We start from the raw sequence: 72,089 nt of genomic DNA on the forward strand, positions 1-72,089 counted from the left end.
GAGGAGATTAAATTTCTTAAGGAAACACTGTGAATTCAGTGGGCTCAAATTAATTTCTGTTTCATTTATATCATTTATATTTACATTTATAAGCTAACATTCTAATTTCCAGAATCATTATTTACAAATACAGGTTTACCAACAAGCTTAAGGAATTTAATAATTTTATTTTATGTATTTGTGTTATTCTTATTATTCTGGAAACAAAACCTTTGTGGTTTTTGTGTACTCCCGTTTGGAGAGTAATTTGCATTCCTTCCTCCCAGAATTTCCATTCGACTTCTGAGTTCTCCTCCCTTGTTCTGCATTGTTTTGAACTACAAACAAAAGCAACCGTAAGTGATTTGCTGCCGAACTTTGTGTTCGCTGAAACACTGGGGTTTGAAGTACCGCTACACCAGTGTGTAATTCGTTCTATCTTGAGAGGAAATAATCCATAACCTTGGGTACTAGGAGGGGATTAAATTCCTTAAGGAAACACTGTGAATTCAGTGGGCTCAAATTAATTTCCATTTTATTTATATCATTTATATTTACGTTTATAAGCTAACGTTCTAATTTCCAGAATCATTATTTACAAATACAGGTTTACCAACAAGCTTAAGGAATTTAATAATTTTAATTTCTGTATTTGTGTTATTCTTATTATTCTGGAAACTAAAACCTTTGTGGTTTTTGTGTACTCCCGTTTGGAGAGTAAAGCCTTCGTGGCGTTTTGTTGGAGATTAAAATCTACGTGATTTTTACTCCATTTTTAAAGCCTTCGTGGAGTTTTGTTGGAGATTAAAATCTACGTGATTTTTCACTCCAGTTTTAAACGTTTGTTTGTGTCATTTTTTACAGAAAAAATGGCGAATGACAACGGAAATCAAGATGTTCTGATGGTGACTGCCAACGCATCGACAAGCCGAACACCGGCTTTGGCACCGGCAGAAAAACCCGAAAAAATTTCTGGGATTGATTTCAAGCGCTGGTAGCAGAAGATGTTCTTCCACTTGACTACATTATGTCTACAGAAGTTCATCAAGGAAGATGTTCCTGATTTGCCCGATGAAACTCCAGAGAATGAACGTTTTCTCGTGATTAAGGCGTGGAAGCATTCTGACTTTTTGTGCAAGAATTATATTCTTAGCGGACTGGATGATAATCTGTATAATGTATACAGTGGCGTGGAGACGTCACAAGAATTTTGGAATGCGCTTGATAATAAATACAAAACTGAAGATGCCGGGATGAAGAAATTCGTCGCTGCAAAATTTTTGGACTACAAAATGGTAGATAGCAAGTCTGTTATTACCCAAGTCCAGGAATTGCAAGTAATTATTCATGATCTACTTGCTGAAGGTATATTTCAAAAGAATACTGATGTTGAAAGTAAAATTTTTAGTAATTTTACTAACGGAATTTTCATTGAAGGTCTTGTCATCAATGAAGCATTCCAAGTAGCAGCAATAATTGAGAAGTTATCTCCATTGTGGAAGGACTTCAAAAATTATTTGAAACACAAACGAAAGGAGATGTCCCTTGAAGATCTCATTGTTCGATTGAGAATCGAAGAGGACAATAAAGCTGCTGAAAAGAGAGGCCGTGGAAATTCAACAATAATGGGAGCAAATATTGTTGAAGATAACAAAAAGAGAAAGAAGGCTTCTGGTCCGAAATACAACCCAAGCAAGAAGCGGTTCAGTGGAAACTGCTACAACTGTGGGAAAACCGGACACAAATCTACGGAGTGTCGTGCTCGGAAGAAAGACAAGCAAAGGGGTCAAGCAAACATGGTAGAAAAGCATGATGATGTTGATGACTTGTGTGCCATACTTTCTGAATGCAACCTGGTAGGAAATCCTAGGGAGTGGTGGATTGATTCTGGAGCCACTCGCCATGTTTGTGCTGTGAGGGAAGCATTTTCTACCTATGCTTCTGCTGGACCCAAAGAGATGCTTTCTATGGGAAATGCTGCTACAACAAAAATTGAAGGATATGGGAAGATATTTCTCAAGATGACTTCTGGCAAGGTCATGACTTTGAACAACGTCCTTCATGTTCCCGAAATTAGGAAGAATTTAGTCTCTACTGGACTTCTTGTAAAGCACGGTTTCAAGTGCGTTTTTGTATCCGACAAGGTTGTAATAAGTATGAATGAAATGTTTGTAGGAAAAGGTTACCTCACCGAGGGCCTTTTCAAGCTCAATGTAATAGTTGTTGACAATAATAATAAGACTTCAGCTTCCTCTTGCTTACTTAAGTCAAATGATTTATGGCATGTACGTTTGGGTCATGTCAATTATAAAACCTTGCGGAAAATACTTAACTTGGAAATATTGCCTAAGTTTGAATGCGAAAAATCAAAATGTCAAATATGTGTGGAATCTAAGTATGTTAAATATCTTTATAAGTCGGTTGAAAGGAATTCAAATCCTTTAGACTTAATTCACACATATATTTGTGACATGAAGTCAATACTATCTCGCGGTGGAAAGAAGTACTTCATAATTTTTATTGACAACACTACTCGATATTGCTATGTTTACTTACTTAATAGTAAAGATGAAGCAATAGACGCATTCAGGTAATATAAAATGAAGTTGAAACACAACTTAACAAGAAAGTCAAAATGATAAGAAGTGATAGGGGTGGTGAATATGAATATCCTTTTGAAGAAATATGTCAAGAATATGGAATTATTCATCAAACAACAGCCCCTTACACGCCCCAATCCAATGGGATTGCGGAAAGAAAGAATCGTTCATTAAAAGAGATGATGAACGCATTGTTGATAAGTTCTGGTTTGCCACAAAACTTGTGGGGGGAAGCCGTTCTTACGGTTAGCCGAATATTAAATCGAGTACCCCATAGCAAAACACAATCCATTCCATATGAAAATGGAAATGAAGGAAGCCCAACTTGAATTATTTTAAAGTGTGGGGGTGTTTGGCAAAAGTGCAAGTTCCTAAACCCAAAAGAGTAAAAATAGGACCGAAAACAGTTGATTGTGTTTTCATATGATATGCGACCAATAGTAAAGCATATCGATTTCTGGTTCATAAATCAGAAAATCCCGACATTCATAATAATACGGTTATAGAATCAGATAATGTTGAGTTCTTTGAAAATATATATCCATATAAAAAGGAATGTGAGTTGTTTGGTGAAGGATCTAAACGACCTCGGAAAGAAACAAAAGAAAGTACATTTAATCAGGAGGATCCAAGACGTAGTAAACGTCAAACAACGTCTACTTCATTTGGACCAGATTTTCTGACTTTCTTATTGGAGAATGAGCCTCAAACATTTAAAGAAGCTATGTCTTCTTCGGAATCATTGTCTTGGAAGGAGGCAGTCAATAGTGAAATAGAATCCATTTTGAACAACCATACATGGGAATTGGTTGATCTTCCTCCTGGAAATAAATCTTTGGGTTGTAAATGGATTTTTAAAAGAAAAATGAAAGATGATGACACTATTGATAAATTTAAGGCAAGACTTGTTGTCAAAGGATATAGACAATGAGAAGGTCTTGACTACTTTGATACATATTCTCCAGTGACGAGAATTACGTCCATACGAATGCTAGTAGCTTTAGCTGCAATTTATGGTCTTGAAATTCATCAAATGGACGTAAAGACAGCCTTTTTAAATGGATATTTGGAGGAAGAAATTTACATGGAACAACCTAAAAGGTTTGTGGTTCCAAGTAAAAAAAAAGGTATGTAGACTTGTTAAGTCCCTTTACGGACTAAAACAAGCACCCAAACAATGGCATGCAAAATTTGACCAAATAATGTTGTCAAATGGTTTTAAGATAAATGAATGTGATAAATGTGTGTACATTAAAAATGTTCCAAATCACATAGTCATTGTTTGCCTATATGTGGATGATATGCTGATAATGAGTAATGACAATGCCAACATAAATGCTACTGAGTGTATGCTCACTAGCAAGTTTGATATGAAAAACTTGGGAGTTGCTAATTTAATTCTGGGAATTAAGATCCATAAGACTCCTCAAGGTCTGACATTGTCACAATCTCATTATATTAAGACAGTACTTGAAAATTTCAAGCACTTGGGCTTTAAAGTTGCAAAGACTCCAATTGACGTGAATCTTGCACTAGCAAAGAATAAAGGCCAAAGCATATCACAATTAGATTATGCTCGTGTGTTAGGATGCTTAATGTATATCATGAATTATACACAACCAGATATAGCTTGTGATATAAGTAAACTAAGCCTATATACGAGTAATCCAGGCCAATCTCGTTGGATGGCAATGAAACGAGTTTTGGGATATTTAGAACATACCCAGAACTTTGATTTGCACTACAGTAAATTCCCTGCGGTGATTGAGGGATACTGTGATGCAAATTGGATCACCGGTTTAGCTGATTCTAAGTCCATGAGTGGATATGTATTCACTATTGGTGGAGGGGCGGTATCTTGGAAGTCATCCAAACAAACATGTATTGTCCGCTCTACAATGGAGGATGAGTTCATAGCCTTAGATAAAACCGGTGAAGAAGTTGAATGGCTCCGGAATTTCTTGGAAGACATTCCATTTTGGCCCAAACCGTTGGCACCAATATGCATACATTGTGATAGCCAAAAGGCAATTGGAAGGGCTGGGAGCGTTATGTATAACGGTAAATCTCGTCATATACGACGAAGACATAAAACCGTTAGGCAACTACTCTCTAGAGGAATTATCACGATTGACTATGTAAGGTCAAGTGATAATGTGTCGGATCCACTTACAAAAGGCCTACCTAGAGAGGTAGTTGAGAAATCATCAAGGGGAATGGGACTATGGCCGAGAATAAGTCATTGTGGCGGTAACTCTACCTAGAAGACTGGAGATCCCAAGATCTAGGTTCAAGGAGATCAAACAAAGTCATTAATGACAGTTCAACATTGTCAACAAAAATTTTGGTCCATTCTCGTGATGAGACAATGTTCAGTACCAAGGATAAAGCATTAAGGCTTTTTAATGATTTCTAAATTTGATACGGGGTATATTAAATAGTGTATCTACGGGATGACACGTTTAGGAATCACCTATGTAAGTGTGAAGTGTTAGCCGCTTCAAGGAGAATTTTGCAAGGCCAATTCTCTACGCACTTATGAAACCAGACAGTGTTCATGGCTTAAACGAACACAACAATGAGAACCAAAGACGATTAAGGGTTGATTGTGTGACTTATAGTTGTCTAGGTATACACTAAAGTTCGACGGTTCAAAGATATCAAATCTACCGATTGACCGAGTATATCCGACATAAGTTCACTACGGAAAGTTCAAAAGGAAACCTACTTATCCCGATGCAATTAATCCTTGCTTGCAAATCACACAAGTTTTTCATGCATACTTCCGTGATATAGTCATTCCCCATTCATGTGGGGGATTGTTGAGTTTCTTTTTAATATAGAAAGGTATTAAAAAGAGATGAATGGGAAATGGAGGGAAATAAAAATTTTGAGTAAAATTTTAAGTTTTTCTCTCCTTTTAATGAGGCATTGTCCCTCATTGGTAGAGGAAAAGGAGTTTGGTGGGTTTATATACAAATGCACTTCATGTAGCTCTTAAAGAGTTAGGAAGAAGGCAAGCCTCGCGCTGTCGCCGTCGCTCGCTCGCTCGGCTCGGCTTCGGCTACGGCTACGGCTTCGGATTTGGATTTGGATTTGGTCAAATGATCGATTGATTGATTAATTTTTTGGACTAAATTTATTTGTTAATAGTAAATATTAACGTAATATTATCCGTGTTTGTAACATATATATTCCAATCCGTGTATTGTACCACCAGTTGCAATAGCAGCCACCTAGTGCTCCTCCCACCATGGCTAAGTGTTTGCTCCATAACAAGCTAGTGCATGCTCCACCATGGATAGGGGGGCGGGTCTCACAACTAACTGCTATAAATATGAGCAGCAGCAGTTGGAGAATGACACACAAAAAAATAGAATTGAGAGCTATTGATCTTCTCTTCACCGAAAACTCAACGTTGGCTATAATTTGTATTCTTTCCTCTCAGAATTTTCATTCGACTTCTAAGTTCTCCTCCCTTGTTCTGCATTGTTTTAAACTACAAACAAAGCAACCGTAAGTGATTTGGTGTCGAACTTTGTGTTCGCTGAAACACTGAGGTTTGAAGTACCGCTACACCAGTGTGTAATTCGTTCTATCTTGGGAGGAAATAATCTATAACCTTGGGTACTAGGAGGGGATTAAATTCCTTAAGGAAACACTATGAATTCAGTGGGCTCGAATTAATTTCTATTTCATTTATATCATTTATATTTACGTTTATAAGCTAACGTTCTAATTTCCAGAATCAGTACTTACAAATACAGGTTTACCAACAAATTTAAAATTCTTCTCTTTGTTTGATGAATAAGATAACCTATAATTCAAGAGACTTTTTCTAGAAACAAAAGCTTAAAGTTGAGGAAAATGAGATTTTACCTTCATTTGGCACGTCAAGTTGGACCAATAAGTTAAATATGTCAAGAATAATAAAAAAAAGATATAAGTAGATTATCAATGATGAATGATAAATAATCCCTTGAATCTTTGAGTTATTTTCGTTGGTAAAAAAACATAGATAAAAATCTTAGTGAAGAGGCGATATTTGTTTACTAGTAAAGAGATCCGTTTTTCTTTCTTTAGTCAAAGTATGTTTGTTTTACAATGAATATCATGTGTTCCCTATCTAAGAACATTTTTCTATTTATAAGGAATATACTCCTAACAAACCGTAATAGTACAAACATAGAGAATATCCACTAGAATATTCTCTATCTAATCACGCCTTGAAACTAGTCGTTATTGCTCCGTCTAAGGCACTCGACCTTGGCCCCGACCCTTGTTGACTCTTCGGCTTCGTCCTTTTGTTGACCCTTCGACTTCGTCTTTTGTTGACTCTTCTAGAATTCACCATTTCTTGCGCCATTTCAACAAATTATAACTTGGGAACTCTTCCCCTAGTATTGTCTTGGCTTAAATATTCTAAGGACAGATTTCAATCCATACAAGCCCTATGCTTGAAAAGCATGTTCGACGCTTTCTATTCCCATGGACCGTATCATGGACTAGCACGCATTGTATGAGTAGAATACTACTTAGTCAAGTAAAAAAGACCACTTGAGAGCGAACCAAGCTCGAAACAATAGTTGAGACTTACGATTGAAAAATCAAGTCAGAAATTACTACACATCTCGCAAAGCAAATTCATCCAACTATTCTTAATGGTAGAATTTCTTCAATTGAACTAAATTTTCTTCATTGCAAAAAGGACTATATATAACCCGTGAGTAAGGTTGGTATGTGGGTCGGTTAGGCCCGTGCCCGGCTCAGGCCCGCGAGCCCATATGAGTAGTGGGCCTAAATGGGCCTAGCCGTTTAAGTCCGGGATCAGGGGGAGGTGCAGGCCCAAGTGGGCTGGTTCATTGAAGAAGCCCGTAGGACCGGGACCGTTTGGGCCCGGGAGCAGGTCCTAAGTGGGCCAGTTCAATCGGTCCCAAACAGGCCCAAACGGTCTCAAATGGGCCCAATGACTACATTTAAAAAAAATCTGACCGTTGGGTCATTTAAAATATGGTCGTTTGGCCTGCAAAAATAGTCGTTTGGGCTTTGTAAAATAGCCATTTAACCCCCCTCCCCCCCCAACTTTATTTTAATCCCAAACTTTTTATAATTACACTTTTCCCCTATTTTCAACTATAAATACCCCCTCATTCTTTTATTTTTCTCACAAATCATCAATCTCTCTCTAATTTTCTTCTAAAATTGGCTACTTTATTGTTGCAATTTGTGTGAAAATTTGTGAAGTTGGTGAATTGAAATATTCAAGTTTTCAACGATAATTAATTTTTAACAATTTATTCGTCAATTCGGTAAACTCGTTCCAACTCTTTAGTTTTAATATTATAGTTTTGTTTGTGTTTATTTACTTTGTATAATTATAATTAAGATGGATTTTTCGTTAAAAATAATATTTAATAAAATAAGGAAAAATCCAAGAGTGGTGAATCTAGTGTTCAATCTATTCCTCCTCTAATTCCCCGGGCTCCCCTACCCAAACCCCATACCCGCCCTCCACCTGCTGCTATTCTTGATAGTGATAATACTTTATTACAATTTACTGAGAGTCAATATGTGCATAATGTTGGTGGTGGTGAATGCTTAAATGATGAATATATGAATTCTCTTTATAGTAATCCGACTATTGATAAAGAAGATGAGCAGGAAATAGATTTAGATTAAATGCAACCGGATGTCGATACACCCACTAGTCATGTTGCTGAAGTTAACCCAACTAATCCAAATGATGCCCTGGTTGACCCCCTGTTACTATACCTATTTTTTCTAGACAACCTTCTAAACGAGCCGAAACATCTCTTGTTTGGCCATTTTTTATTCAAATAAGAGAAAAAAATAAAGCTAAATGTAAAACTTGTGGCAAAGAGGTAGCTTTTAACTATGTTACTGGGGGGGGAGGGGGAGGGGACGGGAAGTTTGAGAAGACACATAATGATATACCCTCAAGATAAAGTTAAATATAATCAAATGAAAGCTGCGACCGGGGGGACAAGTCTACCTAGTCAACTTGACCCTAGTAACGGGTCAAATAAATTTCAACTGGGAATTAACACTGTTACATGTGGTATTTTATATTATGACCCAAGAAAAGATAGGGAAGAATTAGCAAAAACGGTTATTGTTATATGCTTACCCTATAATTTTTCTTCTAACCCTCATTTTGTGCATTATATTAGAAGATAATCCTACTTATAAAGGATGGCCTCACACAACCATAAAGAGCGATATATATAAATATAAACATGAATATGAATAATATTTGCGTTATTTATTTACTCATATTAATTGTCGTATTGCTATTACTACTGGTATTGGTAGAAGTGGTGATGACTGTGATTATTTTACTGTTACAAGTCATTGAATTGATGAGGACTGGATAATGCAAAAGCGCATTATTGCTTATAGAATAATTAATTCACGTCACATAGGGCAGTTTATTTCTAGCACGGTTATGGATATTTGTAGATATTTTTGCCTTAGTGATAAAATAATGTCAATTTCAATGGATAATGCTACTAGTAATACTAATGTTGTAGCCTTGCTTACCACTACACTAAATCTTGCATTTAGTAACATTTTTCATGCTAGATGTATGTGTCATATTTACCATTTAATTGCGGGTGATGGTATGAGAATATGAATGTTGAAATTGAAAAGGTTAAAATGGCTCTTCATTGGCTTTTTTATTCAAATCGTAGAAGTAAACTTAGAGAATATTTTATAAAATATGATAAATTTGGCCTAAGAGAAAGAAAGGTTCCTAAACCTTGTCCAACTAGACGGAATTACATGTATGAAAGTTTAGTTGTTGCATATGAATATAGAAACCCCAAAAACTCAACGTTTAATGCTCATGTAAGTGATGATGATGAGCACCTTATAAATGCGGATTGAGCTTATATTGCTACAAATAAATTTTCTGGATAATATTATCCTATTATTTCAAATTGTTTAGTTTATCTTACTGAACTTGTAAATTTGTTTGCTTATTTTTCAGAGGGTGGAGAAATTTATGAAGAAGCTATTGATTCTATGAGAAAGAAATTTAAGAAATATTTTTTCCATATTCCCCTTATTTATGGTGTTGCTGCCTTGTTAAATCCTACTATGAAATTAGGAGGTCCTCAATATTGGTATCAATTTATTTATAATGGTTTAGCACTTGAAGATGATGAGTTATCTACACTTTCGGACGCAAAAGTCTCAATTAAAATAAATGCTCAAACTATATATAGTGCTTATCAAATTGCAATAGATAATGCTAGACCAAATGTTCCAACTCCTTTATCTTCTAGTTCTCAATCATCTAAAAGAAGTGTAGGAGTAAGAGCACTTACTGCTTGGACCGAGTTCGGGGGTTCTCAAGGTTGTTCCACTAGTGATTGTTCACAACTAAATGAGCTTGAAGTTTATTTGTCACATGGACTTGAGGAAGTGAATCCCGACGGAATGGTGGAAAGACAAAGAAAAACACTTTCCGATCCTTTCAAGGGTGACCCGAGACATTTTAACCATTCAAGCTTCAATAGTGGCATCGGAGAGCACTTTCAGTCAAGCAAGACTTCAACTCGGTGATTATAGAGCGTCTATGAGGGAGAACTTGGAAAAATCATTACTTTTCAGAGACTGGATCCGTTCGGAACGAAGAAATTTTGGACTTACTGAATCACAACCAGAGGTACACGAAGCTTACGAAGAAATGCTAGTTGAACTTGTGAGGATTCAGCTTCACCCGGAAGCGGTGATGAACAAGCTTCTTTTCCGCCACCACCAACGAAAATTCCTCCGAACCTTGATGGATTTATGAAATATGTAAGAGATACCATGTAAAATTAATATGTAACTTGTATTTTGGAACATCTTGATTAGTTTCTTTTTCTTCTCAATGGTGGTATTATCACATTGGTTGTGCTCATTCCATTTTTTTTTGGGGGGGGGGGGGGAGGACTAAGAAAGATTGGGCCATGTTTTGTTAATGTCATAATAATAAAAATTATAACGCATTCCTTTGAATATCTTTTTACAATATTTTGTCTTTTAAATTTGAATTAAAATATTTTAAGTCACAACTATATAATATAATTTACAAGAAATTGCCTTAGATAAAAAAAAATAATTAAAAAAAAGTCAGGCCCACTTAAGCCCATATATATATATATATAAGCTATATAATTTACACGAAATTGCCTTAGATAATTTTTTTTAAAAACAAATAGGCCAAGTCCAGTAAAAATTGCACGGGGCGCCCTATTTGGTCGCCCCCATTTAACCTATACCCATTTTTTTTTAAACTTTTAACTTGTACCCACTTTTTAAACAAACTTCAGCCCCCTTTCTCCTCCTCCTTCTCCCAGTGATCTCCATATCTCTCCGGAACTTAACATTGATGTAACAATATCTCTCCTTTTGTGGCTTCACTCAATTCCTCAGAAGCCATCTTACTATACATAATTAAAATCTTTATTTTCAATCTGCTTCTTCAATGTTTGTCAAAAGAAAAGTCAATTGTGTTACCAGAATCCCAATTTAAAGTGTTGCAGCTCAAAAGAATCTAGTCTTCTTGACATTTATGGAGCTATAATATCCCCAACAGTTAAAATAGTACTACTTAATGCTATTTAAAGTCATCAGATCTCAAACTCTCGCATGCAGAAAAATCATGTGGCCGAAGTTCGCCAGTTACAAACAAAAACTTCAGCTCTAGAGATGAAGTTCGACAGTTACAAAACAAAAATTTTAGCTCTAGAGCTGAAGCTTACAAACAAAAACTTCAGCTCTAGAGCTGAAATTCGACAGTTACAAAATTAAAACTTAAGCTCTAGAGCTGAACTTCAGGCCCGACTACTAGAATGCTGAAGTTTTGCGTGATTGCCTTTGCTACTTCAGCTCCGTATGCTGAAGTTATGCGAAAAAGCGGGTACGTTTGCAATTTTTTTTGCAAAGCGGACACAAGTTAAAACGTGACACTAAAAGCGGGTATAGATACAAATGCCCCCCAAATCTACTTAGGCCCGGGCCCGACCCACTTATCCGGGGACTGTTAGTTTGTGGTCCCGGTCCCAATCCGGTTACCTCCAAAAGCCCATGAAACCCGGGACCGTTTAAGCCCAGGCCCACAAAGCCCGGGCCCACATAAAACCGGCCCACGAGGTCCGTTTGCCACCCTTACCGTGAGTCGTGACTTGAGTGACTTGTTGTTTACAGCTTTGTAATTGTACGTTGTATACACTGTGAAATGACAAAACCTCTTTTCAGTCTTTGCACTGTTTGGTTGTTTCGTTCTTAAATCATATGCTCCACTGAAGTATTCATATTCCCAGTTTTTTTACAATTCATTCCTTTTTCTTTTTGTTTCCATTGCTAAGTCCAATTCATGGCTGTCTTAAAGTTCTTAACACTTACCTAATGAGCATGTTTTGATCTTTTTAGTTAAATAAAAAAAATCTCAAAAAATGCGTCGTTACATTGAACTCTCAAAAAAATTCTGCAATAAAAATATTTTCCTTCGAAAAAATATCACATGTCAATTAAGAATAAAAGCTATTTCCCTTCACAAACATTTTAGCTAGATTTTATTTGATATTACGATCTTCAAATCAATGCTTCGGACATTTTTTTCGAAATTTTTATCAACATATACTCAAATTTTGCCAAAACACTATAGTTTAGTTGGTCTATAATTCGTCACATGCTTTTAAACCCAACATTTAGATCCGAAGTGCTAAACATTTTTTACAAAGTAATAACCACATTTGTTTCATACAAAACATACCTAAGATTCAAATGCAACAGCTTGGGTCCATTTGGTTAACTAGTCTTAGGGTACGCGCTTTGCGCGTGTACCTATATCAATGAGTATATAATTTTAAAAAATTACATAAATATTATTAAATAATATATTTAAGTTATTGAATAAAAATTTAAAAAATAATTTATTTATTTTTGCATTCGGGATTCGTGCCTTTACAATGATATAGAAAATAGAGATACTTTTTAAAACTCCTTCTTACTCGAATAACATCTTTTTCTCTTCATCGATGTTTTCGCATAATATTTAAAAATTATATTTAATTATTAGAAAAATAGTTAATTAAGTACATACATCTTAATTTAATAGTAAGAATATATAGTGTCCTCCCCTTAGAATTATAAGTTGAAACATATTTCATATAAAAATTGTCGTAAACAAATATAAGCAAAAGACAATGTAATACTGTTATTTCTCCCCAAACAATATTTATGTTAAGACAATGTAATATTATTATTTCTCCCAAACAATATAAGTAAATGATAATAGATCTTTGTGGTCCGGGCCTTATCTGGACCCCGCACATATAGTGCACCGAGCTTTCTTTAATATTTATATTAAAGTCCTAAATATTAGGACTTCCTACATAATTTAACACAAGAAATACTTTATAACCAAATTAGTTGATTTCAAAGTACTGTATATTACGATAATAACTAAATTACGATTTTATCTAATGTGAAGTTTAATTTTAAATGGTAAAAAAAAGGCGAACGATATTTCATTAAGGGCCTTCGTTCATTTAATATAGATAGATAGAACGATATGTAAGTTATTATGTATTCTAGAAATTAATCAATTTAGTAGTGTACTTGATTAATCTTCTCTTTTTTTAACGTTTTAATTTAAAATCCTACAAATGATATGGAGATTAGACGTGGTAAAAAGCTAGTATTGTTTTTCCTTTTGAAACAAAAGTCTTTATTGTATTAAAATCACGACTTCCTATTGCAAATAAAATTGTAATACAATCTAATAAGGAAAGATTAACAAATTAATTCTAGGTGATTTAAAAGTTCTAACTTTAGAAAAATTAGCATAAATGGTAATTGAATGTTTATTCCTAAATATTAGGAAGACAACTTAAATTGCAATTTTATCTAGTGTAAAGTCGATTTTTTAAGGGTAAAAAAGTCGAACGACATTTCGCTAAGGGCGTTCGTGCTTTTAATATAGTATATAGATATAGATTAAATCAACCCTTGATAATGTAGAAATAGCATCCTCTTGTTACATTTCGGCTTTGTCTTAAAAAGTAAGTGCTATTATGGAATATCAAATTTTACACGTGAAATTTCAAGTCAATGGCAGAAAAGTGGCTATTTTTGAATAACTTACCAATTAATACAATCTCACTTTCCAAAAATTAACACCGATATTCTTGTGGGCTTTTACATCAACGGGAATGTGTCGGTTCTGAGAGTTGTAGGTCCGGCCCAAGTTAGGCAAAGTAGTTGAAATACTAGGGTTTATATTAAAAGGGACACGCCGTCACACTCTCGGGGTATCAACTCGCATTTCTTGGTTATGGAGTTAGACAGGTCTGACCCTAGGTAAAAAATTTGGGATTGATGCGTAGTGGTTTTTGCTCAAGAGTAATATACTATTTTTAGATTGATGTGGTAATTATCTCGTGTTACTTTGGTTGTCTTCTATATTTGATTACTTTCTTATTTTCATATCGATTATATTATCTTTATTTATGCAGTTTCACAAAACATCTGGAGGTTCAGTTTGTCTAGGCTTTTATTACATGCTCTAGCTTTGTATCTTCTAGTTTGTGATGGAAATTACTCTTTTAGCTGAGTCAAACCATTCAATCTTCACATTTAAAGTGACATTATGCTAGATTTCTGTGTCCAGAAACTGTATATATCTATTTTGTGTTTCCTCTGCTACTAGATGCATAACATAAAAAATACATATCACTTCTAGTTGTTCGGCTTTGATGTTATTTGCAAATAATGAATTATATTAATGTTTATATTATTATGTGGTTACAAAGAGAACTTAATATATTCCAAAAGGTTTCATGCCTGATCATTGCCATATTACTAGCTCTTATCTAATACATCTCTTATACATATCTGTTGGATTATTGCACTATATGGTTATAGAAGTTTCATTTCTCTGTCTGAAGGATATAGGTTTTGTATTACTTTTATCTGCTATAGACTCATATCTTCTTATTCTTAGGCAAAATATCTTTGAGCCCAAATTAGTTTATGCCCAAATGTTTTATTTTATTTTTAATAGAATTTCTTGTACTCATCAGCTATGACGACAATTCACTTAATAGAGTTGGTATTTCCAGTTCCCGAGTAACAATGTCGAGAAAGAGATGATTCATAATATTTAGAAGTTAAAGAGGTTGGAAACGTGATGCCTTAATGATGTGTGGTGAGTCAATTGGCGTAGAGCTCTGTCCTAGTAAAGTCTGTTGGCCATATTAAATAATACGCATTGTAAAGAAAATGATTCTAAGTAACATCAGAAATTTGAAGTGGTAGAGAAAAAAGTTGTAGGTAAGTGCAAAGGATTCCTTTAGTTCTCAAGACAGTTACTAGTTTATTAAGTTCCGAATAAGAGATTGAAGAGCCAACACATTTAAAGAAGTGAAATGTGAGGCTTACAATTTGTTGAGAAGTGAATGTGGAAGCTCACATATTTGACTTTTCAAATCTCCACTCTCCAATCTTTGATTTGGAGCTTAATAGGCCCACAAATGTCTTTAGAGCTAAGGGTAAACCTTTGCACTTTTCTTCAATTCTTTTTCCAACCTCTTCAAGTTCCGAAAGTTTCTTAGAATGCGTGTTTTCAAATGCGCATCTCTTGTATAAAGGCCAACAACTTCACTGGACAGAGTTACCACACTAACTGGCCACTACACATCATCAAAACAACACTTTTCTTATGCGAATTGGCTCTCTTTGACGCGTTAACTACAATGGCAACCTCATGGAAGAGTGCGGAGATTCCAAATTTTTAAGCAGACTTCATCGAGAAAGAGGCAGCTTGAAAGTTGAAACTGCGTGTTATGTGCTCCTGACTAACTTTCTTGACTTTTGGGGTTCCTGCACCCATGTTTTTTATTGTCATTCTCCATTACTCTCTTCTTCCTTTTCCCAATCTCACCCCAGCAAATCTGTAAAGTCAATTTCCTTCTCTTCCTTGCAAGATTTCATAGTTTGTGCAGAAAATTCTCATCTCCTGTAATGTCTGAGTTTAGGTTTACTAAGAAGTTTGGGTAAGCAGTAGCTGTGGTTAAAATTTGCTCACCTTCTACTTTGTAAAGTTACAGAAGTTATAGTTGATTATTTTGATGTATGCTTCTCTAGAATTTATAGGGTGATTAGGAAAATTTTGATACTGTGAATGTTGGATGACATGCTTTTCAAAGATGGGAAGCGTTTTAGATTTATGGCAGGGATTTGCATTATTACTACATATCACGGTTCTGGAGGTAATGTAGTCCGTGGCTCTCCTATATTTCTTTGATACTTCAAATTCAAGTGTATAATGTTGTTCCTTTGTATTTTCATATGTGGAAACTAGTTCTTGTGAAATCACAATGAAAGGTCATAACAAGTGAGGATTGATTTTCTATATATCATAGACTAGTTTTTGAAGGCGTTGCAATAAATTCTCTCCCACTTGTGGGATTACACTGGGTTTGTTGTTGTTGCAGATAGAGTACAATTGTCATCGTTTAGTGTTTCATAGAAGATGAGTGGATGCTGAACTTTACTTTTATTTTTTACCCCGTAATATTCTATTGTAAAAAATTGTTATGTATATACTGAATTTAGTAGTGGAAGGATAGACTGCTGAGACAAAGGCATTTTGCTTGAATACTGCACAAAAGAAGGCCAACTGGTTTTGGAAGGTATTGCAGACCTTTTCTAATTTGATCTACTGTATTTTTTGTTCACTTCATAAGCCACAGCCTCTCTTATGTGCTTTTGCATATATCTAGTTGTCGATACTTATCATAATGTTCTGTTCTTTCTTTAATCAATTGAATTGGACTTTAGTCTCTTGATCTATATGATACAGACTATATTTTAGATCTGGGTATCACCAATTGAAGATCAGGGAGCAGGATATTTCGAAAATAGCTTTCGGGACCCGGTAGGAGCACTTTGAGTTTCTGGTGTATAGTCCTCCAGTTGTGGCCCCTGTGAAGAGTTGGAGAATGATTTAAGATCAACGGAGCTTCTAAGAATTAAAGAATGAATGAGATAAAGCTTCATAGCAAAAGCTTGAAAATAATGTATGTGGAGCTTGGTTTGTTGAAGAGACACAGGCATTAACCATCTTCTAGTACAACCTCGAACATTTTGAAGCTTGAAGATATATTATGTAATAGCTTGAAAATAATGTATTTTCAACCCTGGATTAGTCCACCAAAACTTAGTCCTCTCAAATGGTAGATTAATGATTGTCTTGTTCATCAGATGTTACAGTGAGCTTCTAACGATTGAATGCCTGAATGTGCATGCATTTTGTATGTACCCAGAACTTGTTGACACTTTTGCAGACCATTTCAATGCAATTCTCTTGCTACTTGGCTAGTTTGACTGCAATGTGCAGAAAATCGAGAAACCAAACCGAACCAAAGTGATTGGACATGTATTAATTTACTTTTAAATGTTGTGATTTTAAGTATTACTGGTGCCTTATATTAGAAAGTGTTTTTGAGAGATTTGTCATTATTACTTCTCATTCTCTACAATATTTGTTCATTTTCGCCATTTAAATATAACTATTCAATAATGTTATATGGCAGGTTGCATTGGATTGTGATTTTTCAAAACCGAAGAACACAATACCAAACCGAATAACCAAATGCACACCCCTTAAATCCGAATAATGCACGCCCCTAAATGTGCCTATTGATAATAACAGAGGATCATTGGAGATTGCCGGGGTGGTGGTGTCATTTGAACACAGGCCTGGACTTCGCTACTGGAATAGCTCTTTACCACAAATCTGAAATTGTTTGGAATGAAGTGCGTAAAATAAAATTGAGAGCTAATAGCAAAATCAAAATCAAAGATGCTGCTGCTAGTTGCTATCTTCTCAAAGTCATGCCTAGAATATTCTGAAGAAGGTCCAAAAAAATATTCAAAGACAAAACTCCGAGAACGTACAAAGTATTGGTCAGCTGAAGATTTGCTTCAGCGAAGCTACTGTTGCCTCAAAGAGAAGCTGAACATGTCGAATTTCGCCACAGATGGCACTCTCTTTGGACCTGAATACCAACATCTCCTGATCCATTACCGCCTTCGCCTGGTCCATTGTCTCCATCGTGCTCTTGGCTGCCATTAGTTCTCTCTCCAGATCTTTTATCTTCATATCCTTCTCTTCAATCTCTTTTTCAGCTCTTGTCTTCTCAAGATTGCAGTTTTTTATTCTGCCATCTACTTCTTCCAACTTGTCTACGAAGTGATTTTGCCTCTCGTTGTTCAACAGTATATCATTCAAGCCACGTTTATACAGAATAACATCAAATCCATTTTCCTCCCAGTCCTTGACAAATGCCAGCATGTCATTAATGAGAGATGAATTACTAAGTTCTGTGGATGTTAACTTTGGTATCTTCTCAACAACGTAAGCATAATTTATCATCTTTTGTAAAGCCATGTCTTCTCGTTTATTCTCCTCATATTGAGCTAATGGTGAAAAATGTGGATTTTGTGGACTCCTTGCAAATACTTCCGCAGATTCAACTATTCCCCAAAGAGTGGAGTTCTTCCTAAATGGAAGAACTAGACTCTGCTCAGGCGTACTGATGGAATTAAGTTCAGTATCTGGCGTTCCATCAGGTTGTTGAGTACTGGTCTCAACACATGGTTGGTCTGCTGCAGCAGAGACACCTGCAAAATGATGACTAGATTAACCATGCTACTAACAGGGCTAAAAGAAGGTGATCAGGACAAAAATAATAGAAAACTGAGCAATATCAAAAATGACAGGCACCTAAGTGGAGCACTATTTAGTTGGAAATAGCACTGCAAGTTGACCTATCAGTTCAATCTCAAATCTTTTATTTTTCAAAAAGACCTGATTGATCACATCATTTGAAAATGAACATGGGAATTGTCAACTGGGCAACTCAGGAAGCTGGCTCAAGTACTACTTTGATTGGTAGTGGTTATCTTCCATCTAATATTTAACACCAAGTAACCCAACTAGAGTATATCTTTTTAAGGGAAATACTAATGTGGCTAGCTAACCTGGATAAGGAAGAAAGTTTTGAAATACTTTTTCCTTCTTAAAATCTTGAAAAATCATCAAACTTGAGCTTGTATCAAATTTTAAGGTCTACTTGAGCTCAAACTCACAAAACCTATCCATAACTAACTCCGATCTTGCACTAGCGCTTCGATGTACAGGTGTTTTCTGTTCAACTGCAGTTCCTGTTACAACTTGAAAGTGAAGACATTCAGGATGCCTAATTTTAGAAACCTCTCTTTCATATTATAATAGTATCAAATAGTGCAGACAGCTCATCAAGCTACCGAAATAAAAGTTAAAACCAGTAGGAATAATTTAAGTATTTAACATTAGAACGCAATCACTTTGACAACCACAAACTTTGTGTGACGATCCGGCCAGTCGTCTCATGAGTTACCGCTCCGTTTTTACCATTTCTGCTTCTTTATGCTTTGTTTATCCGTGTTATGTGGTATCGGGTTGGTCAGATCGAATCCGGATTGATTTTGGTAAGGTTTGAGACACTTGGTCTCTTTTGAGGAAGTTTAAGTTGGAAAAGTCAACCGGATGTTGACTTATGTGTTAGAGGGCTCGGATGTGAGTTCCGCTGATTCGGATAGCTTCGGGAGGTGATTTGGTACTTAGGAGCGTGATCGGAATGAGTTTTGGAGGTTCGGAGTAGATTTAGGATTGAATTGACGAAGTTGATATTTTGGCGATTTTCGGTTGGTAGGCGAGATTTTGATATAGGGGTCGGTATGGAATTCCGAGAGTTGCAGTAGCTCCGTTGTGTCATTTGGGATGTGTGTGCAAAATTTCAGGTCATTCGGAGGTGGTTGGGTTGGGTTTTTTATCAAAAGCATAATTTAGAAGATTTTGGAATTCTTAGGCTTGAATCCGATGCGAATTTGGTATTTCGATATTGTTTTGAGCGTTCCGAAGGTTGGAACAAGTTTGAATGAGGTTATGAGATATGTTGGCATCTTTGGTTGAGCTCCCGAGGGCCTCGGGTGAGTTTCGGAGGGCTGAACGGATCATTTTAAGTTGAAGAAAATTGCATGTTTTGGTTTCAGCTGTTGCAGGTATTTTACTCTTCGCGTTCGCGAAGGGTCAGTTGAGGAAGGTGGAATTTAAGCCTTCGCGTTCGCGAAGGGCTGGATGTTTGTGCATCGCGTTCACGAGAAGGGGAGCGCGTTCGCGAAGGGCTGGATGTTTGTGCATCGCGTTCACGAGAAGGGGAGCGCGTTCGCGTAGAGGAAATTGGTCAGTTGGGTTTGAGGTCGAGTTGTTCATCGCGTTCGCGATGGGCATGTCGCGTTCGCGTAAGAGGATTTTTGGTCAAAGTCATTTTGTGTTTTGCAAACGCGAGGCTTTGACCGCATTCGCGAAGAAGGAATTAAGGCCTGGGCAGAATGTTTAAATACTCGTCTTGTCCGCGATTTTGGGGTTTATTTCTTCCATTGTTAGTCGTTTTTGGAGCTATTTGAAGGGGATTGAAGAATGATTCAAAGGGAATCACTTGGAGGTAAGATTCTTGGACTTAAAACTCGATTCTAATATGAATTCCACCTAAATAATCATGGACATTAAGCCAAAAATTGAAGAACTAGGGCTTGGAAACTTAGACCTTTGCTTGAGGATTTAAAGGACTATTTGAGGTCGGATTTCAGAACTTTTGATATGTGGGAACTCGTGGGGAGACAAGGAATTTATTGATGTAAAAATTATCGAATTTCGAGACGCGGGCCCGGGGGTCGGGTTTTGGTAATTTCAGGATTTATGTTGTAAATTGATTATTTTCGCTTGGGCTTCGTTCCCTTAGCATATTTTGACGTCCTCGTTCTTATTTTGGATAGATTGGACGCGAGTGGAGGCCGATTCGAGGGGCAAAGGCGTCGCGAGCTAGAGATTTGACCGGTTCGAGGTAAGTAATGATTATAAATGATGTTATGAGGGTTCGAAACCCCGGATTGCACATCGTAGTGCTATATTGAGGTGACGCACACGCTTGATGGCGAGCGTGGGGTCGTGCACTGTTGGGGATTGTGACTTGGTCCGTCCCGAATGACTATTTTACCGCGTATTTGACTGAAAACTATTTGCTATCATCATGATTTGGGCTGAATGCCATATTTGGGTCTTGTGCCAACTATTTGAACCCTTCGGGGATTTTTATTGATATTTCCTCACTGTTTTGACTTTATACTTGAACTCAACCATGATATATTTCACTGTTTTCGTACTCAGCCATGTTTACTATGTTTTAAATACTTAAATGATCTTTTAAATAATAATTGGGCTGAGAATCACTGTTTTACTGTTGCCCGAGGGGCTTGTGAGGATTTTGACTGAGTAAGGCCGAGGGCCTATGTTGTGAGGAAACATTTTGCCCGAGGGGCTTGTGAGGATTTTGACTGAGTAAGGCCGAGGGCCTATGTTGTGAGGAAACATTTGATACTGATTATGAGGCCGAGGGCCTGAGCTATGTACACCACGAGGTGGCTTGATTGATATGAGGCCGAGAGCCTAGTGATGATGCCACGAGTTGGCTTGATATTGCGCTTGGGTCGTAAGGGGCCCCTCCAGGAGTCTGCATGCCCCAGTGAGCACGAGTACCCATTGTGATGTGAGATTGAGTCCGAGGGGCTGGTATTGTTCTGAGATGTTGCCCGAGGGGCAGATTTGTTGATACTGTGCCCGAGAGGCGAACCTTTATGTGTTTATCTTTTCTTAATTGCCTGTCAATTACCTGCTTAATTGTTGAAAAAGGCTTTTCATGAAGTTAAATCTGAGTTAAAGGATTTTTACCTATCTTTCACCGGCTTACTGTTTTTAATGGTTTTACTGCTTCATTATAGCATGCTTTGTGCCTTACGTAATTTCCTGCTTTCAGTCTTTATTTATGATTATTACTCACAGAGTTGGAGTTCTCACTTTAATCTCTGCACCCTGTGTGTAGATTCAGGCGTATCTGGTCCCGCTCCCGAGTGCTGATCATTTCCGGCTCAGGCGGATCCGAGGAATCTCTAGATAGTTGTTGGCGTTCGCAGCCCAGAGCTCTTCCCTATCTTATTTCTTCATATTCTTAGTTTCTGTATTAAACTCTACTGTTTGATTTGGAGTATTCCGAATTGTTTAGATGCTCATGACTAGTGACACACCGGTATCGGACTATGTTGGGTTATTTTCCGCAAATTATGTTTTAAACTGCTTAAACCTTGGTTTAATTGCTTATGCTTATTACGGTTTCTTAATGTTTAACTGCTTAAAGATTGAACTTGGAGACTGGCTGGCCTTGTCTTCACGAGAGGCGCCATCACGATCGGGTTTGGGGTTTAGGGTCGTGACACTTTGCTAGATAGGAATTACTACACGCCATTAAGATGAGCAATCACAAATAGGATATGTGAGTACCGTCTGAAATATTGGGCTAAATTGCATTGCTTTACCTGCTGAAGTATTTATACAACTAGTTGAAGATAACTCAACTTGCTTTGTTGCATTCTGTTCATTAACCACTTCATGGAGAGTGCTTTCAACTACTTGTTTCTCCACACCTGGTATCAAGCAGAACATTTATGCAATGAGGAAACAAAACTGTACACCAAAATCAGTTACCTTGTGGCACAGCAAGTGATCGGTGGTCAGACAGGTCCCCAGTGTTTCTTTTGCTGCTACCCTGGATAACAAAGAAAAGAAAGCAAACACCAGAATTGATAAGGAACAGAAAAGTGAACTAATTGAGGAGAAATTTCAGGGAACCAAAGCGTATAGAATATTCATACTTTAATCAGTGAAATCTTTTACATCATGCAAATATTTTGTCAGGCCCCATACAGCAAGTATAATCAAAGCATCTGGGTGATGGTATTCTGTTAACCCAAGTATCATATGCATATGTCTGTTACCAGATTCTATATAATAGAATAGACACAGATGAATGAGCCCTATAATAACATGTTACCTCAACAATCAGAAATCCAGAATCACTTTGCTTCCCATCCTTATCTCTGGTGCGCTTGGGAAATTCTTGATTCTCCAACGCAAAAGAAACATGTTTTCTACTTTTTAACTTCTTCAGCGGCTGTAACCCGCCAGTCTCAGTATCCAACATCTCCGGTCTCTTCTTCAAAGAGGCTGTAGCCTTGATGCCAATTTAGTTGTTAAGTTCTTGACGAGTAGTTATCAAAACCCAAGTAGAGAGAAAAATATAGTAACTTACCCCCATCATTAGAATGTTCAGTTTCGGCTGGTGAACAATCAATTCTTTCCTCCACGCCATGACTTGATTGATTATCAACAGAACCAACTACTCTTGGTTTTCCGATCTGCAAAAGTCAGCACCAAAAACAGTCAAGCTCTAGGAAACTCTTTCTTCCCTTCTATTTTCCTAGTGTGACATATTTGGGATGTAAATCAACAGCCTTTGTCTAAACATTGCTGAAGCAATCAGCTTATAGCAACTGAATATGTTTACTTGACAATCAGATTGTGAATATTCCAAGTACGTTGGCAATCATACGAGATGTATTCAGTACCCAGTGAAGTTCAATTCATTATAGATCAGATCTTAGAGCTTATTTATCAAAATACATATTGATAATCAATTCTTTCCTCCACGCCATGACTTGATTGATTATCAACTGAACCAACTACTCTTGGTTTTCCGATCGGCAAAAGTCAGCACCAAAAACAGTCAAGCTCTAGGAAACTCTTTCTTCCCTTCTATTTTCCTAGTGTGACATATTTGGTATGTAAATCAACAGCCTTTGTCTAAACATTGCTGAAGCAATGAGCTTATAGCAACTGAATATGTTTATTTGACAATCAGATTGTGAATATTCCAAGTACGTTGGCAATCATACGGGATGTATTCAGTACCCAGTGAAGTTCAATCAGATCTTAGAGCTTATTTATCAAAATACATATTGGAGAAGCAAAATATGTTCTTCAAGAAACATGATTTTGGAATCTAAGTCTCTTCTGGGCTGGTAAAGAAAATAATAAGACATCCAGAATTTACCAAGAAAAAAAGAAAAGGGCGATTTGCAGCCGTACCCTATATTTGTAAATTATTGATTTGATAGTCATCTGACAAAAAATCCGTAATAATATGACAATTATACCCCTGACAAATGATGCATCACGCATTAATCGCTTTAGTTCTCAGTTGCATGGGGCGCCCCTTTTTAACCTGTACCAGCTTTGTTTTTCTATTTTCATCCGTACCCCTTTTTTTGTTAAAAGCGTTTTAAAAAGACGATTTTGCCCTTTAATAAAAGAGTACTTTCTCTCCAAGTATACGACATATTGTCTATTTTCTCTCTCCCCCCTTCTTCGCGTTTTTGATTTGTTCTTCTCTGAAATCAAACGGTTTTCGTCATTGCATTCTTCTTGATTTTGCAACTGACATTATGTATAATCACAGGTACGAATTTAATGGTTGCTTTTGTACATTGCATTAACTTTGTATGGGATTTTATTTTAGTATTATTTTTATGATTTAATTTCTGGGTTTTTTGTTGATAGTCATCTTAGTTGAACCATTTCCTTTTTTTATTTGTGGTAAAATAGTTTCCTACGGTTTACTTTGATTAGTGCATTAGTTTTGTAGGTTTTACTTTTACGATTGTGTTTTTAGGTATTTTGAAACTGTGTTTGTGATGAAAATTCTATATATTCTTCAGCGATTTTGGAGACGTTGAAATTTTTAAAATTTTTGAGAGTTAAATAGATGATGCTATTGAAGTGTGAAGTTTATAATATTTCAAGGAAAACTTAATTCTAGGAGCTAAAGTTTTGTTTTGTGATTTATATAAGTAAAGTATGTTTTGTCAGCAGTTTTTGTTATCTTTTTGATGAACTTCAGCATTATTGGAGTTGAATTTGTGTTCTGTATTTGTAAAAACTATAACATGTTTTCGCTAAAGATTTTGTTATGTAATTGCCGAACTTCAGTATTCTTTAGAGATGAGTTTTGTTCTGTATTTGCTGAGCTTCAACATTCGTAGAGCTGAAGTTAGATTGCTTTAAAATATAATTTAAGCTAAATTGTGCTGAAGTTTTAACTGATCTTTTAAATAATGTTCTGAAATTATTTTTCCTACCTTTAATTTTTTTTCGAACAGATGGCATCTACGAAATCCAAATCACCTAAAATACGTAAAGCTCCTTCAGTCCCTGTTGATGTACCTACAAAACGATATTATGAGTTTGGAGATTGGTTTAACTGTCGTGCTTACTGGAAAGGGAACTATGATTTGAAGTGTTTAATTGCAACTTTTTTGACTCCTGCACAACAGGATAAGCTGAATAATGGTACATTATGGCTATGGAGAATTTCCATTGTAGCATGAAATTGGTTCATTGTTTGATTCTTTCTCGCATATTCACCAATGATCGAGATTCCATTAGTTTCAAGATTTTTGGCCGTGATATGTTCTTCGGCCTTGAAGACTTTCACATTATGTGTGGTTTGAGGATCACAACACATAATGTTGAAAAACCAATTAAACGATGCAGTAAGATTCTGAAGCGCTATTTTGGGAAGTCTAAGGGTGTGACTTTTAAGGACATTCGAGACTATATGACCTGGAATAAAATTAAAAAGAATGATGTGAATTTCAAACACGCATGCGAGAGTGATGAAGATGCTGTGAAGCTTATGAAAATTCTTGTTGTGGAGTCTATTTTGTTGGAAGAAAGAATGAATCAACTATGTTGGAGGAGTATGCAGCTATTGTTGAAGATGATCAGGCTTGTGCTGATTATCTTTGGGGTAATAGTCTTATGAGAAACTCATTACCTCAATGAAACATTCTTTAGACAACCAGGACAAAAATAATCCAACGGAGTATACTGTGGGTGGATTTCCATATCCATTGTGTGTTTGGTTCTATGAGTGCTTCCCAGATATTCGGGACAAGTATTTAAAAGAGGACGACTTCCTTGATGCCCCTCAAGTTCCCAGGATTTTTATGTATCTTTGGGAGAGCCTACATTTAAAGAACTTCATGAAGATTACTTCAATAATCATTGTGTGTAAATTAATGTTCATTATTTTTCTGTAGTTTTGTTAATATGTTGACATATCTGTGTTATTTTTCATAATATAATTTTTTGTATTAAATAGAAATATGGGACATTTAGGATATTGGATATAATTCCTACCGAAGAGGAATTGAATTCAGTGCCTTTAATTGGACAATTACCATGCAGTCGCATTCGTTCAAAGGTACTGAATCTGATTCCTTCAACAAGTGAATCACCACATAGTCGAAGTCGATCAAAAGAAACCAATCGAACTCCTGTAATTGGAGAATCACCTCGTACCCAGAGTTGTTCTAACCGTTCTACAACGGCGTTTGACAATGAATTAGTCAACACAATATGTCATGTAAGTTTTGAGCTAAAGTTTTTGTTCTGTGTTTTGTAAAACTACAACATGTTTTGTCAGCAGTTTTTGTTCTGTTTGTGATGAACTTCAGCATTCTAGTAGCTGAAGTTTTGTTTTGTGTTTTGTAAAGTAAAATATGTTTTGTCTTTTACAAAAGACAGAACAAAAACTTCAGCTCAAAACTTACATGACATATTGTGTTGACTAATTCATTATCAAACGCCATTGTAGAACGGTTAGAAAGATTCTTGGTACGAGGTGATTCTCCAATTACAGGAGTTCGATTGGTTTCTTTTGATAGACTCCGACTACGTGGTGATTCACCAGTTGAAGGAACCGGATTAAGTACCTTTGAACGAATGCGGCTGCATGGTAATTGTCCAATTAAAGGCATTGAATTCAATTCCTATTCAGTAGGAATTATATCTGATATCCTAAATGTCTGATACTTCTGTTTAATATAAAAAAAGTATATTATGAAAAATAAAATAAAACTGATACGTCAACATATTAACAAAACTACAGGAAAAAAAAAGGAAAACATAAAGAACATTAACTTACACCATGATTACTGAAGTAATCTTCATGAAGTTCTTTAAATTTAGGCTCTCCCAAAGATACATAATGTAACATCTTGGGACCTGAGGGGGCATCAAGTAAGTCGTCCTCTTTTAAATACTTGTGTCGAATATTTGGGAAGCGCTCATAGAACCAAACACATAATGGATGTGGAAATCCACCTACAATATACTCAGTTGGATTATTTTTGCCCTGGTAGTCTAAAGCATATTTCATTGAGGTAATGAGCGTCTCATAAGACGCATTACCCCAAGGATAATCAACACAAGCCTGATCTTCTTCAACAATAGCTGCATACTCCTCCAACACAGTTGATTCATTCTTTCTTCCAAACAAAATAGACTCCACAACAAGAATTTCCATAAGCTTCACAGCATCTTTATCACTCTCGCATACGTGTTTGAAATTCACATCATCCTTTTTAATTTTATTCCGGATCATATAGTCTCGAATGTCCTTCAAAATCCTTAGACTTCCCAAAATAGCGCTTCAGAATCTTACTGCATCATTTAATTGGTTTTTCAACATCATGTGATGTGATCCTCAAGCCGCACATAATGTGAAAGTCTTCAAGGCTGAAGAACACATTATGGCCAAAAATCTTGAAACTAATGGAATCTCGATCATTGGTGAATATGCGAGAAAGAATCAATCAATGAACCAACTTCATGCTGCAATGGAAATTCTCCATAGCCATAATGAGTACAAAGTGATGAAGTCCATTGAGTAGAAGTATATACAAATACCTTCTCATATGCTTTTTTGCTACTATCAGAATTCTTCCGCTTGTTCTGATCAGCAGCACTTGAACTTCCAAACTGAAGATCAGGCATCTGTTATCATGGCGTGCATAAAAAAAATCCATTTTGTTACTTAAGATACCATATGAAATTGGAAATTTGTAAACATCCAACTTCCTTGTATAAAAACGAAAAAGAGAAAATTTTGTCGACCTTAAGTAATTTACTACCTGTTCATGAGTCGGAACAGGGGGCACCCACTTTCCGCCAACCCAATCAACATGTAATCTCAAGTCATTTTGAGAAAACTCAAGCTCCTCATCCGGATCTTTAAAAGCGACCCGGAACCGGCTACCTTTACCACCATCATCACCAACAACCGAAGCAACCACTCCTTTCCACCAGCCAGCAAGATGAAATGCATCAACAACATCCTTCACCTTAAAGGACCTCCGCTCATCCACCGTCGCAAGCGGCGGCGGGGCGGGTCGTAAGAGGGACCGTTTTGTAATGAACTCGATTTTAGGTATTGATTCACTCACATCTTTTATGTCAGATAAGAGATGCTTGTACTGAACTAAGAAACCCCTTTTTTTCTTTTGGATAGGGTTTGGTTCCACAATGATGGCTTCGTACCAGGCTCCTCTATAACCCACTTCTTCTCTGGTGACTTCCACTTTATTGCCTATGCTGAAGGGCGCCAAATTATTAGTTGGTGATAAATTCCCCATTTCTAACTCCGTCTCCTCCATTGTCGCCATTGTTGCTCCGTGAAATTCTCTCTCATTTCTAGTTGAAGAGAATGAGAGCTGAGAAATGGGATTGTTAAAGAGAAGCGGGGCCCATATAAGTCCAGGTGTCAAAAATAAAATGTCCTCACACGTGTCTTCACATTATTTTCTTGGAGTACTGTTTCCACAAATGAATTTTAAAACTATAATACAATTATTTTTTGTTAATACGACAAAGTCAAATTGAAGTTGTTTATTTAGTACGTAAATTATAATTTTGTTGTCTCATTAAGTAAATTTCGTATTGCCCAGTATATGGGTTAATCCATTTTACTGCTTTCATTTTTCTTTGCTGTAGCTTAAGAAGTAGTAAATGATTGAAAGACTATGGTAGAGTTCTTTACACTATCGTTCCAATTTTATTGGATGTCCCGAAGGGACATAGTTCTTTATAGTAAGTTGATGATGCTTTGAAGTTTTTATTGTATTAGAGTCTCATTTTATTAAAGCTCTAGAAAATTGAAGACTTCGAATTTTCGGGACTTAATAGTATTTTTAAGACTTTAAGTTTGGAATTGATTTTCCTGTTAAGAAAAGGGAAACAACATTGATTTATTTTTTTTGGAATCTCAGGAAAATTCGCAGCCGCTAAAGTCTCTGTCATAGACTCTGCCGTTCGGGTGAGCACTCTGTGTGCATTGGGTAAACCCCCCGCTGTGTAATAACCTACAAACCACACAAAGAATGTAAACGGTACTAGGCAAATCCTATATAACGGACTCGACGCAGAAGGCATTGAGGGAGGACCGATCCCCGGTCTGAAACAACATAAATTGTGTAAAAACATTAACGTGCATCTGCAAACTGATAAGTAAGGTTTGCCTCAGTATTTTTACTCTTCGAATACAGGAAGAAGGCTCCTTATGCATGTCATTTCTATTGTTTTAACAATGAATTAGGAGAGAGTTTAGACAACGGATCTAATGTAATGATTACGGGTTCATGTGAATATAATATTTTTTAGATTTTATATTTGTTGTAAAAAAATTATTATATATAGGCAAATGGTCTTTCGCCACTTAAACTTGTACCCGATTATCATGCCAGTAATAAACTTTCAAAATTCTCATATGAACATTCTTGAGCATAAGTGAACTAATAAACACCTCTGACCTATGACTCAATCTACGTGGCATTAGTTATTCCTAGTCAGCTGTTGTGCATGTAAGTCACGTCTGGCAGGAGCGTGAATATGATTTTTTTTTAATGGCCAACGGTAATAAACCCAAGGGCCCATCTATTTAGAGGGCTTCTGTCAGCCAAATTGTATTAGTATTTTAAAAGAATTTATATAATTAGCATTTGACAAATGTCTTTGCATGAAAAGATAAAAGACAAGTGATCTTACTATCAAATGTGGCAGCCAACCTTTAAACCTTTTGATAAATGGCATATTCCTTTGGAGAAGTGGCAAATGAAGATAGCCACGTTGCAATCATTCACAAGGATATAAATATTCACTTATGGATATAAATAGCCTTCATTAGCCATTCATTCTCATCATCAGAAATCCTTCTCATACGTCACTCTCTTCTTCCTTCTAATTCCTTTTCTATAATATTTAATTAACATTACACATTAGTTGTTCTTCCTTTTTTCCTACTAGCTGGATTTGTATAATATTTAATTTTGTTGATTCCTATATTCTCTAAATAAAATAGAGGTAAGCTTGTTTAATCCTGAAGAAACATTTCACACAGCTGAAATAGTTTCTTAGGACAATGAACTCAAGCCAGTTGGTGTATTTCCGCTCATAAGTAATATTATTGTAGTATTATTATAATCGTTAATTTTCGGTGTCATTTCTCTACAACATTTCTCTACAATCTAAGAAACTATGACAAATAACACTGATGCTGAAAATACTACTAATACCTCCAATATTGGCGTTACATCTGCTGCTCCAGCCCTAGTTGCACTGCCATATGCCAGGCCATTTCCAGGTGTGTCAAAAATTGAAATTTTCGCCAATGAAAATTTCAAACGTTGGCAAGAACGTATTTTCTCATTGCTTGATGTCCATGGTGTTGCACATGCACTGCTGCATCCACAACCTAGTGCAGACGCTGATAATAAAATAGTGGAATTATGGCAATATGCCAATAAGGTATGCCGTCATACAATATTGCAAACTATTTCTAACGAACTGTTTGACGTGTAGTGCGGTTATAAAGAAGCAAAAGCTATATGGGAAGCTTTAATTAAAAAATTCACTGCTGAAGATGCTACAAAACAAAAATTTGAAGTAGGAAAATTTTATCAGAGGCAGATGAGAGATGATAAAGAGATGAACATACAAATCAACGAATTTCAAAAATTGTTAGAATATTTGAAGGCCGAGGGGATGTCTTTACCAGAGAAGTTTGCTGCGGGAGTATTAATTGAGAAGTTGCCTGACTCATTGAGTGACTACAAAAACAACTTAAAGCACAAACAGAAAAATTTCACCATTGAGGAAATTGTGACTCACATCTTAATTGAAGATTCCAACATAAAAGAATCTGCCAAAGCTAGGATGACAGCTCTTAAAGCAAACTTAGTGCAAAGCAGCAATAACAACTGCAAAAGGTACGAAAATAAGTCTCAAGGTTGCAAGCCTAAAATCCTAACCTTAAAAGGAAAAAGGGTTCTTGTTTTGTTTGTGGAAAACTTGGCCATCATGCCTCACAGTGCAAGTACAAAGCAAGAAATGACAAAGAAAAAACTAATACTCTTAAGGCTAACTTAGCTGAAGGAAGTGATATTCTTGCAGCTGTCATTTCTCAAGTAAACATTGTAGCACATGCAAAAGAATGGGTGATAGACTCTGGGACTACTCCGCACATTTGTGCAAATCGAGAAGCATTTTCCTCTTATACTCCTGTAGAGAATGATAGAGAAGAAGACTACCTTGGAGACTCAAGTACTACCAAAGTCTTGGGTAAGGGTAATATTCTCCTGAAACTCACTTCGGGAAAAACTTTAGCCCTTGTTAATGTACTGCATGTTCCTACTATGAGGGCAAACTTGATCTTTATATCTTTGTTGGGAAGATCCAGAATCAAAGTGTCATTTGAATCCGATAAGTTCATAATGACCAAAAATAATATGTTTGTGGGAAAAAGCTATTGTAACTATCTTTGTACTTAATGTTTTTAATGTTATCAATGGAAATGTATCTGCTTCTGCTTATATGGTTGAGTCTATCTCTTTATGGCATGCTAGATTAGGACACATTAATATTGCATATATAAAGAAAATGCAGTCACTCGGATTAATATCTGGTTTAGACTCAAATAATATTGACAAGTGTGAAATATGTGCTTAAGACAAAAGTACTAGAAAAACCTGTTTTTTCGTAAATAAAGAAACTGAATTGTTATCTTTAACTCACACTGATTTAGGCGACTTGATGCAGACTATGACTAGAGGTGGTAAAATATATTATGTGACTTTTATTGATGATTTTTCTAGATATACTAAGTTGTATTTGCTTAGAAATAAAGATGATGCATTTAGTGCTTTTATTTCTTATAAAACTAAGGTTGAAAATCAACTTAGTAGAAAAATCAAGAGAATTAGATCAGATAGAGGTGGAGAATATTTATCTTTAAATGATTTTTGTAAAAAGAATGGAATAATTCATGAAATAACTCCGCCTTATTCACCTGAGTCAAATGGAGTAGTTGAAAGGAAAAATAGAACATTGAAAGAGATGATGAACTCTATGTTACTTAGTTCTAATGCTCCTGATAACTTGTGGGGTGAAGCTATTTTATCTGCATGTCACTTACAAAATAGAATATCACATAGAAGAACTGGCAAAACTCCGTATGAATCGTGGAGAGGCTATAAACCTAACTTGAAATATTTTAAAAGTGTGGGGGTGCCTTGCTAAAGTTCTTTTGCCTGAACCTAAAAAGAGAAAAATAGGTTCTAAAACTGTTGATTGCATGCTTATTGGATATGCTGAATATAGTGTTGCATATAGATTTCTTATTTTAAAAAGTGATGTGTTTGATTGCAATACTATAATTGAGACAAAGAATGCAGAATTCTTTGAACATATTTTTCCACTATCTGATAAAATTTCTCATACACTTGTTGAAACAAATAGTGAAATTACCTCTAATGAGGAATTGAGAAGGAGTAAAAGGCGTAGGAAAGAATATTTTTCAAATGGTAATGATTTTCAAACTTTTCTTGTCGATAATGAACCATCAAATTATTTTGAAGCTATATCTTCTTTAGATGCTAAATATTGGAAAGAGGCAATAAAAGTTTAAATTGATTCTATTAAGAAAAATAATACATGGATTTTAACTGATTTACCTCCTGGTGCCAAGTTTATTGGTTGTAAATGGACTTTCAAAAAGAAATTTAATCTTGATGAATCTTTAGATAAATATAAAGCTCGGTTAGTAGCAAAAGGTTTTTCTCAAAAACAAAATACAGATTATTTTGATACATTTGCACTAGTGACTAGGATTTTTTCTATTCGAATTTTAATTGCCTTAGCTTCAATCCGTAATCTTTTTATCTACCAAATGGATGTGAAAACTGCTCTTCTAAATGGTGATTTAGAAGAAGAGATTTATATGGTTCAACCTGAAGGCTGTGTCATTCCTGGACAAGAAAATAAAGTTTGTAAATTAATTAAATCTCTTTATAGCCTTAAACAAGCTCCTAAGTAGTGGTATGAGAAATTTGAATAAGTCTTACTAAGAGACGATTTTTTTTTAGTTAAGCTGGATAAATGTATTTATTCTAAAGTGGTAGATAATGATTATATGATAATATGTCTGTATGTTGATGACATGCTTATATTTGGTACAAATTTAAATATTGTGCAAAGTACAAAATTATTTCTGTCTGTTAATTTTGATATGAAAGATCTGGGTGAAGTAAATATAATATTTGGAGTTAAAGTTATGAGGAGTAAAGATGGAATAATGTTGTCACAAGAACATTATATTGAGGGAATTCTGAAGAAGTTTGAATATTTTAATGTCACATCTGTGAGCACTCCTTTTGATACTAACTCTAAGTTGAAAAAGAATAAATCTTATAATTGTAAAAATAGACATATGAAGTTGAGACATGATGTCATAAAACAGCCGTTGAGAGATGGAATAATTTCCATTGACTATGTGAAGTCAGAGATAAATTTGGTCGATTCTTTGACTAAACCTGTGGGAAGAAAATAATTGTTCAAACCTCAAAAGAGATTGGATTAAGGCCGACATGTTGTCAATAGAGATGGTAACCCAACCTATGTGATTGGAGATCCCATGAAGTAGGTTCATATTGGTAATAACAAGTCAATATTGGCACTGATGCACTAAAGGAGAGTGTTATTGCTACTAATTGAGAGGTTGAGTTATAACTCTTAATGAAATTCATAGTCCTTATGGATGGTGTATTTAAAAGCAGTATACACTTGATGAATTCATTTATATGAGAGTGGAGTGGGACTGCTCCTATGAGATTTTGGCCTAGTCTCTTGAGCTCTCATAAATAACCAGGCACGCGTATCGCCTAGTGGCGCAAAATTGCGTTGAACAGCAAAATTGTGAGGGTCAAAATGTGATTGATAAAATCTCTGGCTTACAATAAGAATTATTTGGTTCATAGAAATATTATATTTCATCAGTAATTCTGTGAGTTAAGTTTTATTGATCTAAGTTTGGTTTATAGTCCAAAAGAGACCAAACTTATTACATTTAGATCATACAATCCAACAAATTTTACTTTTATTCCCAAAAATTCTTTTAAAATACTGTGGGGTATTGTTAGCCAAATTGTATTAGTATTTTAAAAGAATTTATATAATTAGCATTTGACAAATGTCTTTGCATGAAAAGATAAAAGACAAGTGGTCTTACTATCAAAATGTGGCGATCAACCTTTAAACCTTTTGATAAATGGCACATTCTTTTGGAGAAGTGGCAAATGAAGATAGCCACGTTGCAATCATTCACAAGGATAGAAACATGCACTTATGGCTATAAATAGCCTTCATTAGCCATTCATTCTCATCATCAGAAATCCTTCTCGTACGTCTCTCTCTTCTTCCTTCTAATTCCTTTTCTATAATATTTAATTAACATTACACATTATTTGTTCTTCTTTTTTTTCCTACTAGCTGGATTTGTATAATATTTAATTTTGCTGATTCATGTATCCTCTAAATAAAATAGAGGTAAGCTTGTTTAATCCTGGAGAAATATTTCATACTACTGAAATAGTTTCTTAGGACAGTGCACAGCATGACTCAAGCCAGTTGGTGTATTTTCACTCATAAATAATATTATTGCATTATTATTATTATCGTTACTTTTCGTTGTCATTTCTCTACAGTTTCTTCTTCGTTCTTCGGGATACAACCTCCATTTTTGACTTATACAAGCTCTGAATTTCTTCTTCTCTTCAAATTTAACAGATTCATCTCTTCAAATTTAACAGATTCAAGCCAAATTATTTCTTCTCTAGGTCGATATTTTTATCATATTCTTCGATATGATAAAAAGCCCTAGTTTTTTTTTACCCTATATACCAAATCAACGATGGAACCGACAAAATTCAGGAAAAAAAAATAAGAATTTAGTATGTTATTCCAAAAAGCCTTAATTTTAAACCCAAAATAACAAAAGAACCATTGTACGCATACAAAACATTATTCTATCATGACCAACTTCAATAACGAATAAAAATACAAGAAAACAACCAGAAATTTCACGAAAGACAACAATCAGACCTTAAATGATTTCTGTGTTTCTGGTGGAGGAGAAAGCGACGGTACTAGGTAAACCCCCCGCTATGTAATAACCTACAAACCACACAAGGAATGTAAACGGTACTAGGCAAGTCCTATACGACGGACTCAACGCAGAAGGCATTGATGGGGGACCGATCCCCTGTCTGAAACAACATAAATTGTGTAAAAACATTAACGTGCATCTGCAAACTGATAAGTAAGGCTTGCCTCAGTATTTTTACTCTTCGAATACAGGAAGAAGGGTCCTTATGCATGTCATTTCTATTGTTTTAACAATGAATTAAGAGAGAGTTTAGACATCGGATCTAATGTAATGATTACGGGTTCACGTGAATATAATATTTTTTAGATTTTATATTTGTGGTAAAAAAATCATTATATATAGGCAAATGGTCTCCTCGCCACTTAAACTTGTACCCGATTATTATGCCGGTAATAAACTTTCAAAATTCTCATATGAACATTCAACTTGAGCATAAGTGAACTAATAAACACCTCTGACCTATGACTCAATCTACGTGGCATTAGTTATTCCTAGTCAGCTGTTGTGCGTGTAAGTCACGCCTGGCAGGAGCTTGAATGTGATTTTTTTAATGGTCAACGGTAATAAACCCAAGGGCCCATCTATTTAGAGGGCTTCTGTCAGCCAAATTGTATTAGTATTTCAAAAGAATTTATATAATTAGCATTTGACAAATGTCTTTGCATGAAAAGATAAAAGACAAGTGATCTTACTATCAAATGTGGCAGCCAACCTTTAAACCTTTTGATAAATGGCATATTCCTTTGAAGAAGTGGCAAATGAAGATAGCCACGTTGCAATCATTCACAAGGATAAAAACATGCACTTATGGCTATAAATAGCCTTCATTAGCCATTCATTCTCATCATCAGAAATCCTTCTCATACGTCACTCTCTTCTTCCTTCTAATTCCTTTTCTATAATATTTAATTAACATTACACATTAGTTGTTCTTCCTTTTTTCCTACTAGCTGGATTTGTATAATATTTAATTTTGCTGATTCCTATATTCTCTAAATAAAATAGAGGTAAGCTTGTTTAATCCTGAAGAAACATTTCACACAGCTGAAATAGTTTCTTAGGACAATGAACTCAAGCCAGTTGGTGTATTTCCGCTCATAAGTAATATTATTGTAGTATTATTATAATCATTAATTTTCGGTGTCATTTCTCTACAACATTTCTCTACAATCTAAGAAACTATGACAAATAACACTGATGCTGAAAATACTACTGATACCTCCAATATTGGCGTTACATCTGCTGCTCCAGCCCTAGTTGCACTGCCATATGCCAGGCCATTTCCAGATGTGTCAAAAATTGAAATTTTTGCCAATGAAAATTTCAAACGTTGGCAAGAACGTATTTTCTCATTGCTTGATGTCCATGGTGTTGCACATGCACTACTGCATCCATAACCTAGTGCAGACGCTGATAATAAAATAGTGGAATTATGGCAATATGCCAATAAGGTATGCCGTCATACAATATTGCAAACTATTTCTAACGAACTGTTTGACGTGTAGTGCGGTTATAAAGAAGCAAAAGCTATATGGGAAGCGTTAATTAAAAAATTCACTACTGGAGATGCTACAAAACAAAAATTTGAAGTAGGAAAATTTTATCAGAGGCAGATGAGAGATGATAAAGAGATGAACATACAAATCAACGAATTTCAAAAATTGTTAGAAGGCTTGAAGGCCGAGGGGATGTCTTTACCAGAGAAGTTTGCTGTCGGAGTATTAATTGAGAAGTTGCCTGACTCATTGAGTGACTACAAAAACAACTTAAAGCACAAACAGAAAAATTTCACCATTGAGAAAATTGTGACTCACATCTTAATTGAAGATTCCAACAGAAAAGAATCTGCCAAAGCTAGGATGACAGCTCTTAAAACAAACTTAGTGCAAAGCAGCAATAACAACCGCAAAAGGTACGAAAATAAGTCTCAAGGTTGCAAGCCTAAAATCCTAACCTTAAAAGGAAAAAGGGCTCTTGTTTTGTTTGTGGAAAACCTGGCCATCATGCCTCACAATGCAAGTACAGAGCAAGAAATGACAAAGAAAAAACTAATACTCTTAAGGCTAACTTAGCTGAAGGAAGTGATATTATTGCAGCTGTCATTTCTCAAGGAAACATTGTAGCACATGCAAAAGAATGGGTGATAGACTCTGGGACTACTCCGCACATTTGTGCAAATCGAGAAGCATTTTCCTCTTATACTCCTGTAGAGAATGATAGAGAAGAAGACTACCTTGGAGACTCAAGTACTACCAAAGTCTTGGGTAAGGGTAATATTCTCCTGAAACTCACTTCGGGAAAAACTTTAGCCCTTGTTAATGTACTGCATGTTCCTACTATGAGGGCAAACTTGATCTTTATATCTTTGTTGGGAAGATCCAGAATCAAAGTGTCATTTGAATCCGATAAGTTCATAATGACCAAAAATAATATGTTTGTGGGAAAAAGCTATTGTAACTATCTTTGTACTTAATGTTTTTAATGTTATCAATGGAAATGTATCTGCTTCTGCTTATATGGTTGAGTCTATCTCTTTATGGCATGCTAGATTAGGACACATTAATATTGCATATATAAAGAAAATGCAGTCACTCGGATTAATATCTGGTTTAGACTCAAATAATATTGACAAGTGTGAAATATGTGCTTAAGACAAAAGTACTAGAAAAACCTGTTTTTTCGTAAATAAAGAAACTGAATTGTTATCTTTAACTCACACTGATTTAGGCGACTTGATGCAGACTATGACTAGAGGTGGTAAAATATATTATGTGACTTTTATTGATGATTTTTCTAGATATACTAAGTTGTATTTGCTTAGAAATAAAGATGATGCATTTAGTGCTTTTATTTCTTATAAAACTAAGGTTGAAAATCAACTTAGTAGAAAAATCAAGAGAATTAGATCAGATAGAGGTGGAGAATATTTATCTTTAAATGATTTTTGTAAAAAGAATGGAATAATTCATGAAATAACTCCGCCTTATTCACCTGAGTCAAATGGAGTAGTTGAAAGGAAAAATAGAACATTGAAAGAGATGATGAACTCTATGTTACTTAGTTCTAATGCTCCTGATAACTTGTGGGGTGAAGCTATTTTATCTGCATGTCACTTACAAAATAGAATACCACATAGAAGAATTGGCAAAACTTCGTATGAATCGTGGAGAGGCTATAAACCTAACTTGAAATATTTTAAAAGTGTGGGGGTGCCTTGCTAAGTTCTTTTGCCTGAACCTAAAAAGAGAAAAATAGGTTCTAAAACTGCTGATTGCATGTTTATTGGATATGCTGAATATAGTGTTGCATATAAATTTCTTGTTTTAAAAAGTGATGTGTTTGATTGCAATACTATAATTGAGACAAAGAATGCGGAATTCTTTGAACATATTTTTCTACTATCTGATAAAATTTCTCATACACTTGTTGAAACAAATAGTGAAATTACCTCTAATGAGGAATTGAGAAGGAGTAAAAGGCGTAGGAAAGAATATTTTTCAAATGGTAATGATTTTCAAACTTTTCTTGTCGATAATGAACCATCAAATTATTTTGAAGCTATATCTTCTTTAGATGCTAAATATTAGAAAGAGGCAATAAAAGTTTAAATTGATTCTATTAAGAAAAATAATACATGGATTTTAACTGATTTACCTCCTGGTGCAAAGTTTATTGGTTGTAAATGGACTTTCAAAAAGAAATTTAATCTTGATGGATCTTTAGATAAATATAAAGCTCGGTTAGTAGCAAAAGGTTTTTCTCAAAAACAAAATATAGATTATTTTGATACATTTGCACTAGTGACTAGGATTTCTTTTATTCGAATTTTAATTGTCTTAGTTTCAATCCGTAATCTTTTTATCCATCAAATGGATGTGAAAACTATTTTTCTAAATGGTGATTTAGAAGAAGAGATTTATACGGTTCAACCTGAAGGTTGTGTCATTCCTGGACAAGAAAATAAAGTTTGTAAATTAATTAAATCTCTTTATAGCCTTAAACAAGCTCCTAAGTAGTGGTATGAGAAATTTGAACAAGTCTTACTAGGAGACGATTTTTCTTTAGTTAAGGTGGATAAATGTATTTATTCTAAAGTGGTAGATAATGATTATATGATAATATGTTTGTATGTTGATGACATGCTTATATTTGATACAAATTTAAATTTTGTGCAAAGTACAACATTATTTCTGTGTGTTAATTTTAATATGAAAGATCTGGGTGAAGTAAATACAATATTTGGAGTTAAAGTTATAAGGAGTAAAGATGGAATAATGTTGTCACAAGAATATTATATTGAGGGAATTCTGAAGAAGTTTGAATATTTTAATGTCACATCTGTGAGCACTCCTTTTGATGCTAACTCTAAGTTGAAAAAGAATAAATCTTATAATTGTAAAAGTAGACATATGAAGTTGAGACATGATGTCATAAAACAGTCGTTGAGAGATGAAATAATTTTCATTGACTATGTGAAGTCAGAGATAAATTTGGTCGATTCTTTGACTAAACCCGTGGGAAGAAAATTAATTGTTCAAACCTCAAAAGAGATGGGGTTAAGGCAGACATGTTGTCAATAGAGATGGTAACCCAACCTATGTGATTGGAGATCCCATAAAGTAGGTTCATATTGGTAATAACAAGTCAATATTGGCACTGATGCACTAAAGGAGAGTGCTATTGCTACTAATTGAGAGGCTGAGTTATAACTCTTAATGAAATTCATAGTCCTTATCAATGGTGTATTTAAAAGCAGTATACACTTGATGAATTCACCTATATGAGGGTGGAGTGGGACTGCTCCTCTGAGATTTTGGCCTAGTCTCTTGACCTCTCATGAATAACCAGGCACGTGCATGGCCTAGTGGTGCAAAACTGCGTTGAACAACAAAATTGTGAGGGTCAAAATGTGATTGATAAAATCTCTGGCTTACAATAAGAATTATTTGGTTCATAGAAATATTATATTTCACCAGTAATTCTGTGAGTTAAGTTTTATTGATCTAAGTTTGGTTTATAGTCTAAAAGACACCAAACTTATTATATTTAGATCATACAAATCCAACAAATTTTACTTTTATTCCCAAAAATTCTTTTAAAATACTGTGGGGTAATGTTAGCCAAATTGTATTAGTATTTTAAAAGAATTTATATAATTAGCATTTGACAAATTTCTTTGCATGAAAAGATAAATGACAAGTGGTCTTACTATCAAAATGTGGCGGCTAACCTTTAAACCTTTTGATAAATGGCACATTCCTTTGGAGAAGTGGCAAATGAAGATAGCCATGTTGCAATCATTCACAAGAACATGCACTTATAGCTATAAATAGCCTTCATTAGCCATTCATTCTCATCATCAGAAATCCTTCTCATACGTCACTCTCTTCTTCCTTCTAATTCCTTTTCTATAATATTTAATTAACATTACACATTGTGAGCACGTGATTTTTACCCTATATGAGAATCACTCCCAAAAATTTAAAATAAAATAATTTCCTTTGTGTACAATGTTTGTATTTTTATGGTATTTTTGTATAATTATTTGTATTTTTGTATGTGCATGTTTATTTGTTTAAATTAATAAAAATATAAAATATGTCGCATTTTCATTTAGTATTTATATAAGTTTGTTTTACAAAAATGAGAAAATCAGAAAAAATAATGTGCGTTGCATTTTTAGCATTTAACGTCTAAATTGTGCGATTTTATCGTTAATTGCTATTTAAATGTGCGATAATAGTTATTTGGAATTAATTAGTATTTTTTATAAGTTAATTTAGTTTATAAGTTAATTTAGAATTTTTGTTTTATTAATTAGGAAGTAAAAGAAAAGAGAGCAAGAATATAAAAGAAAATCGGAATTAGGCATCTTCTTCAATTTTGAACCACAGGCCCAAATATACCCAACCTTCCTCTACGACCCGGTCCATTCCAAACCGGGTCGACCCAGTCCATAACCCAAATACCCAACACCCCATCTCTCTATCTTACATTTCACAAAAACAAAACAAGAAAACCCTAAAATCCCATCCGCCCCCTCTCTCTTTCCCTCTTCTTCTCCAAAACTCTCCAAGCCCCTCCAATGGCTGCCCTTCCCCCCGTCCTTCACCTTCAACACATAACACACACCACACATCAACACACACACACTCATGCAACACACAGCACACACATACACAACAAAACACACACACACACACGCAGCAGCCCGTCCATGGCTGCTGCTTCTTCTTCTTCATTTGTCCTCAAGCTCACTCCAAACAGCCCTCACCACTGTCACTCCGCCATGAACGACCAAACCAGCCCGTTAAACTCCATCCGCGACGCAACCATACCCAGCCACCATTGCCGCTGCTCCGAGCTCCGCCATTGACGAGTATGCAACGATGCTGCTCGTTTTTTCTTCCAGGTCCTCCGTCGATGCTGCTGTTACTGCTGCTCGTTGCTTTTTCCAGCTCCTTCATCGCCTGCTGCTTCATCTTCTTCAGTCGACCACCAACGTCCATCGTCAAACGACCACCCCCGTTGCTGCCTTGGCCCGTCCAGCGGCTGCTTCTGCTGCATTTGTTGCTGCCACGACGAGCAGCTACTTTAAAACCAAATCGCAGTTGCTTCACTTTTGTTTTCGTCGCCCTCAGTCCAAAACCAAAACGAGACCTCACCATTTCATTTATTCGAGCTTTGGTCGAGGTCGTCGTTTGTTGTTTTGAGTTCGTCAAGGTTAAAAGGAAGGTGGGTTTGTCGTTGAATTCAAGATCCGTTAGGTCGTTGGCAGTCTTGGTGCGACAATCGTTTCCGGACAGATTTGTTTTCATCCAAGTTCTTCGTCGTTTCAATCCGGTTAGTGGGTTTGAGTTTCATTTTTGTCCGTAATTTGTTTGATATTTTCGGATCTAAAATTAGATATGTTCGATATTAATTTCATGCTTATCGTTTTGTTATTTTCTTCAGTTTGTTTCATTTTTCTTGTTTATTTTTGTAGAAATTGTTAGTTTAATTATAATATTGTTAGATTAAAATTGAAGTTCAATTAATTATTTGTTTTCAGTTTGTTTTATTAATTTAAAAGGATTTAGTTTTAATATAGAAAAGTGTTAGTTTAAATCATTTGAATCTGTCATGTTTGTTGTTTAATATAGATTTAATTCGTGTTCATTTTTTATTTGAAGTTCGTTTTTAATTCAGTGATTTAATGTGAGTTTATGTTTTGGTTTTTAATTCTTTGATTTAGTTTGAATCATGTATCTTTGTTGTATTTTGTTGGATTTAATTTGAAGATCAATTGATTATTTGAGTTTAGTGATTTGAATCTGTTTATTTATTTTGTTTAAGTTTAATTTGAATTTGAGCTCATGCTTTGAATATATTTGTTTGTTATTGTTGGTGAATCTGAAAATAGGTTTGTTGTGTAAAAACATTGTTCAGTCAAAATAATTCAAGTTGTTTCTTTGTTGTTCATCATATAGTTTGAGTTTGTTCATAAAATCTGATTAGGAATTGGTTATAGCTGCTATATTTTGGTTAGAATTGATTAGTTGAACTTGTTATAGCTGACGGGGTAGATTGGTAAATTACAATGTTTTCAGGGTCAAAATGGTAATTTCTGTAAGGTCAGAGGGGTATTTTTGGAATTAAAATTCTAAACAATTATTTATTTTGAGTGTTCTGTCCATTAAGATTAAGATAATATTAAAATAATCAATAATGGGGGGACAAGATATAATGGTGGGGAATAATGCAATTGTTTAATATAAGCATGGGAGACAAGATATAATGGGGTATTTGTTTAATGTAGTGGGGGACAAAATATTAGGTAGTGAGATTAAAAGGAGGATGAGTGGGAAGATAGTGAGTTTTATGTTTAAAAAATGCTGAAAGGTGGTAATAAATAGATGGGACTTAGACAGATTTAAAAGGAGAACGGAAAAAAGAATTTTGGAGAGATAAAATTTCAGAACTAAAAAGGAGATAAGAACATACTTTTAATCTTGAGGAAGAGGATTCCTAAAATATCCAAATACTATTTCCGTGTATTCCTGAGTGTGATCTCTGCCTCATGTTTGCTTCCGGGATTTTCAATTGGCTTCTTGAGTTAACTGTTGGTCCTTTGTTATTGCTTTATTGAGTGGTTGCTGGAATTTTTGTTTGGTTTTCAAGTCTACTATTGGGTTTTCTGACTGCTAGTTGTTTGTTGTTGTTGCGCTGTTTCTACTGCTGCTGATCCTATTCTTCCTTTCCTTGTATTCAAATACCAGGTACACGACTGTAATACTAGCTATTGCAAGCTGAAAAATGTGAAAGTATGAATATATGAAGAATGAAACTTTGAAGTTTTAATTTCGCTTTTTCTTTCTTTCTTTTATTGATTGTATTTAGGCTATTTCATGTATTACTGAATAATAATTGGAATAAGAGAAATAACATAAGTTAGTCTTTAATGAATCGGCTTGGCAAAACGGGTTAATTCGCTAGTTATGAAGGTCTTAAGATTATCAACAGTAGGTTAATCGTAAACAAGTAGCTAAATTTAGCTAAGGCATGAATTTGAACTAAATTTCGTGAATTAATCATTAAGGCATGATTTGAGTTCAAACAAGATTAGAATAACGTTTAAGTTTAATAAACTTTAGTAATTATGGTTAAATCTAGTTTCAAATGGTTGTGAATAATTAATCTCAATAGTTTTTTTTTATAACAATGCGAGTTTTAATCTAGCTATATTTGATTCTTTTGAATATTAGTTGTCGAATTTTATTTTATTTATAATTTCGAATTTTTTTTTTAGTAAAATTCCTTTTCATCAATATTTGTATTAATCTAGCAATTAGTATGCCACGCTTTCTTAAATAAATAAAAAAAACTCGTAATTAATTAGGATTTTCTTTCTTTATTTTAGAGACTAATTTTTAGAAAAAATGTAGTCGCTTTAAGATTTGTCCATTTAAAATAAATGAGATGAGTCTCGCCTAGTAAATTGTATAGATTGCGGGGCCCTCACAAATGCATGCATTAATTATTTAGAACATCGGAGTTGGCCGTCTAGTGAAATTTTACGGCCTTTCCCAAAACAACAATACGCTAGTCGCTCTAGGCGCGTCTTTAACAAATTATTTTTTTAAATATGGGTGCACATTCATGTGACCCAAATCCAAATCTTAGCGGAGTCGAAATGTGTCTCTAGTCACGGGTACATTGATTGTGACGTGGTTCGAGATGCGTGTCCATGACATTGCAAATTCCTTTTTTAAAAATTAAGAATGAGATGAGCCTCGCCGAATAAAAATACAAAATTGCGGGGCCCTCAGTAAATATTTGCTTTAAAATTGCTTAGACTTCGGGATGGACCGTTTACCAAAATTTCACGGCCCTACCCAAAGTAAATGATACGCTAGTCACTTTAGGCGCGCCTTTAATAATTTAATTTTCTTAAACTCGGGTGCACATTTATGTGACCCAAATCCAAATCTCAACGGAGTGGAAATGTGCCAACAATCACGGGTGCATTGATGCGACGTGGTTCGAGATGTATTTCCATGATGTTGCAATTCTTGATAAAAAAAATTAATAATAATGACAAAAACGGTTAAAAGTTAAAACTTGTGCATGAGCTCATAATTGTGTAAAATCAGATAAACAAGCCGAATATGACAGTTGAGCGACCGTGCTAGAACCACGGAACTCGGGAATGCCTAACACCTTCTCCCGGGTTAACAAAATTCCTTATCTGGATTTCTGGTTCGCAGACTGTAATACAGAGTCATTCTTTTCCTCGATTCGGGATTAAATTGGTGACTTGGGACACCCTAAATCTCCCAAGTGGCGACTCTGAAATAAATAAACAAATCCCGTTTCGATTGTCCTTTAATTGGAAAAACTCCTTCACCCCTCGCGGGGGCGGAAAAAGGAGGTGTGACACACATTAGTTGTTCTTCCTTTTTTTCCTACTAGCTGGATTTGTATAATATTTAATTTTGCTGATTCATGTATCCTCTAAATAAAATAGAGGTAAACTTGTTTAATCCTGGAGAAACACTTCATACTACTGAAATAGTTTCTTAGGACAGTACCCAGCATGACTCAAGCCAGTTGGTGTATTTTCTCTCATAAATAATATTATTGCAGTATTATTATTATCGTTACTTTTCGGTGTCATTTCTCTACAACTTCTTCTTCCTCCTTCGGGATACAACCTCCATTTTTGACTTATACAAGCTCTGAATTTCTTCTTCTCTTCAAATTTAACAGATTCAAGTCAAATTATTTCTTTCTAGGTAGATATTTTTATCATATTCTTCGATATGATAAAAAGCCCTAGTTTTTTTACCCTATATACCAAATCAGCGATGGAACCGACAAAATCCAGAGAAAAAAAATAAGAATTTAGTATGTTATTCCAAAAAGCCGTAATTTTAAACCCTAAATAACGAAAGAACCATTGTACGCATACAAAACATTATTCTATCATGACCAACTTCAATAACGAATAAAAATACAAGAAAACAACCAGAAATTTCACGAAAGACAACAATCGGACCTTTAATGATTTCTGTGTTTCTGGTGGAGGAGAAAGCGACGGTACACGATTATCTCAAATTCTTGTTTTGGGACCGATTTTGAAAGAAAAATAAACACAACCTTCAGATGATCTAATTGGCGGTAAATCCTATGACAATCGTTCACTCCATTTGAGGAGACGATTGAAAATGTTAGAGGGGAATTGAGAGAGACGACTAAAAATGAAAAATGAGTGTTTTAGGTAAAAAATGAATGGGAAATAGTAGGTGTTTAGTGGGTTTTCGCGCCTAACACGTGGCAGTTTTTAATTCGTTTATTGCTGACTGAGTTGCCACGTTTGTGAAATTGTAATGCACGCACTATGAGTCATAGGTCAGAGGTATTTATTAGTTCACTTATGCTCAAGTTGAAGTGTTCATATGGGAATTTTGAAAGTTCATTTACCGGCATGACAATCGGGTATAAGTTTAAGTGGCCAGGAGGCCTTTTTGCCTTAAATATATAAAAATATTTTGCATGGAAATCATTACGTTGATTCAATGATTTATTATATATAAATTTGAGATTACTATAGAAAACTATAAATTTAACATCTTAAATCCGCCTCTGCTTGAGGCTGTTGATTTTCAGATTAACAAACAATAATTCGTTGTATTTCGTTTGCCAGTGTTACGTTTACAAGCTAAAAGACAGTGGTTATTTGCTATTAACAAAACAAATTGCAGTTTTTTTTCTAGAACTAGAAAAAGATTCAACATTTTCTGAAACAAATTAACAAAAGAGATATGTCACCTAAAAAGCTGTGCATGCAATATGCCACTTAATTGGTTGAAAACATTTAATCTATATTATATTAAAAGCACGAAACCCTTAGCGAAATGTCGTTCACCTTTTTTACCTTTTTAAAATAGAGTTCATATTAGATAAAATAGTAATTTGATCATTTTCCTAATATTTAGGAATAGTCATTTATTATTTTCCAAATATTTAACACATTAAAATACTAAAATTTGGATTACTAAATCTTTCCTTATTTAAATTATATAAGAACTTCTAATATTTAGAAAATTTACAATCAAGTTATTTTTTACTTCACAATTAATTTGCTTTGTTATTTGTTTAGGCTTAGTTTCTACCGTCTACAGTTATTTGATGTATTATATTGACTTAGGTTAGGTTCAAAAATAATAAACATCATGTCTATATCATTCAGCTTGTCTTCTTTAATTTTAATAACATCACAATTTTGGTAAATAAATAAATTTTATTTACGTGAAACACAATAATTAATTCTGAGTATAGATTTTAGAGTCATCTATTTGAATACTTGGAAAGAGTAGTCTAAACCAAATATGTCGTTTATTCATTTATAACTTTTAGTCTCCTACTTAAATAATATTTTTTTTGTTCATCTATTTTTTGTATGATATTAGAAAATTACATTCAATAATATAAATAAAAAAATAAATAAAATTAAAAATTTATAAAAGAGAGAGAAAAGGCATGGTTGATAAAAGTCAATAACACAAATAATTCTACAAAACAAAGATTTAAAAGTAAAATGTGAGGAAGATATTTATTTGTACCCTTTGGAAATATAACTCTTAATAGATAAAGTTATTCACAGTTAAATATTTAAAATTGGGGAGGATTTTATATTAATATTTAAATAATAAAATATAAATTATTTTCTTTAGTAACAAATTATTAAGTTTTTGAAACAACTTATTAGACAAAAAAACTTACTCAATTCTTTTTAAATTCATCATATAAAAAGAATTATTTTTTAAGTTGAAAAAACTCTTAATATAGTATTAATACTCAAATTGATAAAAGTGCCTAACTTGATGTAACAATGATGAAATAGTAGAGACAAAATATATCCTTAATGAGTTGTTATTAATTATTTTTTATTTTTGCATTCATCCTAACAAACAATAACTTGTTGTATTAACTCAATATTAGTTACTTTTTGTATTAACTCAATATTAGTTACTTTTAGGCTTCATATTTTTATTTAATCAATTTTCTTCTATGAGCTAGAGCACCACCTCTTATTCACAAATTTTAAAGAACAAAAGATTTAATTTTCAATTTAGAGTTACGGAAAAAGGTTCAAATATGCTATCAAACTTTAAAAAATGGCATATCTATGTCACTCGTTAAAAATGGGATGTATTCATGCCACTGATATTACACTATTGGTTCATTTATGCCATTATTCACTAACGGTTCTCACACCCGGTATTTACATTATAAACCATTATTTTTTTAACTTTACACTTGCCATGTGTCGTTTAATTAGACCCCTTCCAATAACTACATCATAATAAAAGTATAGTTGATCATATTTGTGTATTCTCAAATGAACTTGAGTACAACTTTTCAAAAATATTTGCACAAAAACTCTTAAATATTCAAGGGTTATGTGTCTTAGCTAAATTAAAATGGAATAATTTGATAACTTGTGAAATTGAAGCAACAAAATTATAAAACTGACACAAAGTTTAAGGTGACTACATTGAATGGTGATTGAGAACTTTTATGTGACAAAGTTTCTCCCTTCTTCGAGTTACCTATTTAGGTCCAATGTTATCATTTACAGAGCTTACACTTAATATTTTACAATTTAAACATAACATTAATATAATATTTATGTGATGATTTACACGCGCAACACGCGTACACTAAAACTAGTTAGAAAAAAGCAAAACGAAGAAAAACTCAACTTTATCCTGTGTTCGTATTAGTTGAAATAATCTTGGTACTAAATCTACACGTTTGGTTTCGATTTTTGGTTTCCATATTACTAAACCACAATAGTTCTACGATAATCCCCATATCATTTCTCCATTGGTATTTGGTATAGTCTACAATTTAGGAGATTTAATTTACAGTACCAAATTGTTTCAGTAGTCTCTCGATTTGTGGTGCAAGGTTATTGATCCATCAAAACCAGCTAATCAACTCATAACACCAGGGGCGAAGCTAAATATCCCAAAGGGTGGTCAACTGACCACCCTTCCTCGAAAAATTACACTACACATGTAGGTAAAATATTAGGTTTTAGAGGTATATAACATATATTGATTATTGAACTCTTTATCAAAAAAAATTCACTCCTTTAAGTTTGAACATCCTTAGAGAAAATTACTGGCTTCGCCACTGCACAACACACGACAAAAGCCATTCCAATGCATTATTCAGAAATTGGCTCAACGCAAATAAATAGCAGCAGCAACTTATTTTCTGTCTTGGCGTGGCTAATAAACTAATGTCAATGTCCAAGTAACCATACTCATGTCCTATTAAGAGGAATCCAAAGTACTCACATTTTGTTGTTGCCACTTAATATGGTCAACAACATATTCGATCCGAGCAATGGAGCAATGGATGTGGACATGTATTCTGCACTTTCTCAAATGATCTTGTGATCTCGAGCTTTTGTGCAAATTGCTTCAGTGCTAAGTTTAGCTCATTTGGGCTAAACTTGTAGAACAAACTCTACTATGTACCTTCTTGGTACTGACATTAATAAAATTACCATTACCATATCAAAAAATAGAAAGAGGTCAATGTGACCTGGAGCTCTCTGTAATCCCACACAACTTTCAGATACACAGTTGGATATTAACAGTCTCTGTCTTAAATATTTGCGGTCATTCACATAACTTCCTAATTAGTTTCTAAGAAACCATTTAAGATACAAAAAAGACTAAAACTTGTATGAAGGTACCACGTGCGGCATGTCAGCATAACCATTACCAGGCACCAAAATGAATTTCTTGCATTACATAAATGAATAAATGTGTCCCTCAGAGTAACCTACCTTAGGATTGCTCCCTCACAGCTATAACACAATCATCAAAAAGTTTCATCTGTGTTTCCTATATCAATACATATCACCCATGTTTGGCATGCGGTTTGCAAGTGGGTTTTTCTCTCCTTGACGGTCCACAATGGCAGCCTCAGTTGTTGTCAATAGCAAAGACACGCTGCAGTATATATCCAGTTATTGTTAATAGAATTGAAAGATTTCAATAGTGTTTTACTGGACATGCTGCGATCCTTACCTGGCAGCATCCACTAATGCTGTTCTAACTACTTTCAGGGGATCAATAATTCCAGCCTTGACCATGTGTCTATATGTACCTGCTTATGCAAAAGAGCAGTGTCTTAAGTGTAATGGACAACCAAAGTATTCTACGCCCATTCACTTGTTTGACTCGTTACTGAAAAAGCAAACAAGAACTACAAGATTGTTTGGCCCATTCACCTAAACTTTGTTTATTATGTTACAACTGTGACTAACATACCATACAATAATTCTCACAACCATCTATTAGAGCAAAGTATAAGTTTAGTAACAATGAGTAGATGACACTGACAGATTACTTCAAAATGCTAAACTCTATACAGAAGACATTGTCAGGAACAAGGAGCTATAGGCATGGAAAACTAAATTTTTATAACAGTACTGTTCCCCAAGAACCAAAACAATGTAATCTTCCCATGTAGTATAGAGTTTATGGCAAGTTCTCTGCAATTAGGAAAATAGCACTTCCCATGTCCCATTTAGATGGCACAAGTACAATTTTTCAAACAACTATGTTTTATACTTTTATTGACAACTTTCTCTAAAAAATACTTAAATATTTTAATATATATGAAAGTCCAATTTATAAATTTATAAATATATAATAATGATCTCCAAAATTTTTTCGTCTGATACTGAAAATCACTCAAAGAATGAATGGTTTGACCATTGCACTCCGAACTGAGTCATCCACTCTGAGAGGGTGGATTCTTTTACTTGATGTGTCTTGAAGATTACTAATTTCCCAACAAAAAAGAAGACTACCATTAGGTAGCACAAATAAATTGTGTTCTCATATATAATGAACCAAACAAATTCACTTTACAAATATTAGGCAACATTTTCACAATGTGATCAGACATAACCAGTTCATGAGATGCGAGGCACAAACCTTTAGCTGCATCAAATCCTAGATTCAGATCATCTTGTTCTAAGAGCTTGCCTAGAACTAAGGCGCCATCTACACCAGCATTTGAAGCTATTGTAAAAGTAGGTGCCTGTGAAGTGGCAAAGAATTCCGATGTCAGTACAGCAAGTAACCACTTGAACATAAACTAGTACAAAAAGAAATTAAAATCTAGGAGAAATGAACCTTGAGAGCATTCTCAATGATCTCAACTCCCTTCTTTTGGCCATCATTTGCAGTCTGAAGGTCTTTAAGACATTTGGTTGCATATAGGAGAGCAACACCACCACCTAAGGAAAGAGCATTACTTTGTCAGGTCAACAGAAGAAGAGAGTTTATTCAATAAAATAACGTACCTGGAACAATGCCCTCTTCCACAGCAGCCCTTGTTGCATTTAAGGCATCTGTCACCCTATCTTTCCTTTCCCCAACTTCTGCTTCACTGGCCCCTCCAACCTGAAACAGTGTGCAGATCAAACTAGAATGCGAAGAGTGTAACTGAATGAAAACGTAGGATGCTCAAATCCTGAGGAATATACCTTAAAAACAGCAACACCACCAGATAGCTTTGACAAACGCTCCTGAGCTTTCTCCTTATCAAACATGGCACTACTCTTTTCCTTGGCTATCCTTAGCTGTTCAAGGATGCACAACTTGTCAGTGTTTAATCTACCCAGGAACATTGACAGTCAATGATATCTAACCAAGCAAATCTATAAAGTCAATGACTCTCTCATCTAACCAAGCAAATCTATAAAGCCAATGGCTCTTTTTTCCAGATATGCCCAAAGGGAATTCAGGCCTTACACATAATAATTTGGAAATACAACAGAATGAATTAATTCAAAGAGGATAATACAGAATATATGACAGACTACACTCTCCGGCTGTTCAAAGGTATGACAGAGTAGAGACAAAGGAAGTGGGTGCAACACCCACAGTAATTTCTGTCTGACCTAAAAGGAAAGAAGAGGAAAATGCGTCATCACCTGCTCACACCTTTCTTCAATTAGCTTCTTGTCCCCACCTCCATGCAGAACTAAGGTGTCATCAAGGGAAACGGTAACCTGCTCAAAAGTGAAGAGTTGTATACTATGTATGCATGCAAACTTTTCAAATTGATGCAAAATAAAACTGAATAAACAAACCTTTTTGGCAGTACCAAGCATATCAAATTGAACTTTGTTCAGATCCAGACCACGTTCTTCACTAATGACCTGTATAAAACATTAAGCATTTGAAACTATAGAAACAAATCGACAATAATCGGGGCATGAAGCTGGTGTCTAACCTCTCCTCCAGTAAGAACTGCAAGATCCTCCAAGTTGGCTCTTTTATTATCCCCAAAACCAGGAGCTTTAATGGCACAGACCTAAAAATAACATGAAAAATAAGATATTCTGGGTATGAACAAGGGAGTAATTGCAAAAAAAAACGCGCAGAATAATGATCCTCAAATTTATATGCTGAAACAATATAAATCAAAAATGAAAACAAGGCCAAAGCTGACTCTTCTATTATCCACAAAAGCAGAAGGGTTAATGGCACAGACCTAAAAATAACGTGAAATAAAAGATATTCTGGGTAAGTAAGGGGGACTATTTGCAAAAATGAAAAAGATCCATATGATGAAACAATATAATGAAAAATGAAAACAAGACCACAACAAACATGGCTCGCATAGAGAAAGTTTAATACCTTAACCCCAGCACGATGCTTGTTTAGGATAAGCATAGATAATGCATCACTTTCTACATCTTCAGCAACAATTAACAGAGGCCTCCTTCTCTACGACAGAGACAGGAAAAAATATTATGATGATTAGTTTACATGTACTGCAAAAGAACAATTTCTTTACATTTTCAAAGGTATCCACTGGTGCAGCTATATTATTCAACATATGTAACTTGCACCGACATATTTTATCGCAACAAAGTAATGTGGCACTTGTGACCATGCAACATGGCTGGCAGGCTCCCTTCCAAGATGGTTAATTAAGCTCTTTTTCAGATTTTGCCTAATTTACTTTTTCTCCTTATCATAATGAATATCACTTTTTCTAGATAAATATTCTGAATGATATTCATATTTCTTTGCCTTTTTATCACATAAATTTCTTCTTCATTCAGATAAGAAAATGGAAAAGATATGCATCATGCTTTCTGGTGAAGAACATAAGAAGTTAGAAGTTACTGATCCAGAAAAAGAAAAAAGAACACACACACACACACAGAGAGAGAGAGAGAGAGGATATTGGATACCTTAACAGCAAGCTCCAATATCCGCACAAGCGAGTTCAAGTCTGAGATTTTCTTGTCATGAATAAGGATCACTGGATTTTCCAATTCCTGTTTACATGCAAGTCAAAAATATCATGTCGTGAACTTTATAAATTGACACAAGATGCAGATATAGTTGCATGGCATGACGTATGCATTGGCTGAGACAGCTACTTTCTATGACTTGTAAGTCAGAAACAGAAGAGGAAAATATGCCAATCTCCACTAAGAAATGGAATAATTGGGGGAATATCATTAGAATGTTTTGGTTTTCTGAGGTACTAATGGAAGTTGATAGCATCAGAATCATTGAGTCATTCTTCTATGCTTCAAGCCACTGACCAGACAATTTGGAGAAATCTAATTCTACACTTCAATGTAGAAATTGGGGGAAAACGACTCAGCTGTAGAAATTATTACATACACATCTTTGAGTCTTTGCATCCGTGACAAAATAAGGAGATATGTAACCACGACCAAGCTTCATGCCTTCCACCACTTCCAACTCATTATCTAAGGTATTTCCGTCCTGTTAATTCAAAATATTGAGGTTTCAGTTTCAAGCTTAAACAGTTCTCAATGTATTTCTATCAGAAACACCAATATGAGCATAACTTACAGCAACAGTAATCACCCCTTCCTTCCCAACTTTTTCCATCGCTCGAGCTATTAGTTCCCCAATTTCACGTTCACCATTTGCAGAGATAGTAGCCACCTATTGGAAGTAAGATATTGAACTCTCAAAAAAGGACCATTTAGGGTAAAAAGAACATGTAAGAACTCCACATGCTTTTATGAGTTAACAGCACTAGCTTTCAATGAGTCTTCTTAAAGAAGTTATAAGGAACATACAAATTTACTGGTGCATCCAGAAACTGGTTTGCTTTACAAGTCATGCAGTTAAATTCCAATCATAGCATCATTCTTGAGCATAACTTGTAAAGATCTGATTTTACCTCTAATGTAGGGAAAGAAAATAAATGTGTGTTTTCTAGTAAAAGGAAAATGTACAAAAGGGAAAAGGAGAGCAGCGACAAGAAAAATTATGGAAAGAAACCAGAACGGGAAACCATCATTTCATTGTATTTTCAGAAAGATGAATTTTTCCCAGTTGACAAATCAGTTTGGCAAACAAAGAGTCAAAACCACAACTAGAACTGGAAAACTGAAATTGGAAAAGCTATATTGACTTGTAGGAACAGTTGGTGAAGTGGTTTTGCCTGAAACTGAATTATAACTTGTAGAAAGTAAGGATTAATAAGTGTTTCAGATTTAAATCTTATAAGTTTGTCCACAGCCCTATCTAGTTTGGCATCCCCAAGTATATGAGTTTGCGGTGTAGTCTATTGATAGATTGGTTGATGTGTTTGTCCACAGCATGATCCAAGTTGGACATAGAATCTCTATTAGCCCTTCACCTGTGTAATCTCCTCCGGGGTGCTAATCATGACTGCTCTGCTCTTCAAGTCAGCAACAACAGCATCAACGGCCATGTTAATACCACTACGCAAATCCATCACACTTACACCTGCAGCAACAGCTTTGCAACCTTCTGTGAAAATTGCCTGAGTAAGCACAGTTGCACAGGTGGTACCTGTTGTCACATGGCATCCAATTTAGGAAATTCGTGAACATACATAAGCTTGGGAAGACCCTACAACCATCGTAATCAAAAAAGCGCACCTCAAAGTATCAAGACTATGATATATGCTAAAGATTTCTTTGTAGGATGAAAGGATGATGAACATAAAAGCTCCTTCACCATGGCAAATGTATCTGATGTAACTTGAAACATTTATTATGATTCACAACTAAGCTAATCCAAAGTAGAGATCTTACCATCTCCAGCAACTGAATTAGTAGCATTAGCAACCTGCTTCACAAGATCAGCACCCACATTCTTTGTCTTTTCCTTAAAGCTGATGCTCTTGGCTACAGTGACACCATCCTTTGTGACCTTAGGATTCCCTTGGCTTTTCTCAATGATCACGTTACGACCCTGGATTGTGACAAAAGAAGACGAAGAATAGCCTTAACAATGATGACAACTCAGGTTATTCTTTTCAATCAAGAGACCTTGTGAAATGCAATATTCTAGACGTTTTAGACATTCTCAATAATTCATTTAAATCTTGGGAGGAAAGTCATTTATAGCATGTATGACCTTAAAGAAGAAAAGGATGACAAAGACAAGTGAAATCCTAACATCCGCTAGTGCTATAACCTCCACTACCCAATAATCAAAATTAGTAAACCTTAGCAAACACCATTTTTGCATCCTTTTGGGTAGATGAATAAAAAACAAAACATTTTCCGCACAGGTCACTGGTGAAAATTGAAACTCAAAGGTCCATCCTTTTCTGTCCAATATGGTTTTTTTCTTCACCAAATACTCCATAAAAATGAAACATACCAAGTAGTATTCATATTAAGTAATAACATGTGAAAATCAGAGAAAAAACTAAGCTCCATAGTCCGTCGGTAAAAATGTCAAATTAGTTTCTTTTTCAATTAACATTAAGATTTACTTCAAAATTCGACCTAATATAGGATATCAAGGATAAATCTTAATTTTTACCTTTGGTCCCATAGTGACTTTTACTGCTTCTGCAAGCTCATTAACCCCTTGTAACATGGCTAACCGTGCCTGGATACCAAAATTGATATCCTTTGCAACATAATTTCTTCTCGAATTAATCCTACTGGCAACCTTTACCACAAAAAACAATAATTAACAAAGTAAATAAACCAGAAATGTAATGTACCCAATTAACCCAATCTATTATTCTGACATAAATTCTGCACTCCAATAAGAAAATTATACCGACCAGTATCAATAATTAAATTAAATGTTGCAATTTCAATTATAGAAGGTCGTTGTAAGGTAAAAAGTAGATATTTTACCAATTTTCTGGAAGTTGAGGACCTGACAAGAAGCAAAAATATAATTGTGAGTACCCAAAGTATAAGTGTTTCAGAAGAAAAAAAATTGTGACAAGAATATATACCTGATTGATGAAGCAACAGCTCTGAACATTTCCCAATAATTTCAAATGTGTTGTAAAAATTGATAAGATAGGAGCAAAATTGCAGATTCGGAGTAAGAGGAAATAGGAGAATTGAGAAGGAAGTATGCAGCTGTTGAGAGTCCCAGAACTGATACACAAGTTCTCCACGCTCTCACTGTTTCGTGTTTGAATGCTTTCCGTAGGGTTTATGGTTTAACAATTAGTTTTTTTTTTATTTTGAATTAATTATTTTACTTCTTTTAGTTTTTGCCTCCTCCGTAGTACAAACTATACAAACATATTAGTGACTTTGGGTTTGGTCGAGTTTTCAGGATTTGCTTCCTATTTTCAAATTATTTCTTTTCAGTAAGAACTTTAAAAAAGTAACTATTAAAATTAGAAAATAATTTGTATTTGACAAACCTCTCTCAAAAGTAATTTTAAGTATCGAGTTACTTTCTTTTGAAATACTAAATTATTGTCTATAAAGCTTTCAAAACGGGAAAAACTTTCATAATTGAAAGAATAGTACAATGCATATTTACAATCTTATGAACACAACAACCTTGACCTCAATACGGTTAACGGACTAGAGGTGACAAATATAAATAAATATTAGAAAAGAAAAAGCAATTGAGATCCTTGAGTTTTTTGCATTCCAATTTTGTAATGTTCCATAACTTTTACTTCTAGCATTTTTGTGGGGCAGATCAACAAAACTTGGACTTGAGCGGATTTCTTCACTCACTGAGAAATTTTTTGATGGAATACTTGTTGGTATTGAAGTACCACATCAATATCAGTATGTTGATATACAAGTGAGGACAACAATACGTTTTCACATCATCATTCATTTCAAATTCCTTCCTCAAATTTTGCAGTTTTTGAGATCTTTTCAAAGAGTACCAATAATGTCTGAAGAACATATTAATGCTTTTTTTTTCCCTTCATATTTCAGTTGTAAACTACACCAAAACAGACATTGTTTTTTTCCTGATGAAGTAAGATGTTATATTGCTGGCATCAAGAAGATGCAATGAGTACAAAAGTGAGATGTTAGCTCCATTACAGCATGTCTTAAACTAAGATCAGTGACCTAATAAAAAATATAGAGCACCGAAAAATAGGCTGTCAAGCCAGGGTAAGAAAACTAATAAAATCAAGGAAAAAGACAACATTGTTTACAGGAGTAAGATTACTCCAGCTAAACAGTTTCAATAGCCATCTATTCTTCAAAACAGAGTTTGTTATACTTAATTTGTACAAAGTATTGGTCAGCAGAAGGGTGAAGCTGCCGTCCGTTCAAAGTCAAGTTGAACTTGACGTATTTCATCACGAATGGCACTCTCTTCAGATCTCAATACAAAGATCACTTGATCCTTCATCTCTATCATTTTCTTGGCTGACATAAGTTCTTTCTCCAGATCTTTTACCTTCATAGCAGTCTTACTGATCTCTTGTTCAGCTTCTTCTCTCTCAAGATTGTAGTCTCTGATTCTGCCCTTTATTTCATCAAACTTGTTTTGGAATTGAATTTGCCTCTCGCTGTTCAACAGATCGTATAATGGACGTTTAATCTGCATTATATCAAATCCACACTCCTCCAAGTCCTTGAGACATGTCAGAATGTCATTGATGACCATTGAATTTTTAAGATCAGCAATGGTCAACTTTGATATCTTATCACCAAGGAAGGCATACTTTAGCATCTTTTGTAAAGCTAGCTCTTCTCGTTTCACCTCCTCATGTTCTGCTAAAGGTGAGAAGTGTGGATTTTGTGGAAATTTTGCAAATATTTCCATAGATTCAAGTGAGATCCAAACAGTGGAACTTTTCTGAAATGGCAGTGCCAGGCTCGGCTTAGGAGTTGTGATGGAACTAAGTGCAGCATCTGGCCCTTCATTAGATTGCCGAGGACTGTTCCAGACACATGGTTGGACTGTTGTAGAAGAAGCTCCTGCAAATACTGACTGGTTAACCATGCTACTGACACGGTAAAAGAACAACATGATCTAGACATAAAATATCCGAAAACTGCAAGATATCAGAAATGAAAGGCACAAGCACCTGAGTTGGGCAAAAAGGATAACCTGCAGCCCTTGTTTTTATTAGAAATTGAGGTTTCCTAATTTCAGAAACCCCTCTCTAATATTTAAATTGTATAAAATAATGCAGGAAACCTGGAGTTCACACTAAAAGCTCTTGCTACAAAGGAAGTCTGATTAAACTTACTCAATAAAAATTCAAACAAGCAGCAATAATTTAGCATTAGAACGCAATTTCATTGAGAACCATAAATTTCAAAACAAGATGCTAAACACATAGGTTATCAAGAATTGTCAATATGAGCCGAAATATTGTGTTAAAAGGCATGCTTTACCTGCAGAAGCACTCATCCCGTTGGCTGAAGTCAACTCAACTTGATTTGTTGCATTCTGTTCGCTAACTGTGTCATGGAGTGTGCTCCCAGATACTTGTTTCTCCACATCTATCATCAAGTAGAACATTTTGCAATGATGCAGTGAGCCAAAACAAAAAGTGCAAAGTCAGTTACCTTCTCGCACTGACAGTTTTCCATGATCAGACAGATTCTTAGTACTTTCTTTGACGCTATCCTGAATGAGAAAGAACAGAAAACAAACACCATAATCAATCAGAAATGAACAGAAAAGTAACTTTATGGAGAAAAGCAAGGGAACTCAATCGTATGGAATACATACTTCTATCAGTTACATATCACCAAAATCCATATTTTGGCCCATGCTGTAGGTAAAATACAAGCTTCAGCATGCATTATTCTGGTACTAGGTCTAATTTTTTTAATAAGGAAAAAAGAATGCCGATTATAGATTCCAATTACCCTACAGATTTGATGACAGGTGAATAAGCACCATTATAAAATGTTACCTCAACCATCTTTACTTTTGGGTCAATTAGCTTCCCATCCTTATCTTCTTCGTTCAGCTCTCTGTTGATAACATTTTCAACATCTCCTTGTTTACCGCAGTCTGTATCCGCAGTTTAGTTGAGTTCTAGACAAGTAGCAATGACTCCCAACTGTGGAATTTAAAATTTAGAGTCACTTACCCCTATCGATAGAATGTGCAGTCCCAGCTGGTGAACAATCTGTACTTTCTTCCATGACATGACCTGATTGATTATCTACCCAACCAACTTTTCCCGGTCTCCGAGTCTGCAAAAGTTAGCACAAAGTACAACAACAGTCAAGCTATAGAGAACTCTTTCTTCCCTTATCTTTTCCCATTATGATAATTTGTTATGCAAATTAACAGATTTCGTCTAAACACAGCTGAAAACAGTCATATGTTTGAATAGGTTTATCCGAAAATCAGATAATCTGAATATTCTTTGTTGATGATTTACCAGACGTATTAGAACTCAGCGAAGTTCAGTTTAACGTAGAAGCAAAATTAAATCAAGCTGTGCCCCAAGGCATTAGTCTAGTGGTAAAAGAGATGTGTGGGCTAGGAGCACGTCACAGGTTTGAACCCTATCACTATCAGAGACAAAAGCTTGGTATTTAAGTGGAGAAGAGTAGAGGGGGCAGGCTCATTATCCATCATGTTTCGAACCATGCGTCGTTGGCGCTCGCAGGTTTCTTGGTTATTAAAAAAAAAGATCAAGTCGCAAGATATCAGGAAAAGAGGAAATTAAATTATTAAATTCGGGCTGGTCAAGCAGTAGCAATAATAAATCTCTTTTTCACAGTTGACAAACTGAACAAAAAGATTGACAAACCAATTTGATATCTGACAATTGACCAATTTTTGTATATTTTCGCATGTTACCGAGATTTTTCCTGCGTGTTCAGGGGAAAAACTAAGCTCTACCAGTTATTGTTGAACAGTCTTAGAAAGCAATGGAGCACAGCATATAACATGGAAATCAATTACAATTAGAAGTCCTCCTATCCTTGTTACCTAAGAAAGAACCACTCTATCAGGTATTGCACACATGTTGTACCTTACATGAACAATAGATGACCTAAATAAGTCCAAAAACGCTAGGGCAAAAATGCAAATATGCATGAGCTAAGAAGAAGAGGGTAGAGACCAAAGGCCTGGGAAATGTTGATTATCCGATGCTTCCATAACTTTTCTTATACTTCTTAATTTCTTCACAGGATAACCACATCGTCTCTAGATTCAGAAATCTCCAAATTCTTCGTAAGATTCTTAGAATCTGATGTCCCCTTGTTAGTCTGATCCTTTGTAGCAGTTGAACTTCTATTTCGAAGAGCCGCCTGATATCATCGGCATAAAAGTAAGTAATTTTGTTACTTAATGATGCAATATCCTGAATTAATAGACTCTAGTCTCTAGCTGTGAATAATAGATGTAGCATCACAACTCCAAGCCCTCGAATCAGTAATAAAGCATCAGAAGTGTAGTGAAATCCAGCGAGAAATATCTTAAGACCTTTCTCAATGGAAAGCATTTCTCAATGGAACAAGGTGAGATATATGACAGATAACATCTCCTAATAGGCAACTGCTCCCAAGGTTTTGACATAACATCATCATTAACACGACAGATAACCTGTAAATAAAAGAGGGCTCTCGGCGCAAGTTAACGTGGCTAGCTAACCTGCGCTTGGAAGCCATGGGAGGGAGGGGAAGACCTAAGCGGAATCAACAGAAGAATGCGACGGATGAGCAGCGTTCTTCAGCAACTAGGAATGCAGTGCTGGAATTGTTTGTATCTCCAAAAGGGATACGAATCAAAGAACCAGAGGAAAGACCTAAATCGAGAAACATGCAAGCTGGGGAAAATAGAGAAGAAGGAGATCTAGCTAGAAGCAAAGGGAAAATGAAGGAAGGAATGAGTACTCCAAATGGCAATTACTGCTAGAGGAGACGAGACGGGGAGACAAGAGCAAGGGACAAAGAAGAACATGAATGGAACAGTACCATGCAATTATGGTACTGTAGAGAAAACTAAAGATGATGAAAAGCAGAATGAAAATAGGACCAAAACATGGGCAAACGTGGTGGTTGGGAACAAATTGGCTATGAAGGGCATGAATCTACAATTTATTGCCCCAATTGTGCAGAAATGGTGAGAAAATGGTGAAGTTAGATGCTGAAGATGTAGAACAGGAGACTGAGAAATGGAAAAGTGCTATTGTGATATACGTGATAGGAGAATCTCCCACTATTGGAGCTATGGACAGATTTGTGAATTCAATGGGTAAGTACTCAATGAAACCTCAGATCTACTATCACAATGAAGATTATTTCATTATACGATTCAGCAGTATTGAGGAAAGGGACCAAGTATTGTACTCTGGGCCACATACAATCAATAATCGGCCAATTATTATGAAGGCATGGTCGGAGGATTTCAATTTACATGATGAAGTTTTAAAGACAATTCCATTATGGGTTAAGTTGCCCAACTTACCCATTAACTGGTGGAGTATGACTGCATTAAGCAAAATAGGAAGTGCCCTAGGTAATCCTATTTATGCTGATGAATGTACGACTGGAGCAATTAGGATCTCATATGCTCGATTATTAGTAGAAATGGACATCACTAAACCCCTTCCAAGGCAGGTGAAACTACAGGATCCTAAAGGGAAGGAAATGGTACAGGAGGTGGAGTATGATTGGGAACCAAAGTACTGCAGTAAGTGTTTGAAAATAGGACATGACTGTGCTGAAAACAGGAAGCCAATGCAACAGCAAAGAAATATGCAGCAGAAGAAGGCTAACAAGGGTAGAATAATATGGGTCAGAACTGATAAAGAAGGAGGAAATGAGAATAAGGAAAATGATCAGATGAAAGAAAGTTCAGTCAATCAAAGGACTGAACCAGAACAAGGAAGAGACGAAATGCAAAATAAGGAAGCAAGTTGGATCTCAGTGGCAGGCAAATCAGCAGCAAGAGCAACCAAAGCTAAGCAACATGAGGGCCAAAGTGTTGATGAGAACAATGGATCTCAGAGTTTGATGATTGACCAAAGGAATGAAGAAGCAGGTACTAGTCAGAATAGTAGCCAAGGAGTTCAGGGGTATTATCATCATCCTTATTTCATTCCAGTATGAGTGTTATAACTTGGAATGTTAGAGGGCTGAATAAAACATACAAGCAGAAAGAAGTAAAGGAGTTTGTTAGAATAAATAATAAAGTTGTTATAGCATTAGTTGAACACAGGGTCAAAGATCTGAAAGCCAATGAAATTATTAAAAAGATAGCACCGGGTTGGGAATGGGTGTCTAATGCTAGAACAGGGCAGAAAGGTAGAATATGGGTAATGTGGGATCCTAGAATTTACATATTTGATCCTAGTGAAGTAGATGAGCAGATTATACATGGGCAGATTAGAGTGAAGTCAAAACCAGTTAACTTTGGTTTACAGCAATATATGGACTTCATACCATCAAAGATAGGAAAGCTATGTGGGAGAAGTTGAGACAGATTATTAGCAACCATCAAGGACCCTGGCTTGCAATGGGGGACTACAATGTTGTGCTACATGTAACAGATAGACAGCATGGAACAGAAGTGCAGGACATGGAAGTGAAAGATTTTAAGGAGTACATGATGGATACATGTATGAATGAATTGCAGTATGTGGGAAGGGAATATACATGGACTAATAATCACACATACAGGGGGCTGGTGAATACAGATTGGATGATGATTGTGCCTAGTTTGAAAATACAGGTGCTAGAGCCACTAATATCTCACCATTCACCTTTGAAGTTGATGATCACACAGATGCATACAAAGAAAAGCAGGCCTTTCAGATTTCTAAATTGTATTGCAGGCCATCCTCTCTTTATTCAACAAGTTGAAATGGCTTGGAAAGAGGGAAGGGAAGCTGAAAAGATGCAAACAGTCTGGCATAAATTAAAGAAGACTAAGGAACTTGTTAAGGAATTAAACACAAAGCATTATAAAGGGATTGAAGAAAGAATCAAGGAGACAAGGAATGAGTTGCAAACAGTACAGGAAGACATGAGTTACAGAATGCAACACACTGAGATAATTGAGAAAGAGAAAGTACTGAAGCATAATTTAGAGAAGTGGGTGATGATAGAGGAAAGTGTCTACAAGCAGAAATCAAGGGCAATGGCTGAAACTAGGAGATTCCAATTCAGGTTACTTCTTTGTACAGATGAAACACAGGAACAACACAAATGGAATCCAAATGTTAACAGATTACATGGGAAGGCAGCTAGTTCTAGATGATGAAATAGAGGCAGAAATCCTTGGCTACTATAGGAAGCTACTAGGATCAAAAGATGATTCCATTCCAGCTATTAATCCTAATGTAATCAGAATGGGAATAATTTTAAGTAGAGAGCAACAAATGCATCTAATCAGACAGGTAACTAAGGAAGAAATAGGAGAGGCATTGGAAGAGATTAATGATCTGAAGGCTCTGGGATATGATGGATTCAATGCTGTATTTTTCAAAACGGCATGGGGAAGTATAGGAGAAGAGGTGACACAAGCTGTTGAGGAGTTCTTTGATACTGCACAAATGTATAAACCAGTGAACTGTACTACCATAACTTTGATCCCTAAAGTCAAAAATCCTACAAGTATCAAAGAGTTCAGGCCCATCTCATGTTGCACAGTGATTTACAAGGTGATTTCTAAGGTATTAACTAAGCGTGTAATGGATGATTTGGTTGATAATACTCAGGCTGCCTTTGTACCTGGAAGAGCTATCACTGATAATATTATCTTAAGCCATGAATTGGTTAAAGGGTATGGGAGAAAAGGAGTATCACCAAGGTGCATGATGAAGCTAGACATGCAGAAAGCATATGACTCAATAGAGTGGGAGTTTATGGAACAAATGTTGCATGCCTTAGCCTTCCCAGCACAGTTTGTCAGATAGATAATGAGTTGTATGGGGACAGTCACATATACTATTCTGATTAATGGGGTTCAAACAAGACCCTTTGAAGCAAAAAGAGGTTTAAGACAAGGGGACCCTCTGTCCCCTTATTTGTTTGTCCTTGCAATGGAGTACCTGACAAGATGGCTAAAAATGCTCAACAATAATCCAGATTTTAACTACCATCCCAAGTGTGCAAAGATGCAAATCTTGCAACTTGGGTTTGCTGACGATCTTTTACTGTTTTGCAGGGGAGATTTGAAGTCAGTCCAATTATTATTCAATGGTTTTCAAAAGTTCTCAAAAGTATCTGGGCTGGGCTGAAGATCAACAAGAATAAGAGTTCTTTATTCTGTGGAGGAGTCACACAAGAGGACCAAGATGAGATATTGAACTTCCTGGGAATACAGAAGGGAGAATTACATGTGAGATATCTAGGAGTTCCACTAAGCACAAAAAGAATCTCCATAGCACAGTGCCAACCCTTGATTGAGAAGATAGTAGGAAGAATAACATCATGGACTACCAAATTTCTATCCTATGCTGGAAGAATACAGCTTATCAAAAGTGTCCTATTTTCTGTGCAGACATACTGGGCACAAATATTTGTGTTGCCTAAAAAGATTACAAAGCTAATAGAGGCTATTTGCAGGAGTTTCCTATGGACAGGTGAGAGCAATGTGTCTAAGAAAGCTCTATTAGCATGGGAGAAGATTTGCATGCCCAAGACAGCAGGAGGATTTAACATCATGTGGAATAAAGCAGCAATATGCAAACATTACTGGGATCTATGCAGAGAAAAGAATAAGTTATGGATCCAATGGATTCATAGTTACTACATTAAAGGCAGAGATGTATGGGGTATTCAGGTGAAGCAAGCATCATGGATGGTGGGAAAGATACTAAAAGCACAGGAAACACTTGTTAAGGCAGGACTCAACTATGAAGATGTTAAGAGAACCAAGAAGTGCAGTATCAAAGAAATATATCACAGGTTGCGGGGCACATTTGAAAAGGTGAGATGGACAAAAGTAGTATGCCAGAATGCAGGAAGTCCACGATGGATTTTCCTGCTAACATTGACGGCTCATGGTAAGCTACACACGAAGGATAGACTGCAGAAATGGGGTATGCATGTAGAGGATGAATGTGTACTTTGCAGAACAGGGAAAGAGAGTGTTCAACACCTGTTTTTTGAGTGTGAATATTCAAAAGCACTATGGAACAGTATGTTAGTTTGGCAAGGAGTTAGTAGGGGAATACAGGGATGGGAGCAAGAGCTGATATGGGCTGTACACATAACCAAGCAAAGGAATCCAAAGTCAGAACTGTTCAAAATGGCACTAGCTGCAACAGTGTACTATGTGTGGCAAGAACGAAATGCAAGAATCTTTCAGGCAAAATCAAGGGGATGGGAAGCACTATGCAAGAAGACTGTGCAAGAAATTCATTGCAGAAGCAACAAATACATAGAAACAAGGTTGAATAGTCTTAATTGGTATCCTTGTAATAGATAAATATATGTTTTATGTTAAAGGAGGGGAGGAGAACATAGATGAGTAGGATGAAATGTATGGGTTTAGTATTTCTTGTAAATATTTTTTCCCTGGTAAATAGAAAGTTTAATTACCAAAAAAAAACACGACAGATAACCATGCTTAAAAGCAGGTTATATTTAGGCATTCACATGACCAGCTTAGATTGTAACATAGAAGTAATGAAAACATCACAAATCACATGCTTTACTATTCTACTAGCAAGTTCTATTCTTCCAGTCGCAAAACGACCTGCTCCCCATGAAGGTGCTCAATTTTGCATTGGTTCTACCTTCTTGTATTTTCAGGCGCCTATAAACTGCCAATCCATTTATAATTGAATTAGTAACCATTCATTTTTCCCGATTTACACATTTATACTCTCACCGACGTGCTTTGAAGTAGCAGGTGAATTATAATGTAAATCGATTAGCAACATCGAAGTTATTTATTCATAAAATAGTAATGCCAATTTATTGACTGATATAGAGGTGTGGATCCATCTAACAAATGTTTATACTCAACCCAGAATCCAAATTTTCCAAGTTCTGGACTTCGGCGAAAATTGTGGCGTCATACCAAGCTGGACTCAGCTCTAACCCGTTTACTTCCGTGGCGGCTAACACTTGAGAACCGATGCTGAAGGGCTCCAGAAATGATTTACTACTATTACAAGGTGATGCCATCGGGTTTTCCATTTCTACCAACTTCTCCTCAACTATCTTCATTGTTGCTGCAGTAAGGTGAAATGTCCAAGCTTAAACAGTTTCAGAAGGCTAGGGTTTTGTGAAATGTAAAGAGAATTGAAGTTTTACTTACGCGTTGGCGTAGAAATAAAGCAGCTACTAGCAAGTACCACTGTATAATTGATTCAAATTTCTTTTGGGATTATTACTTAATGAAAATCAAGGAAATGTAGGAAAAACAAGTTTCTAGTTGTAGTTGGGTCGTGGAAAAACTATCAACAATCGTCAGCTTTATCACTAATGGTTCCATATTCATCCTCGACTTTTCCAAATACAGAGAAGTAAAAAGTAAAAAAATAAAAAATAAAATAAGAGAAAGAGAGAAGAGAACCTAACCTTGAATCGGACTATCATCAAAAGCTTCACGCTTTCACCGGCAGCAGCGAGAAGAAGGGAGGGCAGAACGGCTAGGGTTTTCTTTCTGTTTCATTGTAGAGCATTTCTGCTTTTCGGTTTTGACAAAGTTGTAGAGAGCTTTTTGAATTTGTTTGCTATAGTTTTTAGCAAACATCATTCTTCTAAAGTTGAATTATTATTATATTTTATTTCGTAACCATTTTAGATTACTTCGCCTTTGGTCATGTTCATTTCAATTATTACGAAGTGTTTTTACGTTTTTGTACCTCGATATTGAAAGGATCATTATGATTTGGAAATTATAAAAAAAAGGAATAAGAAATTTGGAAAAGAGATTTATTAATTTTATTATCTCATCCTAAAATAAACTAATTAACAATTTTATTAGTTAAAAAATTATTACATTCATAACATCGCCAATTTACGTACAAGAATATAATGAGATTCTTTAATAAATTTAAAAAGGTCAACCAATGAATAGAAAAAAAGAATATTTATAAGAATTAATTGTATCAACAATTTTATCCATATATGCAACCGGACAAAAAGAAAGATGAATAATGAGATTGTTATAAATAGAATTTTATTTATAGTGAATGTCTATATTTTAGAGAGATCTTAGGGTTTGTTACTTAGTGGCTAAGTCACTTTTTCCTTATACATAGAGAGGTTCTACTCCATTGTAAATAACTCCAAGATTAATAAGAATTCTCTCTACCTACTTTTCTCTACAATATTCTTTCTTTTTCTTTTATTGTTCATAACACGTTATCAGCATGAGACTCTAATCAATTGAGTAAAAGCTTTGGGATTGAGTATAATGATTGTCAATTATTCCATGAACTTCTTTCATGATTACATTCTGGATTTAATGTGTGTATTTTACCCTTTTTTTATTCTATAATTTGATTTTAAATACAAACAAACAAAATAAATTTTGATTATAATTCTAATGGAGTTACTGAGAAATTATAACCACTCGAAGTGGTAAAATTTTTATATCTTGTCATGACCAAAGTCATGTATGATCATGAGCACAAGAATTGAAAACTCATCCCATTGAATTTGCTCCATTCTCGTTCCCTTAAGAGAGTGTGATAGCAGTATATGATAAGTCTGAAAGAAAACAAGATTATTACTAGAAATGTATCAATGGATGTTGACGTGGGAATAGACGAAATTATAATCGTCATCATTGTAGTAATGAGAACAATAAGGATTCTCAAAATAATCCTTCACTTTGTGAAAGTAATATTTGTCATCGATTTGATATGAGATTTTATAAAGCACATATAGATGATTATGGTCCATTCATGATGTGAATGTGACAACATGTGATTTATGAATACATATTCATTCTTGGAAGAATATGAACGTGCTAGTGGTAGTGAATATACCACACCCACCTCTAGAATGAGGTTTGAGGGGAAATAAAAAAATAATGTCATTATTATGGCATGAATGGTCATGGGTCACGTACTTATTACACGCCAAAATATTTTGATAATGTGATTATTAAAGAATAACATTAATGCAAGAAACATATCTTGCATATAATTTTGACCATAACCATAATGGTATAACTTTCTCTTTAAAAGAGATATTCACCATATGGATGTTGATGAATATATGGTAGTACCAAATTAATTGAGAGCTCTCGAAGAGCCAATTATTACTATTTTAGAGGAATAAAATTGATTATCAATAAGGCATTGTGTTGTAGTAAGTCTCAAAGAAACTTAATTGAGTTTCCAAAGTATACGCGAAAGCGGTTGATTAAATTGAGATTGTAAACAAAGGAAAGATTTAATATCTTCCATTACTACAACTTGTAGCGGGGAAATATGTATGTGAAAAGCTACCCGCTTTATTCTCCAGTTTAAACTCATATCATAATAAACTTGGAGTTTATTGATAATTGCACATGTCATGGTGTAAATCTGAACTTTATCAGTATTGATAATTTATTTAGTTGGCATAATTAGTTAGTCATGTTAATTTAAGTATGATGTGCAAAAATAAAAGAGAAATCACATGGGTAAATATTAAAGAACTAGAAAGTTCTTTACGAATTCTCTTATGTTACTTGTTCTCATTAATTATAGACCAATTAAAATTGGGATTGAATCCCATAAATGTTGGAAATATCAAAGGTGAATATGGGCTTCACCCGCCATGTATACCACACAAGATGCATCTATGAGATCGTTACATGTGCGATTATTATTAACCCGCAACCTGATGTTTGTGAGGTAACTTGCTCAATAATTTAATTTAGAGCATAATTTCTATATTTCTATTCAAGATAATTTATCTTGGTAAGTTGGTTTACATCACAACTGGTTTAGCAAGATAATTTATTGAGTGCCTCCACTTAATAGTTAAACTATTACTTATGAGAATAAACTTATCTATATCAGTTTGATATAGGTTATATATGAAAGTATATTACATTCTCTCCTTACAATTGGTTTAGGGTCAAGAATCAAATAATTTCATCTTATTATTATTGATGTGCAGTGTATATTTTGATTAATACTATAACGCACAAAGGTGAGGTTCCAAAATTGAGGAAGCAATTTAGTTTTTCTAACATTAGGGGGAGATATGATAAACAATTAAGAAAAGTTACGTGGAATAAATTATCATTTGTACCTCTAGACCCTCGAAGATAATATGAACTTAAAGATCATAAAAGTATAATTCATCTGCAATATATTGCAAAGCATGCCGGGCGCATTTGCTGACCCAAAAAGAGTAACTATATTCTCACTGTAAATCCTCCTATTAGAATAAGTCCTAGAAGGACAAAGTCTATGGTTCGCTTAAAGCGTATAGACAAATCAGTTTCAAATAAACTTCTTGAAGATATGCAAATTATCAAAATGATCATAATAAATGAGGCAAGTGATCTAGAAGATCACATGACATAGCACTTCATAAGATCTCAAGAGAGATTTAGGTACCTGAATATATGAATGAAGAGATCTCTATGTTATGTCTATATGAAAATAAGGAGGCTGGAAATCAATATAAAATGTTAGTCGATGACATCTATATTTGCGCTAAATATATATGAGGATTTTAAGTTTGGAGGAACAATTTCGAATAGAATTGGTTTCATATGAAAGACATGTAGTTCAAATACTGGAGAAACAATTTCGAATAGAATTGGTTTCAAATACTAATGTTTGTGAGGTAACTTGCTCGATAATTTAATTTAGAGCATAATTTTCATATTTCTACTCAATATGGTTTATCTTGGTAAGTTGGTTTACATCACAACTGGTTTAGCAAGATGATTTATTGAGTGCCTCCACTTAATAGTTAAATTATTGCTTATGAGAACAAAGTTATCTATATCAGTTTGATATAGGTTATATACAAAAGTATATTACATTCTCCCCTCACAAATGGTGCAGGGTCAAAAATCAAATAATTTCATCTTATTATTATAGGTGTGCAGTGTATATTTTGATTAACACTATAACGCACAAAGGTGGGGTTCCAAATTGAGGAAGCAAATCAGTTTTTCTAACATGAGAGAGACATGATAACCAGTTAAGAAAAGTTACGTGGAATGAATTATCATTTATACCTCTAGACCCTCGAAGATAATATGAACTTGAAGTTCATAAAACTATAATTCATCTGCAATATATTGCAAAGCATGTGGGGCGCATTTGCTGACCCAAAGAAAGTAACCATATTCTCGCTGTAAATCCTCCTATTAGAATAAGTCCTAGAAGGACAAAGTCTATGGTTCGCTTAAAGCGTATGGACAAATCGGTTTCAAATAAACTTCTTGAAGATGAGCAAATGATAAAAATAATCATAATAAAGGAGGCAAGTGATCTAGATGATCACATGACATGACACTTCATAAAATTTCAGGAGAGATTCAGGTACCTGAATATATGAATGAAGAGATCTCTATGTTATGTCTATATGAAAATAAGGAGGTTGGAAACCGATATAAAATGTTTGTCAATGGCATCTATATTTGCGCTAAAAATATATATGAAGATCTTAAGTCTAGAGAAACAATTTCGAATAGAATTGGTTTCATATGAAAGACATGCAGTTCAAATACTTGAAAGTATAAAGTCAATGATATATGCAATTAGTTTTCAATATTTTATTTGTCTAGCATGACATGAAAACTTGATATGCATATAAAGTCTATTTTATAGCTTATATGACTTAACTTATATGACAATCCCTGAAGAATCTAAATCGCTTAAACCATATACATTCTTGGTCCTGAAGTACCATATCCTAAGTGATATTTGCGCACATTTGTATCTTGCTATAACTATAAGCATGATAATGTGATAGCGATGATTTTCAAGGTGCAACATTTTCATTGGAGCTAATATGGCTATTTTTATTCATCAAATCTTTGTCGACGTCAACATTCAAGAAGCTAGTACACAAGATTGGAATGCTCTCATCAGGGGAAATTAATACGCGTTACTCTTTTTTCCTTACGAGTTTTTTTTCCACTGGATTTTATTTTAGGTAAGGTTTTAACGAGGCACATTATCTGTAAAATAGATATTCAAGGGGGAGTGTTATAAATAAAATTTTATTTTATGGTGAATGTCTGTATTTTAGAGAAATCTTAGGGTTTGTTACTTGATGGCTAAGTCACTTTTTTCCTATAAATAGAGGAGTTCTATTCCATTATAAATAACTCCAAGATCAATAAGAATTCTCTTTCCTTGCTTTTCTCTGTAATATTCTTCTTCTTCTTTTATTGTTCATAACAGAGACCAATATTTCATATGTATTTAGAGTTTCGTATTTCTTATAATAATTGTTTACCCTTAAAATGGGATAACAATTAAACTTATAAGTGGTTTTAATGATATGTGATTTCACTTGGCACAAACTGATAAATGTAAGAATTAATGATAGAAATTGCAGTAAAATAAATCAAACCAATGTGATGAACAATTATGGTCCTTGAGCTAATTGCCCTCGAACCAACCGAACAAACTATTAAAAGTAGAACTGAACAACAGAGCTTGCAAGAGATAAAAATGTGATATATTGCTTTGATATGCGTGAATGTAAGATGGTTACAAAATGATTAGAACCCTCTTTATTTAGTAGAGGTATCCTATTTATGGTACAATTCTAATTGCAGAAGTAAATCCCATGATAGGCTAAATAACCAGCCTTGACTTGATATGTGCCGAGATTTCCGCCATGATCCTTGCCCAATCGCGGATATCTCGGCTTTCTATTACTCAACTTAGCAGGCTTCATTTGATCTTGCTTGATCTCTTTCTTGCTTAGGTCTCGATCACACCCGGTCCTGATTTTGATCGGCCATTGAGCCACGAGCTTACCATTTCATCTCCGCATCATGTTTGAAATAACCGAGGTCGTGCCTTGATCTGCCACCCCCGATTTTGATTAGTTGTACAAAATTAGGCAAGACAGATTTTGACTGTATACAGATAGTCCCCTCGTTTTTTAGAGTGCAATGACAAAAAATGAATTGAGGCTTCGAACTTGCCCTCGGTTTATCATGACGTAAGCGGCAGAGGTGACCGAAACGTCCTGTCTTTTCGTATATCGAGGCATTAAATGCATGTCGATTATTGTCGGCCACTATCGGTTCTGAACTGTTGTTTTCATCCTATAAATGCATTTTCCTTCTCTTGCCCAAACTTTACTTTTAATCTCTTTCCGTTCCAATCTCCATTTTTCTTCGCCACCTACAGAACCTCTTACTTTCAAGTTTTTGAATTCCCTTGTTTATTGTTGATACCCAATTTTTTCCTATATATATTTTTTAATATGCAAAATACTTTCAAAATGGCATGTGTA

At 35.0% G+C, this 72,089-nt stretch overlaps 3 protein-coding genes and 1 long non-coding RNA gene across 8 annotated transcripts; 1 reads left to right on the top strand and 3 right to left on the bottom strand.

The window, feature by feature from the left end:
* The first annotated feature begins 13,794 nt into the window (after positions 1-13,794).
* On the top strand, positions 13,795-16,979 carry LOC104225481 (uncharacterized). Its single transcript, XR_710617.2, has 2 exons — positions 13,795-16,288; positions 16,459-16,979. It is a non-coding gene; the product is annotated as an uncharacterized lncRNA (long non-coding RNA).
* Positions 16,980-17,363: 384 nt separating this feature from the next.
* LOC104225480 (DUF724 domain-containing protein 3-like) lies at positions 17,364-28,144 on the bottom strand. 2 transcript variants are annotated; one of them, XM_009777286.2, is made up of 7 exons: positions 27,567-28,144; positions 27,343-27,429; positions 22,844-22,949; positions 22,586-22,758; positions 22,240-22,300; positions 22,071-22,178; positions 17,364-18,281 (listed from the first exon to the last, which is right to left on the bottom strand). In XM_009777286.2, exons 1-7 carry the CDS (start codon positions 28,095-28,097, stop codon positions 17,566-17,568), a joined length of 1,782 nt encoding a protein of 593 aa, XP_009775588.1. In that variant the 5' UTR covers positions 28,098-28,144; the 3' UTR covers positions 17,364-17,565. The 2 variants fall into 2 exon arrangements, with proteins under 2 accessions (XP_009775588.1, XP_009775589.1); XM_009777287.2 differs by lacking the exon at positions 22,071-22,178.
* A 20,855-nt stretch (positions 28,145-48,999) lies between these two features.
* LOC104242891 (chaperonin CPN60-like 2, mitochondrial) lies at positions 49,000-55,948 on the bottom strand. Its single transcript, XM_009798008.2, has 18 exons — positions 55,736-55,948; positions 55,632-55,653; positions 55,306-55,437; positions 54,567-54,726; positions 54,146-54,321; positions 53,347-53,442; positions 53,152-53,256; positions 52,710-52,796; positions 52,147-52,236; positions 51,740-51,820; positions 51,597-51,665; positions 51,438-51,515; positions 50,988-51,083; positions 50,805-50,904; positions 50,635-50,738; positions 50,434-50,539; positions 49,519-49,597; positions 49,000-49,440 (listed from the first exon to the last, which is right to left on the bottom strand). The coding sequence occupies exons 1-18, from the start codon at positions 55,762-55,764 to the stop codon at positions 49,338-49,340; spliced, it is 1,713 nt and encodes a 570-aa protein (XP_009796310.1). The 5' UTR covers positions 55,765-55,948; the 3' UTR covers positions 49,000-49,337.
* An 896-nt stretch (positions 55,949-56,844) lies between these two features.
* Positions 56,845-66,397, bottom strand: LOC104242901 (DUF724 domain-containing protein 5-like). 4 transcript variants are annotated; one of them, XM_070171305.1, is made up of 7 exons: positions 66,228-66,397; positions 65,725-65,878; positions 58,823-58,928; positions 58,643-58,743; positions 58,290-58,350; positions 58,116-58,223; positions 56,845-57,692 (listed from the first exon to the last, which is right to left on the bottom strand). In XM_070171305.1, exons 3-7 carry the CDS (start codon positions 58,875-58,877, stop codon positions 57,010-57,012), a joined length of 1,008 nt encoding a protein of 335 aa, XP_070027406.1. In that variant the 5' UTR covers positions 58,878-58,928; positions 65,725-65,878; positions 66,228-66,397; the 3' UTR covers positions 56,845-57,009. The 4 variants fall into 4 exon arrangements, with proteins under 4 accessions (XP_070027406.1, XP_070027405.1, XP_070027404.1 ...); XM_070171304.1 differs by having other exon boundaries at positions 65,671-65,878; XM_070171303.1 differs by lacking the exon at positions 65,725-65,878.
* Positions 66,398-72,089: the final 5,692 nt, after the last annotated feature.

This window comes from Nicotiana sylvestris, chromosome 3, assembly GCF_000393655.2.
Source record: "Nicotiana sylvestris chromosome 3, ASM39365v2, whole genome shotgun sequence".
Lineage (NCBI taxonomy): Eukaryota > Viridiplantae > Streptophyta > Magnoliopsida > Solanales > Solanaceae > Nicotiana > Nicotiana sylvestris.

Bases quoted from the DNA above. Each gene is read 5' to 3' on its own strand.
- LOC104225480 (XM_009777286.2), bottom strand. From the start codon at position 28,097: ATGGCGACAATGGAGGAGACGGAGTTAGAAATGGGGAATTTATCACCA. The intron at 22,301-22,585 runs GTAACATGTTAT...TTTGTTATCCAG, and splicing joins CTGGATTTCTGATTGTTGAG to GGTAGCAGCAAAAGAAACAC. The intron at 18,282-22,070 runs GTAAAGCAATGC...ATCATTTTGCAG, and splicing joins TTGTATAAATACTTCAGCAG to GTGTCTCTGCTGCAGCAGAC.
- LOC104242891 (XM_009798008.2), bottom strand. From the start codon at position 55,764: ATGTTCAGAGCTGTTGCTTCATCAATCAG. The intron at 53,257-53,346 runs GTAAGTTATGCT...TTGAATTAACAG, and splicing joins AAGGGGTGATTACTGTTGCT to GACGGAAATACCTTAGATAA. The intron at 51,666-51,739 runs GTTAGACACCAG...TGTTTTATACAG, and splicing joins CAGTTCTTACTGGAGGAGAG to GTCATTAGTGAAGAACGTGG.
- LOC104242901 (XM_070171303.1), bottom strand. The intron at 58,744-58,822 runs GTAAGTGACTCT...CTGCGGATACAG, and splicing joins TGCACATTCTATCGATAGGG to ACTGCGGTAAACAAGGAGAT. The intron at 57,693-58,115 runs GTAAAGCATGCC...CAGTATTTGCAG, and splicing joins CGGGATGAGTGCTTCTGCAG to GAGCTTCTTCTACAACAGTC.